The sequence below is a fragment of the Amblyomma maculatum genome, chromosome 5 (assembly GCF_055883805.1).
Source record: "Amblyomma maculatum isolate TAMU_Amacu chromosome 5, ASM5588380v1, whole genome shotgun sequence".
Classification (NCBI taxonomy): domain Eukaryota; kingdom Metazoa; phylum Arthropoda; class Arachnida; order Ixodida; family Ixodidae; genus Amblyomma; species Amblyomma maculatum.
The window spans coordinates 131635334-131707422 of record NC_139348.1 but is presented as its reverse complement, the minus strand read 5'-3'; the positions used below and the strand labels follow the sequence as shown (position 1 = coordinate 131707422).

Below are 72089 nucleotides of genomic sequence, written 5' to 3'. Positions count from 1 at the left end.
ATGATATATTACGTCACCTCTGCCATTTGCAAGAAAATTGCGTTCGCATCTTTCGCTTCTTCGCAGGCGGTTATGGTTTCTCATCATACGGGATCAAACCGAGTGAGCATCACTGTAAGACTCACTACACAACAAAAGGGTCGACGACGCGCAAGCTTTCTGCGCAGTTCCAACGCAAACGGGAAAAGGTTCCGAGAAAGTAGCAGAACACTGTAGACTAATTTGTGATGGATCAATGCATTCGTACACAGCCTTATATAAGGATGGCTCGCAAAGGGAGGACGAATGTGCAGGGTATGAAATCAAAACTGCATGTTGAGTGAAATGCAAAAATTGATGCAATGTCACCGCTGTTTTACCTTTGTCTTCTACATGCCACAGAAAATGAGCCAGGTGCAGCCAGCAGGTCCGTACCACTTGGTGGGATACTCTTACGGAGCAACTCTGGCATTCGAGGTGGCTCTCCAGCTGCAGGCTTCTGGCGCCTCGATGGGCAGCCTCACACTGCTCGATGGTGCACCTGGGTACATTCCGGCGCTGTGGTCCCATCACGAGTCTCGTTTAGAGGGAACAGAACAAGATGCCGAAACGTCACTGATCTGCACTTTCCTATTGCAGTACGCCGACGTAGATGTTCTTGAGGTAAGCTGATTTGAGTAAGAGTTCTGATTGTTGTAATAACCGTAGTCTCCCTACTGAAAAAATTGTATGAGGCAATAACCTCACATTTTCTCACACAATCTCACTCAATTCGCATTCGCATAGGAAATCTCATACAAATCGCATATAATTGCATTTGCTCTCATAGTTTTTTGTATATTATCGTAAGTTATGCGAAATATTTTATGATAATGATGTCCACCGTATGAGAGTATATGCGATTTGTTGAGATTTTGCGAGGTTATTGCCCGGTAGAACTTTTAGTTTTTCGCTAGGGCTGTTATCAACTTCTTTCGCCAGGACATTGAAAAAGGTGTATACACATACTTGCCTGCTAGATTTGTCCACTCAAAACATTATAGTTATGTGTGAGCTTTTTTTTTTCAGGAGTTAGAATCTTGTAGCTGTTCGTAGCAGTGAGCTAACCGTGGTGCTTTAGTCGTAGCTGACAGCGAAATATTTCCTATGTTCTACGATTTCTCAGTTATATAACGTTTTGAAAGACTGAGAACGCCGAAAAGTGTAGAAAGTGGTTTCGAGCACCGTTTTACGACACAACAAGACAATCATTGGTGTGCGGTTATTATAACAGCCTCTGTAATGTTTTGCAGGTTCGTGATCAGATGCGCCAGTGTACTAGCTGGCATGCCATGGTGGAGGTCGCTATTGACATCCTTCTCAGGGCCATTCCAGACGTGAAGATTAGCCGCCAGGGTTTGGCCAAGGCGATGCGAGCCTTTCATGACCTCGTAAAAGCCGGTTCAAACTATCAACCTCGCGGAAAGTTCAGTGGCGACGTCGTGCTTGTCAAAGCATCTCGGCCGCGAGCGATGGCAAAACAGTTGCCGCCTGACTACGGACTCTCAGAGGTGAGAACATAGTGCACCACGCAGCAGAGTAGGCGACGACACACAGGAGAGCCACACAATACACGCACACATAAACAAGGGCAATGCTGCTCCTTGAGAACATAGGGTCGTTTTAATATTCGAGGGTTCGTGCTTCGATGGGCATTTTGAGTGCCACTAAATATGTCCTACCACCGCACCGACATGCTTATAATGGTGTAAGGCATACAATAGAGATTTGAGAAGCAGTGCTACATAGCGAACAGATTGATACTACATGAAACATCACATACAAGGTGTTTTACGTAACTTGAACTTAATTTAAAGAAAGCGAAACTTGTAGCTGGCACAAAGCAGCGACATGTTCGTTGTCGTTATGTATTGCTCCTCACAGTAATTTGTATTCTGCACAATTAGCTAATTAACTAAGATAATTTATGCAATATCTTTATTATTCACATTAGAACCAAGTGCACTCCATTGTTTTGTAGAGGGGGTCACTATAGAACCAACCCAGTTTCTTCTATTAGCCCACCTCATGCGTGATCGTTTTTTTCCAGCATTTAAGGAAACCCCGAGAAACGTGAAAAATACTACGTGACTTTGGTCTTGCGCTATTTTACAGTGCAGGCTGTCCAATGCTCTTGTGGCAAAATTTATTGTTAATTTGGGAAGTGCATCGAGGGAAAACTCTTTTTCTCAAATTTGCAGTTCGTTCGTGGAAAAGTGGAGGTGGAGGTGGTTGACGGATCGCACGAAGAATTCATCATTGGACGAGGAGCTCGGGAGTGCGCAGCCATTATTTCTCGACAGGTTCTGCCCTGACAAACCGCCGCAGAAGGTGGATGTGATCAAGGAACTGTGTATACATTGAAGATCCTGAAATTTCACTTGGGCTTTTTCTGCTTATTTTATTCAGTGCTCATTATGCGGCCGATAAGAACATTAAATATGCATGAAAGAACAGAACATACAACACACAGATCCAGTAGGAATGGACGTTTTCGGGAGAAAAATAAATATCAATAATATATGTGTTTTCGTCTTTTATTTCTCTCCAGATCGTACTTTTAGAAGTATTTGTTTCAATTTCATTGATACTTTGAGTTGCTTGGTTTCCTCTTCAATATATTATGTACGGGTGCTTAAGCGAATGTGAGTGAAAATAAATGAATATCTATTCTTTTTTTGCGGACGTAACCATCAGCAAAAAGCCTGACGGGACCAACCAGAACAAAGACTGTCAGACTCAGAGCCTCTCAGAGTTTTGTTTTTCGTGTATCAAAGGGCTCATGCACACATCAAAAATTTAAGCTTTCGTGGTACAGGTTCCCAAGCACACATTACCGTATTTACTCTGAACCTCTCTCCCTCCCCACCCTCCCCCCGCACACACACATACGCACGCAAGCACACACACAAAGGCGATAAAAAAAATTCGAATATGTTGCTCAATGTTCAATCACAAGAATGCTAATCCTACTCAAATGACTAGGCTCAGAAGCCACAATTTGGTCACGGCATTAGAAAGCTAGAACGACTATAAAAATGCCCAGCCTCATAGGAGAACAGAAAGACAATAGAACAATCAGCGGCTGGCTTCCCTGAAGAAGGAGGAGAAGTAGAAGAAGACGAAGAAGAAGACGAAGAACAAGAAGAACTCCCGGCCACACGCAGCTAATGCTTTCGCTACATATTCGGTTCAACAGCGTTGAGCCCTTATAACAACTTTTTTAACAGATGCTGTAATGGAATATGCTACGTGACGTGCTTTGGTCGCAGCTTCTTACGCTATCACTTATCTTACGGGAGAGGCATATGGGAGAGGAACAGAGAGAAAACATCGGGAGAGGGAAGAAGATATTCTGGCGCCTAGACTCTTTTCATTGTATGTCGGCGCCTGCGCTTCCATCTAAGCTTGGACCACGTGCATAGCGTCGTTTACACCTTGACTCACCGAGAGAGAGACGATACCACGTACAGCAAAGAACCATCAGAGAGAACATCGCTCTAGCCGCGGATGACTTATCGTGTCATCCGAGCGAAGAGTCGATGGGTTCATTTATGAACGCGACCTGAGGAGTGACTGAACAAGTTGTTCCATCGTAGAGCCTTTTCTTTATTAACAACTACGAATAGGCTCACGTCATAGCAGAATTCAGTCAGCGAACACTATAGTAACTGCGCGAATGACTGAAGTTACACCTACGCCTGGCTGAGCGGTGGAGACGCTCGGCTACTGAACCGGAGTTCCCGGATTCGAACCTCGGATACTCGGCTTGGCTTCTGGCTTCGACGACGAAATGGTGAATGGCAGATTTAACGAGCCTAAAGGCTCAAAAGGTTTGACAAAAAGAAAGCTAAAGTGCTGCCGAAAACATGCTGCCAACGTCAACTCTTTATCGCAGATGAAGTAAAATGTCATGCTAGCATGGTAATATGGATGTTGTGAATAAATGTTTACATCATTCTTACATTGTGATCCGCTGGGTCTCTGTAGGAATGCGCGCTTTCTCACCGTTTTTGCGTTGCCGTCGATCCTATTATTCATCTTGCGGTCTCATTTTCTGCATGTATTTTCATTGACGGATATGCTCATGTGCTACCATTACTGCCCTTTTCAAGTAATATGCGGGATACACTTGCGCCTTACTTTTAAGCGATCGTCGCTGATTGTATCGTTTACATTACCCTGCAGTTGTCTGTAGCTAGCTTTGTGTATTGTAACTGTACCGAACTCAGCCCCTCGCTTTTTGAAATTAGTGTTCGCTGGCTGATTTCTGCTATGACGTGAACATATTCTTAGTTGTTAATAAAGAAAAGGCTATACGATGGAACAACCTGGGCAGTCATTCGTTAGGTCGCATTCATAAATGAACCCTTCGACTCTTCGCTCAGATGACGCGATGAGCCATCCGGGTTCTAATACACTCTGCTTCCAGAACTGTAGTTGTTTTACACCTATCGTTCTTCACACTCATATTTGCTTTCTCCTTCAGAAAAGCTTTTTTGTTACGGTGAATATTAATAAAGCATATGAAGGGAGACGTGAGAATGTTGATAAAAAATTATCTGGCGTTGGCTTCAGTGTCACGTCTCGATGCAAGACTCCAGCGTATACCTGCAGCCCAACAAATGTTTTTCCAGAGTCGGCCTTAGACACTTCTCTTTAGTTTGCCAGGAATGGCCGCTGGGTAGAATGTGCGGCCTTTTTATGTAGGTTAGGTGTTCCTTACATGAGAAGGAGGAAAACGCTAATATACACAAAGGAGTGCCGTGCACATGTGCGGGTAAGGTTGCAGTGCGCTATACCTTCACTGTCATTTCTTGTTCTTTTTGCGACGTGAGACAGCGAATGGCCTGTACCAATATTCCCCCCACACCCCTCGGTGCTTAAAAAAACGCTTTGGAGAAATTAAATGGTACCAGTATTGATACGATACCGCGTTACAGTAAGGAAGAGTGAACTTTAACTGATAGCAGACCTTTCAAAATCGGGAGAAGTAAAAATAGATACAAACATCACCAATTCTTGCTGGTTTCACAAGCAAACAGAGGACGACATCAATATTTGTTCTTGTGCGCTCATCCTCTCCTCTCCTCTCCATCAGTTTTAATAAACATTCATTACATGATCCAGTGAATAAAAAATAAGCGTCTAATAAAATTTTACAAGATTAATTTGCTGGGGATAGTTGGCAGCGTATAGCCTTCAGTTTTCAAACTGAAAGGCGCGCGGCACAGAGAACAAGAAAGAAGAAGGTGTTAGCGTGACGGCATGGGTAAGCAAATGTTTCTTCTCAAGAATGCAGTGTGCTAATACCTAGTAGTAGTTAGCTCATAATACGTCTCCACAGAGAAATGAGCGTGTGAGTGAAAGTCATTGTTTCACAGACTGCTGATACAGCTTTGAGGTCAAAAGAGCACAACTGGAAGCAAGGCCACACCTTAGTTCCTTGGCACGTTTGATGGCACTGGTTTGTATTTGAGTGTGCATGCTACATACAAGACCTACGACCAAACTTAAGACCTCAATCTGGACTTCTTTTTACATGATATCGCGTAGAAAAACGTTCAGTGGCGATTTCAGGCTTGGGTTGCAACCTGGCTGCCGTTCTCCCTTGGGATCCACGAAAGAGAGCTATCCTGTTCGTTTTGAGTAATTAGACGATGTTTGATCACCAAGCCTACTCTCTATTCAGGCGGAAATTAAGTGTGATGCCCTAATTATACCGTAGTAGTACAACCTCTTTTCGACGGTCAACATATTCTATGCCATCTCCTGCCATTAACCTCCGCGAGAACGCTGTTCAGTATATATGGTTCGCTTCATCAGATGGGAACATTCAAGCGTAGAGTTAGTGCCTTCGGCATGCTAAACCTTTCATTTGACATTAATGAACTTGCCGGAGCGTCGTGTTAATGTACATTCCAATAAAGGGCCTTATCAACATGCAGACTGTCCATATTGGCATGAGGAAAAGACGGCAGGGAAAACAGACGTGACAACGAAGAAACTTGAGGACGTGCAACCAGAGCGCGAGTTGTGCGTATCTTTATGCCTTAGTGACTAGAGGGCACACCACCAATGGGACACGATATTTAACCCGCGCACCGCACTGACAATGTATTCCACGTTGTACTGACGTTCTTTAATGTGAACACGCGTGAAAGAGTGCTGTAATCTCTTGCCGAACATGGAGCGGAATACCTTGATTACACCCTACTTGTTCGCCACTGCTTTAGTTCCGCACTTGGTATGCCCGTAAAAACTACACAGCCATTACATTCTGTACGATTTATATCAAGCAACTGCTGCGGCAGGTGGAATTAGCTGTTTACTTATTTCTTTGCGCCACTTGTCCTGTATGTTAATCGACTTTGAGCAGCTTTGAAAATCTCTCAAGTGACCTAACAACGCAGATAGCAATTCATTTTCTGCAAGGCCGGTAGGGAAAGGCAATTCGTAGGCAGAAAGGTTGCTGCTGTAAAGGTTCACTAAGCAGATGTTTTATAGGGTCCATAATAAAGATACAATAGCTGTGGCTCTGAAAAGCATAGATGATGCGCACTGATATGGCACGGATCCTACGGTGCAAAAAGAACGATTGCCTTCGGTTGTGTAATTAGAATTTTGGCGAAATAATGTCACGAGGCAAGACTGTTATTGTATTACGTGGTTACATGCAGGTGGCTAATAAGTGGGTGAGATGACTACTTTTAAACATGCAGTTAAGCGGAACTGATGTCAGTACATCAACGCATTTATAAACGAAGCAAGCAGGTAAAATACTTGGTCTTGTGTTTCTTCATAGGTTTCGCCTAATTCAAGCCTTTTTTCCATTTATATAGGTTCCGAGTTCGGGGACACGTCACGGTTAAGTAAGCCGCCCTTCGTATCTTATCCCTCCTGTCAGTTTTCGTTTGGTAATGTGTTGGTTGGTTGGTAAACCTCTATTGAACCGTAAGAAAGGGGGGAGGGGGTGGGGGAGGGATGCCCGAAATGTAGTAGTTGGCCAGGAAGCCTTCAAATCTGGATGTCACTAGAGCAAGACCGATCAGTGCTCGTTGGTCGTTCAGTGTAGAGCTGCGTAGACGAGCCTCTCGAGTTCGATATGCGGATGTATACGTGTGTATTGTAATGCAACTCCAGACATATAAAGAGATCTCCCGAAATACCCCTGTATTCACACGTCGGAACATAGCGCTCGGCAAAGATGATAAGAAATATGTTAGAATTTGAAAAAAAACAAAGTGTCCGTTTCAAGTTGGCGCTAGGGAGGGTCTTAGTTTTTGTAAGTTCTGGGTGTGGACCTATAGATCGCTTGAAGTGAATATGGGCTCCCTCCTGACCCAGACTGGGATGTTGAGGGGGGGGGGGGGGTGATAAGCACCTCGAAAAGTGATACCTTGAGCTAGCTGGCGCACCCTCGCATTAATGTTTAGGTCCAGGTAGGCCGGCGCCCACAGATGAAGGTCAGGTGTTTAGGCAGATGAGTTTGCGAGTGAAATACTTCGACTGTTATACGGTCATGAGTGAAATTTAGGACGGTGCGCTATGAGTCGCTGATGACTATACTTAGCGGAGACAGCTGCAGAGACCGCTACAACAATAGCTACCCCATCTGCTGTAGTGATAAGTAGAGCACGTACGGTGCGGGGTCATAAAGAGTAATTAATGTTCTAGTAGGGTGCTCTGCCCTGTCTGTCTAAAGTACATCAAGTCTGCCAGTATATCCCACGCCGACTTCTCTGAAACCCGAAGGCGCTGGTATTACTCTTTCCACTGCTCAGCATCGTTCAATCCATTCGTTCAGTGATACAGCTGCCACACCTTTCGTTTCTTTGCGCATGCTCAATATGGTAAGGTACAATTTTGAGCACCGACTCTGGGTAAAGAAGCTGTAGCAAAGGTGGGTAAAGCACTGTAGCAAACATGGCATCGACACACCCCTGTACATAGTTCTTTTTCGGTCTGAAAGAACGCCTTCTATGAAGAATCTACAGGCGAGGGGCAATTTCCTTAAGCAGATATTAAGGGAAGTATGTATAAAGTATATTTTTGTTCTCGGTGTTAGATTTCGAGATCAGCGATTAAGTTCTTTGCTACCACGCTCACACAACTAATCTTAGACGGAACGACGGAAACGCCGAAATTCAGCGTATGGGTGGCGGTCCCTTTTTTTTTTCTGTCCTGACTGCCAGTGCTGTTGTTTTCGTTCCATACAACATGAATTATAACCATCCCAAATCAGCCCTCTTCTTCAGTTAACGTTAGTTTCGGCGTGTAAGAAACGATTAAAGGAAATATTTTTGAGGCCTTTTTCCGAGCGTGACACCCCGCAGAAGAGCGCAAAGGTTCTCGCTCTTGTTGAATCTAGCCGAGCCACGTTAGACGTCGGACCGAAGAGAGAGAAAGAGGGCGTGTTATTTATTTGCTTTATTTTCAATATTTCGAAAATAAGTTTTCCAGTCTCAGCCTTACCACAGACTAGACATCTGTCGAGTAGCCAAGCGTGGCAGTTATCCACACCTTATGCTTAACTCTAGAGTGCAGAGCGCTTCACATGAATCAGTTAATTATTTGTCCTTGAGCGACGCATGAGAAAGTTCACCCAAGTAAAGCCAAAACAGTTTTCAATTTTAACTTGATTGCGTTTGGCAGATTCGTCCAAATGACACAGAGTGATGTAAGATGCTGCGAACAAAATGGCATAAACAAGACTAAAATGGCGTGGAAGAAGCTGGAACAAAACTCAAAGTATGCAAAAATGGCTGCGAAATTACATATGCCGTGCGATGAGCCGGGCTAAAAATAGCAGCATCTTAACTGAAGGCGCCGTCCTGGTCAAACATTTCTTCTCACTACATTGCAAACGAAGCTCGGGTGCCGCTTGCTTTAAAACAGTGGTTACTTTCATGGCATCACAGCTCACGGACGCCTTGCCGCTCAGTAAGCGGAGTTTATATTTCTTTGTAAGGAGTTTCTGTCGCTTTCTAGTTTATTTTCTGGTTTTGGGACATTTTTTTCTCCGAGTAAATTGGTTGGCTCATGGTTTACTTGCAGCGGCGACGTCTCAGCAGTTCGGTAAGTAGGTATTTTGAGCGCTTGCGCTTATTTCTGGTGACGCCGTGGCGTCGAACCAAGAACCAGTTTTGAGCGCCGAAAGCGTAATTTTGAGTGTAGACAAAGTACTGCGCTGAATATGCCTTCACAAACTACTTGCTTATTTTCGTTGGTTCTGCACACCGAGTCGCTTGCCACTATCTCACCTTTTGCTTTCAGAAACAAGTGGAGCAAGCCACAAAGTAAGACAGAATTTTGTGCTTCTATTGGCCAATGTAGCACTTTGTGGTATCTAATGTATCTGGTGCATCGCAAAATTCTGAAAACAATTTTTCTGGTAGTAACTGGAAACCTTTACAAAAAAGATTGAGTTTGCGATAGTGTCGCCCGTAATTATTATGAATTATTAACGATGCGCCCCTATTGGTGCCCACACTCCCAGATACCCTTATAGTGTGTGGGGGCAGCTGTTCCGGTCTCAAAGGAGATTCCCTCTCCCTGTGTGGCAAGCTCAGCCAGGAAGTCAGCTACCTGTAGTGACAGAAAGGGGTGGCCGTGCGGTGCTCAGCTTTCGCCGGTTCGAGCCGGAGTAAGGGTCGGAGTCAGAATTAACGAACAAAACAAACTAAACACAGCAAGATACGATACAGATGAATTTACAGTAATACGTAAACCACATAGAGAAGGCTCACAAGGAGGGCAATGCAAAACACGCAACTTAAAGAGAATTTATGCTTCTACAGCATAGAGGCTTTACATCACTGAACAATGCACGAGAGAGTCAGAGTAAATAAGCACCAAATTGTTCACCGGGCACGTCGCAGGCCGACGTGTGGAGAGTCACGATGTGGCCGTCTCGTAGACGAGCGCCGCTCCTTCGCAGATCAGTGGGTTTGCCGAACAGCGGGTTGACCTCGGGAGCCGAGCAGTAGCACTTGGCTCATTGCAACAAACGCTGCAACAGTGGCTGTAGCGTTGGCTATATAACTGACCAGCTTGCCGAAGCGACGCGACCTCAGAAAATAGGCTACGCCGCGTCTGTCTTACAACGCGCCAAGGCAGGCACGAACATGCACGTAACTTCCACTGCGCAAGCGTCCTCTCCTCTTCCCGTCAAGATCCACGTAGTCATTGGTTAGCTTCGGCCGAACCTTCTGGAGACATCCAGCTGCTTCTCCGGCCGGGTTAATCATCGTCACCGCCAAGTAATGAGGAGGGGGTAACGCTGATGCACTCAAGCTACGCGCTCTCCTCGCAAGGAAAAGGAGACATTTCTCCAATCTTCTGGAATTCTATACGCGACGCCACGCGCGCGCATTCTTCGCGCTGTGCTGACTCAACGAAGGTGTGCACCGATTTCGTGACATACTTGATGGAAGATAACAATACACACTGATAAGAGACACAAGAGTCCCAAATTGCATTAGTCGGAAACGTTTGATTGTGTGATCTCAGTCCTTCTGCAGGCTCATTCTTGCATTGCGCAGTAAATAAAATGCCAACAACTACGAGTGACTAATATCTTTCAACCAGACATTGATAACACCTGTCCTGTGAATCAATTGGCTAGGTGTTAATGACGTAAATTGCAAACAATGGCTAAGAGGGATTTTACAGAGGTCATTAGATGGATGATGATTCTTTTCATGTCTTTTATCTTATCAAAATTCATACGAGTGTCTCCTTTATTCGCTTACTCTTTATGTCGTCAGCCACTTGAAATACCGCCTTCTGTCTCCTTGTCACTTGTTTTGTAAGGAGAAGAATATAATCTAGACCATGATTCTTTCAACCCAACTTTCCATTCGTTTTTAATCAGTTAACAGGAAAAAATTGAAATAAAATTCCTGCACTAAATTACCGCCCGGCTCGGCGCAGTTGTGACAAAAGGAATACTGAACCAGCCTCAGCTGACGGACACATCTGACCTCATAACTTTCTCTGAGACCCGTATTTGTGATTTATATTTAAAGCGTGCTCTTAAACTGATAAGACTATACAGCGCTACCTCACTAGTTACCTGCTTATTACCATTGTTCCGGCAGCAGGTGAAGAGAGGATTTTTAATTATGACTTAGTTTCTACGGCTGAGGCGACCTGGTTTGGCGTACTGAATGAATGAAATAATTTATTTCTAGAAGGGAGGCCACGAGCTCATGAAAGTGGCAGAGGGTAGTATTGGTAAGAAAAAAAGGTAATTTGTGAGTGCACTGCACCCCATGTTTCGTTGTTGCTCATCACAGTACTACCAGATGGAGCTTGCAAGCACGGACAAAGTTCCACTGTTCTCACCCAATGCTTCCCATAGAACACCTCGCATTGCAACGTCCTGATTTGGCCGCGCAACACACACGACATCAAGCACCCCCCCCCCCCCCCCCCTTCTTGTCCAGAGTTGCGATGAGTGGATGCAGCGAAGGCATGATCATTCCGCCACTATTAACTAGTCTGCGGAACTGCGCGTGCTTGCAAGTGAAGGTACAACAGTGTTTGGCGAAAAAAATCTTATTCCATTAACCTATCCATGGTAAAATAAAGCAAGGGAGCTTGAAAGACATCGTTGTCTCTTGTGTTGGCTCTGTGCCCGGTCATGTAATCATTTCAGACAGATCTCACCATATCGGTGAGCGAGCCGGTTGCCCTGCCTGAGCAATACCCAACGTTTCAAACGCTGACTGTGCCATCCCACATCACCGGGGATGTCCGCCACCTGGCCACTGCGGCGCCCGTTCTAGCTGCGATTCTCGAGGCACAGATCAGGGCCGAGAGGTGCGGCTCTTCGCTGTTGTTTTCTGGTTATAGTGACACGTATACTTCGATCCGGTGACCGGGAATATTTCATGAATATTATGATTAAGGATAATTCGCGTATGTGCCCATGAACGCCGCAGATTTTGGGGCAAAGTGGTACTTTGTATTTCTATGTTTTAAACAGCCCTGGCCCGTTTAACATTTGGATAGCGACTTTGAAGTAACCGCCGCCTAGCATCCGTTTTATAACCCTCATTATGTCATATTTAAATATTCTGAGGCACATTGTGGAAAGTCACAGGTAAATATTATGGGGCACATTGCAGAGTTTCGTACCGAACTTCGGATGATTGATTTGTAGAAGCTCTGATTTGAGGAACAAAAAGACTGTACACATTAAGCAAAGAAAAAAATGAAAACGAATATAATCGTAAAAAACGTGATTCTCGGGAAAACCTGCACTACCCCTAAGATAATATGTTTGTCAGCTCCTACCTGAGAACAAGACGTATGGAGCCCTTCAACCTTACAGCTAAATACAACAAGAATGTCGGCGCATTGCAATAGTCCGATACTAATTACTGCAAACCGTAGTGGTGGCTCCGCTGCGATGAAAATATCAGAGAGCAAGAGTGGAGCACCTGAACTGTCTGCAACGAAACTGTCTATAAAGTAAGGCTTTGTATAATGGCGTCTAACACACCGAAGCAGCTCAGGCTATGAGGGCCGCCGTAGCGGATGACTTGGGTTAATGTTTACCACTCGGGGTTCTTTATCATGCACTGTCGTCATACAACAGCACACGGGCGCGTAGAGTTTCGCCTCCACGGAACCAAGGTCGCAGCGGACGAGATTGAATTCGAGCATTCCAACTCGACAATGAAGGGTAGTTACTGAAATGGAAGAGAAGATAGATGAAGAAATTGTATGCGGCTTTGCCTAGAGATCGGCTTGAAGATTGGCGGATTAAAGTTGAGAACGCCTACCGCAACGAATGGATGCCTTCAATATTTTCGTCTCTTGCGATGACGCAGTGCATTTGCACCTCTGATGCCAACTTAAAGCCTTCATGTCGAAACGAGACCTAGATGGCATCGTTTCGACCATGGCCAGCTCTTCATCAAAGCAGTAGAGGTTCACCTTTCCTCCCAGAGACAGCGCTTATAAACAATCATTATAATTTGCAAGTATCACGCTTTGTTTATGCATGACAAGCTTTGCAGATCTATAATGTGAACAAATTCAGAGTCGACGCTGTCATCGACATTAAATGCAAGCTTGGAATGAATCGAAGGGGCGGTTTACTGCGCAAAAGGGCGGTATTTTCACTGCTTCGGCGCGATAGTTGCGATAGCTCAAGCTCTTTACAATGCTTAAATTCTGCGGTGCAAGTTTTCGATTGGAAATCTCTCACATGTATGCCTATACGTCTGCACTTCAATCAAAAAGCAAGAAATTAACACTGAACTTGAACATTTCGAAGTGCTTGAAAAGCACAGTGAACAGATGGCGCGTTAGGTAATCGAGGCAGCTGAGATAGCCAGTCTACAAGAACAGCGCTAACCTAAAAAGAAGAGAACTCCGAATGTTAAACATACAATAATTTTAACATCGCAGAAGTGTGTATCGCGTAGGGCAGAAGTCACATGTCTGTGGTACATATGGTGATAGTTTTCAAGGTATATATGGTTATGTGTTTATCGGAATAAACAATAAAAGCAGGCGCTCAATGTGCCGTCCGCAAGTCTCGTGTTCCCGTTACGTTTCTTGTACTGTTAACTTATAAGGGCAGAGCACGTGCCTTCATTATGTTGACTTCATTATGAGTCTTCATTATGGAAGTATATTAGGCGTGGTTGCAAAGCAAGTCAGGTCATGAATGCCGTCATTGAATGCTGACTGATCAGCATTGCGGAGGTAGGCGCCCATGCCATCTTCGCAGAATCCTAAAATGGTTTCCTGAACGATAGCCACTGTGTTATATAGAAACTGAGTTCTTCCATTTTCAAAAGAGTACTTCGTACAAAGCAGCATAAGTATTGACAAAAGGTTAACAGTAAGCGGTATAGAAACAATACGCACGGGTTAATGTACAGAGCTTCCCATGTTATGCTCTGATTTGCCGGAAAAATTGGAGCGGCCACAGTGCATATAAATTAGCCCTTGTGCCGCAATCACGGGCGTGTTGTACTGTGGAACTTTGGTGTCTCGGAGCCAGTGTGGATCATGTTAGTCTGGGCTGGAAGTTACAGTCAGCACAACTGGCATTGGCGACTAATATCCGCGGTAAGTTGACTTGGTTCCGCTTAGGGAAATATCGTCTATTTTAACTATATAGCTACCTAAGTCATGTCTGCCCTGAGTGGTAATGGTAATCTTCTCATGGTCATGCTTGCTGCTGCAAGTTATCTCACTAAACTTTGCGCATGTTTATGGGCGTGAATTATTGAAACCACCTGTTTCTCAGAATTAGTCTCGCTTGGATTAACAATTTAGTTTCTTGCGGGAATAAGACGGAGTCAAACTGTCGCGCTGACATAAGTGACACCACATCTGTTCGCATTATGCCAGCCTCAAGATTTTAACGCGAAAGAAATGTCCGCACATAACCATTGTTTTTATTTTTAACGTGTTCATATCTAATCAGAACTTCATTTTTAATTTCAGGGTGGGCAACGCCAGGCGAGAGTGGTGCTATGTGTTCGCGCTGTGCATCTTGCTAGCCATGGCGTTTGTTGTCAGCATCTTGGTTTTGACCTACATAGGTGAGATTGCGAGCATTGTCCGAACCTGGGCAAAAACACGGCAAAACTGAAGCGTAGACTGCTGGTCTCGTGCAAAAAAGTGATGTGAACTTCAGTTTTTTTCAGTCCCGTGCTCGCTTAAGCTCCAGTCAGTCGATATATATATTAGTGAATTTCCATTACTAATCCTCCGTCTGGTTCTATAGAAGAAAAAAACATGATATATAGAGGCTAGGCTAGCATTGTTATAATCTATCAGTGCCAGTTAGGAAAGAAAATAGAATAGCCTTAGTGCAAACTTGCAGGAAACACTCAGGTGTGACTGAAGAAGTGTTTAACTTCTCCTGATGCGTACTGATCACAATGGAATATGCGTACTTGTGTAAAATGATCGACAGATATAAGCCTAAAATTTATTACATCGGGAGCTTAGTTAGCTAAATAGGATAATCTTAAAAGAGCCCTTCGGAGGATTTTGAGAAAGAAATCAGTATTGAACAATACGAGTGGCTTTACATCGACGCTTCGAAAAATAAACTCAGTCATTTACGCAGGTCTGTGGTTGCGTTTGTGCTGGCCGTAGAACCTTTAAAGTTACCATAACTACCATACAGTTCTTAATGAAGCAGGCACGCCTCACGCCCCTCCTCTGTCTAGCACGAGTAATTACACCCTACCCCCCCCCCCCGGATGTTACAATACTTATCGATTCCATTTGTGCTGCAGGCCGTCTCATCGTCTCGACGCGGAGTACCAGGATTGTCTACATCACGGAGGCTTCCTACTGAACTCTATACGAATGAGTGGGGCGGTCTGGTTGTTTTCAAAACATCTGTGACGCAGCGCAAAACCTCGGACCGAGCCTTGCGATCGACCGAGCATGTGACGCACACACGTCTTCAGACATGACGATGCGTACAGAAGTGCGAATTTCATTAGACATGAAGTTGAGTTGTCCGTGGAAGTGCGACCGTGTTCACATCTTGGGGATACTGCTAAACCGCTCGCGCTTTCAACGTTTAAATGTTTTGTGTTGCGGAGTAATATATTTACGCCATACTTCCTTCTTGTTGTTGTAATTTTATGTGCGTGAACAAAAACATGTTTATATAGCTTAAAGTTGCCATTTGGCGAGAACGAACTGTCCACTGAATGCTAACATGTCATCTGGAGTACGCTGAATATTCATAAGAATGAGTCCAAGGCATACTTTGCGGATTCTTCTACAGCGGATAGCATTTTGTGCCGAAAATGCAGGTGTACAAAACTCGGAGCGCGAGCTGGCAATAGAGCGCATACATATTCTTCAACGCATTCACACCATTGGCATCTGGGCTTTAAGTTTTAAGGCGAATGACTTTCTTGGCTCTTGGGTGGCGTAGACGGGAGTGTTGGCCAAATATGTCAGCAGCGCGTATCGGCAGAAATCTTCGCCCGAACTGAAGAAAAACAATGTCTCCACCAGGAATCGAGCCTCCCTCCGATACCCAGCCGATCGTCATTTTCCTTGTATAGCGTAAGAACGCCGGAGTTGCGATTGAAATGACGGTGTATTTAGTTGATAATAGTGATAATAAAGATAGCGATGATGATGATGATGATGGTAGTAGCGACGACAATGACGATACAGTTAGCTATAATGACCTGTCTACATTAAAACTTCCTGCTGGGCGAGTTGGTAGTTCATTTTGATGTAAGGTTTTTTTAGCGCAAAAAAAGACAAAGACAAGAAAGGCGAGAAAAGCGCTCGTGAATTGTCAAATGTCAGTGCACGAAAAAGAGCAAACCCGGCGTTTTTGTTCTCCACGAATTTTACTACAATTTCGCACCTTGTTCTAGGATAAACTTGCCGCTTATTTCTGCAAAATGTTACAGCTGTTTGACATCATCTTGACTCTGTAAAGAATATTAAATTTCCCGATTCATGGCATCAGTTATAGCGATTGTTATAGTTAACCTTGCTTGCATGACGTCACAGGAGACATGACTCTCTATACCTGCTCTGCGTATGTTGTAGGAAAATGTTTGCGTCTGTTTATGATTCTTTGAGGTAAAGATGCTTTCATCTGTAAATTGAAGTTGCCAACTTAGCTAATAAACGTGCACACTATAGGTTTTGTGAACGCGAGTAGAAATATTTATTTGGGGCTGGCGAGAAGCCTTCGCTCTAGCTGGGAAGGCTCCTTAGTAAAGGCTCCTTAGTAGAGGAACCTCTTGACCCAAGCCATCTCCAGAGTACGCCGGACCAGGCTGCGCAGGTCTTCCAAGCTCGCCTGGCAGCTAAGCTTCGAGGCATCGTCCTCCGACCCCATCTTAAAAGATATGTACAAATAGCGGCTAGATCCAGTTGCCCTTTACATAGTTCTTTTGTGCTTACTGTTGTCTGCAGCCATTTGCGTGCCTGCATCCCAAATGCGCAGCACTGCTTCTTGCTGCAACAGGAAGGATCAGCGTGCAAGACACCCGTAACCATCGTCGATGTGAGCCCAAATTTGTCTTCTTCAGAACGGGACTGCCTTATAGATCTCATAGATCAATTTCGAGTCTGTTTTGATTCTGAATCGCGGATCGGCCAAACGCCTTTGACAAAGCATTGTATTATCACGGATGACTAAATTCGCCCGATTCAACAAAATTCTTACTGTGTGGCCCCGAAAGAACGTGAAGCCATTCAGCGCCAGGTGACCGAAAGGCTTAGAGACGACGTTATCCAGTCGTCACAGAGTCCCTGGGCTTCCCCCGTGGTACTTGTTAAAAAGGACGGCAGCTTACGATTTTTCATAGACTATCGCAAGTTCAACCAAGTGACCAAAAAAGACGTGTACCCTCTTCCTCGCATTGACGATTCCCTTGATCGGCTACGAAATGCACGTTACTTCTCATTAATGGACTTGAAAAGTGGATATTGGCAGATCGAAGTAGATGAGAGGGATCGGCAGAAAACAGCATTCGTCACTCCCGATGAATTGCATGAGTTTAATGTCCTTCTGTTCGCTTTATACTCGGCCCCAGCAACGTTTCAGAGGTTGGTGGACACTATGCTTTCTGGACTTAAGCGGCAAACATGCCTGGTGTATCTTGACGATGTGATCGTATTTCCGGCCACATTTGAAGAGCATCTACGCTGTTTGCTAGCTGTCTTTCAGGGCATACAGTAGCGAGAGTACCAGGAATTGCTCCCTCTTATTGATTTCTTAAAGAAGTGAACTACGGCTGTGCCTAAAATTTTTGCATGAGTAAACCCTTCATTCTTTATTCGTAACAAAGTACTTTACAAGAACTTTCTTCCAGGCGAAACAGTCATCTACTCGCCGTTCCATAGGCTCTCCGCAGTCAAGGTTTGCAAGTGTGCCACGACGAGCCAACCGCCGGTCATTTAGGCTACACCCGCATGTTGGCTAGAGTACAGCACGGATACCACTGGTCAAAACTGCCGGCGACAGTGAAACACTATGTACGTACGTGCATAGCCTGCCAGTGCCGTAAATTACCCCCAGTAAAACCAGCCGGCCTACTCCAGTCTCCAAGTGTCGACGTCACTTTGTAAGCAAATTGGCATGGACCTCCTGGGACCATTTCCGACGTCTACAGCCGGGAATAAATGAATAATTGTCGCCCCCGATTATCTAAACCGCTACGCGGAGACCAAGGCTCTGCCAAGATATACCGCCGCCGAAGCAGCTTGGTTCTTCGCTGAGAACATTGTTCTGAGGCGTGGCGCTCCGGCACTCATTATAACTGATCGAGGAACTGCATTTACGGCCGAACTATTGGACACCGTTCTCGGCCTCAGTGGTATCAGCCGCCGTAGAACTACAACCAATCACCGTCAAACCAATGGGTTGACGGAACGCCTCAATAAGACCATCGCAGACATGCTTTGCATGTACGTCAACGTGAACCACTAGAATTGGGAAGAAATTCTTCCCTGCGTCACGGTCGCCTACAATACGGCACGCCAAGACACCACTCGTATGACACCAACCTCCTTCACGGGCGATCAGTAACAACTATGCTGGATGCAATGTTGCTCCTGAATGTCGACACCGATGATCTCAATCAGGACGCCGAGGAATTCGCTCAGCGTGCAGAGGAAGCTCGCCAACTAGCACATGTGCGGATAAAAAATGAGCAGGAGCATGATTCACGACGCTACAATAATAGAAACTGACATGTAATGTACGAACCTGGAGACAAAGTGTGGATCTGGATGCCTATTCGCCGCCGTCGACTCTCCGAAAAACTATTGGGGCGATAATTCCGGCCCTACGTTGTTCAGCGACGTTTATTGGACGTCACTTATGAGGTGGTGCCAGACGAGGTGTCGACATCAAAGCGACGCCAGCAATAAGCCGACGTCGTGCACGTTGTACGTATGAAGCCGTACAACTCGGACTGACTTTAACCTCCTACTTCCTTTTGTTTTCATCGGGATGATGCTTCCTGAGGAGGGGGGCAAATGCCGCGTAGAAGTCTATGTCGAATATGACGACTGGTACCACAAGCGCGAGCCTGGAAGAGAAGGAAGCTTGAACGCAAGACTCGTTCTGGTTGACTATTAAAACTGTCTTATCTTCAGGCCCTCCTTGGCATTCTATCGGGATGTGACCATACGTGGTAGGGCTTATTGTACTCTAGAGAAGGCGCATTTATAGCTAGATGTCGTGAGTGAGGTTGGGCATAACTAGGTGAGTGCAACTTTGGAAAGAAATGTTAATTCCAGAGGTGATATGCTCACTATTATTATCACTTTTTTTCCGAGAAGTTGTAGATATAATTTCAGGGGATTATCTGGGGTCTTTGAAATCTGTGTCGTATGGAGCGCATCAAAATTATGTATTTTTTCATGAGTACAACACAGCCTATACAATGCTATGCGCGGAGCAGAACGGCAGAACGTGCCGCTTTTTTAAGCTCAACCGGCACTTTTAGATAATTGCTTTGGCACACAAGGAAGTGTTGGAGCAAGAAAAAAAAAAGGTGTTTATTCTGGGATATACCCCTATCTTCAACTCAGAAAACGTTTCGATGTTGCAGAAGAAAGCCCAGTGCAATTTAAATCCCTTGACATCAAGGCGCACCCGGAGGCTTTCCTTAGCAGCCTTCATTTACGAACGTCATGACATTTTATGATCACTTTTATTCAAACAATTCTTTATGAAAAAATAAAACACTAAATTTATTGCGTAGTCATCGAAGTTGAAAGCGCGTTCCAGTAGTTGCGGCAAACGTCGCGAAGAAACATGACTGATAGCTCACGCGTGTAATAACTTTTAGGAACTAGTGTTCCCCTAGCACTACGTCCTTCATAAATTTGTTAGGGATAGAACAGGACCCAACGTATGTTTCTCTTTGCATATTAATTGTGCATTGTTCGTGTTTATCTTGCGCTACGTTCCTGAACTCCTGAAGCGTACGATATTGAGTTATTTATTGTTTTCAAAATGACACTTTATTATATATTTTAATATCAGAATAAGTTTTATTACTATATTTTATTACATTACTCGAAGATCTATCATAACCTGCTTCAATAAATATGCTAATTTTATATCTATTGTATTATGCTGACCACGCATGTTTCTCCCATTTCCCTGTGGGCTCTGGGAGTAAACATGCTCTCTTCATCATGTAATAGCCTTACTGCCACTGCAATTCTTCTGACATGGCTTTTTGTTTATTTGCTGTATGTAATATTGCTCTTTAATATGTAGTCTATTTCTGTACTACAAGATATGGGTGCACATTAGCCCTCCATCACAGTGCCGACCGCAACCAACGTTACCTCACATATCTTACCATCCTAAACCGTTTTTGCAACAATACGCACCCTATCAGGACAAATATATTAGGTTCTTTTCTTGTACCTGTGTTTCCTCACTATTATAGTCGAAATGAACATTCGAACCTCTGTAATTATTGCAGGAATGCGCAGGAAAATGGCATAAATAATGTGGATAGATAGCATGCTGCTGGGACGCTAGCGATTGTGGCTACAGTTCAAAATTATTAGGCTCGCGAAAGAATTAGAATTTTCACTGAAATTTCACGCAAATGCAAAGTGCAACAACTTTGTTGAAGGATAGAATGACTACAACTTACCCAAGTCTAAAAGCCAGCTTTGAGTTCAGATTTCTTGTAAGCCAAGTCATCTCTATTTTGCTCGCCAAAAAAGCTTAGGTTCTACATCCTCCTAACTGCTTGAGAAGACAGAAGCAGTTTGAGTAGTGTCACTTAAGATAACGGCTGGGATTTATGAATAAACTCACAATGCCTTTTAGAGAGGGTACTATTAGCGAAAAAAATGAACCGAAGCAAAATGGCAGGTGGAATAGCGTTTTCTTTCTCAGGAACTCGCTTTTTAGGATAGTTCTGGTCTCTAAATATACCATGAAATGTCGCGCAGGCTGTCTTCATCAAAAATTTTGTATGTTCTGGACATCGGTGTTGCTTGTCAGGCAAAGGTTAAAATCCTCGTCCTTATAGTAGCGTTACGTTCGGCTTCCTCCAATCGTTTTTCTTGATATTTCTGTTCCAGGGCACGTGCACAGGATGTGGCGATCGTCGACGTCATCGACAGGTGGCGCCCCGCCGGGGGGGTGCAGTGGTAAGACGTCCGACTACTGTGCCGGAGTTCATGGATTTGAACCCATAGAGTTTCTTACTCTTACCTAGAGGGAAAGCTGTGCTGCCGTCTATGGGCGTTTACATGGAGTTTCCAGACGGCCAGTTCAGCCACCATGGGCGCTCAAAGCATCATGGGCCGGTGAGCTACCGAGTGCAGAACTACAACTTTTGGCCAAAACTAATGCAAAGATAAACGTTGTTTTACCGTAAATAATGTCCTAAGATTGAATATTGTGACTATAAATTGTAAAGAGAGAGAGAAACAGCGTGTCAGTGTGATATTTATCCAATATAAGCGATGGCCCTTTCTCCTATTGGCTTAGTTTTGAGCAACACAAGTACCAACATTTCGCACTTAATAGGCAAACTTAGAAATAAAAAAAATGTTATGAAAATATTTATCGTTGTGCGATCACTTAAGGAAGTTTTTAATGGCATTTCGGGAAACAGAAACCATTTATTGGCGACGTCTGCTTTTGCGCCTTCGCTACTATGGCTTTCGCGGTCTATGTACGCACCTTCAGATGATGATGATAACGAAAAAAAAAAAAACATCGCAGTAACGCCACTCCACGTACTCGAGAAAAACCGACTGTCCCGCAACAAGTAGCACACCGGCCCATGATTCTTAGCGCCCCCATGGTGGCTGAAGTGCAGCGCCCTCAGCTTTCCCTCTAGATAGTGTAAGGAACTCTATGTTTGAACCCGACCGGGCGGCTGCGTTTCGATGGAGGCGAAACGAAGTGGCGTCCGTGTGCTGTGCGATGTCAGCGTTGTTTCTGTGGCTGTAGGAAGAAGGAAAAGAAAATGCACGGGCCTGCTACTGGCTCTGTAGCTGAGCCACCTGGTTACCTATAACTAAATTACTCTCCACTATAGGTAGCAACGACTCCAGTATCCGCCCCCCCCCCCCCCCCACACCAATCACTAAACTCGAGCAGGTGACCTGGCGCCAGCTCCAGGCCCGTACCTTCCTATCTCCAGCACACCTTGCCCATATCCACCCCGGCCTTTTCTCCCCTGCAAGCCCCCCCTGCGGGGCACCCGAAGCAGACTTTCATCACATCTTCTACATGTGCTGTGAGCTCCAGCCACCCCGCAATTTGCAACTAACAGACATAGAGCGATGGGAGACGCGGTGTCCAGCTCAGACCAGCTGCACAAAAGGAGCTGGTGGGCTGGGTTCTGAGTCGCTGAGAGCCACAAGCTCCCGGCCACCCTACGCGATATCGAGCCGACCCATCAAAACAGTCAATAAGGCTCAAGATTCAATAACCGTTTTCACCACCGCCACCACCACCTCTGCTGCCTTTTTACTGATTTATTTATAGGAAGGGAAAGGCGCAGTAACTGTCTCACTTGTTTTCTGTGGACACCGCAACCGCGCCGTAAGGGAAGGGAGGAAGGTGGGAGTGAAAGTTCAAAGAGAGAAAGAGGAGCCGTAGTGGAGGGCTGCGGAGTAATTTCGACCACCTGGAGATCTTTAACGTGCGCTGACATTGCACAGCACACGGACGCCTCTTCGTTTCGCCTCACGTGCGCTGACATCGCACAACACACGGACGCCACTTCGTTTCACCTCCGCTTCCTGATTTAAAACTGATTTATTTATAGGAAGGGAAAGGCGCGGCAACTGTCTCACTTGTTTTCTGTGGACACCACAACCGCGCCGTATGTGAAGGGAAGGTGGGAGTGAAAGTTGAGAGAAAGAGGAGCCGTAGTGGAGGGCTGCGGAGTAATTTCGACCACCTGGAGATCTTTAACGTGCGCTGACATTGCACAGCACACGGACGCCTCTTCGTTTCGCCTCACGTGCGCTGACATCGCACAACACACGGACGCCCCTTCGTTTCACCTCCGCTGCCTGATTTAAAACTGATTTATTTATAGGAAGGGAAAGGCGCGGTAACTGTCTCACTTGTTTTCTGTGGACACCGCAACCGCGCCGTAAGGGAAGGGAGGAAGATGGGAGTGAAAGGGAAAGAGAGAAAGAGGAGCCGTAGTGAAGGGCTGCGGAGTAATTTCGACCACCTGGAGATCTTTAACGTGCGCTGACATTGCACAGCACACGGACGCCTCTTCGTTTCGCCTCACGTGCGCTGACATCGCACAACACACGGACGCCACTTCGTTTCACCTCCGCTTCCTGATTTAAAACTGATTTATTTATAGGAAGGGAAAGGCGCGGCAACTGTCTCACTTGTTTTCTGTGGACACCGCAACCGCGCCGTATGTGAAGGGAAGGTGGGAGTGATAGTTGAAAGAGAGAAAGAGGAGCCGTAGTGGAGGGCTGCAGAGTAATTTCGACCACCTGGAGATCTTTAACGTGCGCTGACATTGCACAGCACACGGACGCCTCTTCGTTTCGCCTCACGTGCGCTGACATCGCACAACACACGGACGCCTCTCCGTTTCACCTCCGCTGCCTGATTTAAAACTGATTTATTTATAGGAAGGGAAAGGCGCGGCAACTGTCTCACTTGTTTTCTGTGGACACCGCAACCGCGCCGTAAGGGAAGGGAGGAAGATGGGAGTGAAAGGGAAAGAGAGAAAGAGGAGCCGTAGTGGAGGGCTACGGAGTAATTTCGACCACCTGAGGATCTTTAACGTGCGCTGACATCGCACAGCACACGGACGCCTCTTCGTTTCGCCCCCATCGAAACGCAGCCGCCGAGGTAGGGTTCGAGCCCGGGTGCTCCGGCACAGTAGTCGGGCGTCTTACCACTGCACCACCCCGGCGGGGCACCTCCGCTGCCTGATTTATTTATTTATAGGAAGGGAAAGGCGCGGTAACTGTCTGACTTGTTTTTCTGTGGACACCGCAACCGCGCCGTAAGGGAAGGGAGGAAGATAGGAGTGAAAGTGGAAAGAGAGAAAGAGGAGCCGTAGTGGAGGGCTACGGAGTAATCTCGACCACCTGGGGATCTTTAACGTGCGCTGACATCGCACAGCACACGACGCCTCTTCGTTTCGCCTCCATCGAAACGCAGCCGCCGCGGTCGGGTTCGAACCCGGGAACTCCGGCACAGTAGTCGGGCGTCTTACCACTGCACCACCCCGGCGGGGCACCTCGGCTGCCTCGTGCAGACAGAAGAGAAAATAGAGAAGAAAGAAAAGGAAGGGGAAGAGAAAGACGCGCGCCGCAACAACAGCCGTCATCCACCACTCGAAACGGTGGCGGGTGCAATGACGGCCTACAACTGATAAAAATTCTGTGGCAGGCTGGCCCCTGCTGCAAGCGGCGGTGACCTACTTGTCCCAGCCCCATCAGGGCAGTACCTCGATGTCAGCGCACGTTAAAGTTCCCCAGGTGGTTGAAATTACTCCGTAGCCCTCGACTACGGCTCCCCTTTCTCTCTTTCTACTTTCACTCCCACTTTCCTCCCTTTCCTTAAGGCGCGGTTCAGGTGTCCACAGAGTAAGTGTGACTGATACTGCGCTTTTCACTTCCTGTGAACCAATTATTATTATTATTATCGACAACGGCAAATATATCGTCATAGCAGAGAAACAGTCTAAAAAACGCTGAGCGACAAAGAAGAATAAGCTATAAAGATGGCACATGACACTGCTTTTGAAGCGAAAAGCTTCACTGCGAGAATCGGAGTCGAGCTTCGCGTATGCCGTATGCCGTGACCGAATGACTTCACAGCCAATGCTAGCTGTGCAGCCTCCTCTAAAGTAACGCTTAAGAGGTGTGCGACACCTCATCATTAAAAACGTTATGCACCAACCGGGAATCGAACCCCCATCTCTATATTCCCAGCTGAACGCTTCAGCGCTGTGCCACGCCTCGGGTCGTGAAAAAATATTTATAATTCCGCTTCTGTATCGTGAGGAGGATAGCGGGATTCGACGAGTGACAGATAACTGCGGTTGGCGCGCAATGTGATAGTAGCAAATACTAAAATAATCAAGTCCCTCACTTAGGGTGACGTCAAGGATGTGACGTCCCCCATCTGCTGTCAGCTATGAGGGCCAAGCGGGAATGAGTGCGCTCTGAAGCCGCCGGGCGGCGCTTCTTGCCTTCCGCGAGTGACAGACGCTGCGCTTTTCCTTTCCTGTAAACAAATTATAGAACACCGGTGAACTTAGACGCGCTCGACATGGAAGCCAAGGAGAGCTTAGCTGCTGGTGAATGGTGCATAAGACTGGAGAAATTAACTTCTTCTGATCCCGAGGTAGTCACTGCTTTTCGCTACGTATATCCAGGCATAACAGAGCTAAGCCATCTTTCTTTTGTCTGCCATTCTTTGGTCTTCTTCACTACAAAGAAACCAACTGGAAGCAGCAAGGCTTATAAACGACACAAGTAAAAATAGACTAGCTGAACATTCCCGCCGTTAACGGTCCCATACGATGATCAGAGGAAAACGTAGAGAGTTACCGACAGAACTCTTGTAGATTGAAATCATCGAGTCAAATATCGTAAGAAGAGGTAGGAAACAATGCACGAAACTGCGCTTTCTTAAGCTGACTTTACACAGACGGTTAGCAGCTGAAGAAGGGAATGAAAAACGATTTCAAAGGTGCCTTTCTTTTTTAGTCACTGCAGAATTTGCACCTCGTTATCTAATTAAAAAACAGCCTAATTTATAAATTAGAGCCATTCGCTTCGATTTAAGCTATAAATCGTGACGCAAAGAAGAAAAAAGATAGTCAACGTGGACTCAACCCTGCAAAGGCAAAGAAGAATCAGAACACCAGCACGTGCCCAGGAAAGGCGTTCGTAATTCCTCTGGCTACGTTTGAAGGCTGCCTTCTTTTACCAATCCCGGATTACGTTTGGTCTGTTTGAGAGCACATTTCTACCCGGATGATGTCTCGCTTCTTTTTGCGGTCTCGCTCGGCCTCTGTGTCAGGTGCAAGGTGAGCAAATATACGAACCTACTATTACGAACCCTACGGCTTTACTATGGCCCAGTCGATGTCATACGACTGGTGCTGTTTCTACACTGGCTGCTTCCTTTAAACAATGTAGTGATTCAAATACCAAGCAGTTTGAATGCGAGATGAAAAAAAAAGCTTACATATGTGCAAGGAATCAAATCAATTCTAGAATGCTGTGCTGGGTGTTATAAATGGTCACCTGAGGCGCAAATTGATTGCCCGACAAGAAATTGTGGCCTCACATTGTAATTTCTGCACAATGAAACATGGTGCTCGGCGAGAAGCAAAAACAGACTGCAAGATTGCATGCCTACGATTCGTGGAGCCTTTTTATTAGTCTGTTATAATTCCATGATGGTAACAAGTCTCGTTATAGTAAAAAGGCTAAGTTTGTTGCTTTAAGCGCTCATTTTGACGTCGTGTTCATCTGCTCAAGTGGTGTCATTTCACCCCACTTACAGCTTCAGCTTGATATTTTCGGCATTTTCCTCATTCTTAGTAATGATACCATCTGATAAATAGAGCATGCTTTGAGGCTTTAGATGAGAATGACTGTGCTTTTTAGAATACAACTGGCGCTTTCGGCTGCACAACATCAAATCAATTTTCAGCGAGCAAAGGCAGAGAGCAAAGAATGCTGTAACCTCCTGATAAGGCCCTCAAGCGTAATGACAATATTGGCGCTAAAAATAATACCGGTTTCAGATATAATGGCGCATACTGAACTCTTTGCTGTATTGTAGTCAGAGCAATTGCTTTATCGGCAACCAGACACGCTCTGGAGGTTAATCGACTTGTTAATATGCCAACGTTTTTTGATGAAGGTGCAATTTCCTTTCAATGCATCTATTTCCCATCCTTACGTATACTATCAGCACAATGAGATGAGGGCAGATTGTTCATCTAGAAAACTGTTGTGTTTTATAAAACATGAATATATGAAATGATTTCTTTTAATCCGCCGTTTCATTATTACAACTTTGCATATGTTTGGTTCCTCACATAGTGAAGAAAAAAAAAAGAACTTCACTAGAGAAACTTTCCAGCATTTTGTTTTTGTTTTTGGTTACGTGCTAGGGCAAGCAGTAGTTAACGTCTACCTGCATACAACGCTTTGCAGTAAAGGGCATATTCACGATCAAAGGGACTTTTCAACAAAGTTGTGCCCCATTGCAGGGAAGTTCCGCAGCTGGGGATTTGAAAATGCGGAAAAGGTTTGACGTAAAGCAGGCATCAACATGAAGAAATCGATTTCTCAAAGCGCAACTCCTGGGCAGAGAAATTCACAGAGAAATAAACAACGAAAAATGCAAATCAACGCACTGGTAACGCATATAACCGTGACAAAAACTTCCTTGGCAAGCAGCTTCACATGTTTCCCCTAGCTTATCAGTAAACCTTCAGTCGTTTCGCTCACGAACTTGTCAGTATGGTTGAAAGCCACAGCTCATATCTTAAACAGGGACACGGCCATATCGTTTTCTATTAGTGGGACACCGAAATAACATGAGAAACGAGAAAATGTTTCCTGTATTTTGGCTACATTCCGCTAGGTTTATATTTTCGCACATTTTATGCACGAATATGTACCAACGCGCTCAGTTATACAGTTTAGATGCGTTGTTTTTTATTTCATTATCTGATAAGGTCAACATAATGTTTACGCACTGTCGTTCAGCGTTGCCGTCAAGAAACGTACGTGCTTCACGTTGATCATTTCTCCCGTGCAGCCCTTTGAGGAAATTTTCCGAAGCAAACATTCAAGCTGACTACGATAGGAGGACTCGGCGCCACTGGAAGGAAATCTTCGCATCATTCGTTCTTCTGTCCTGTTTCGTCATGGTTGCCTTTTTCATCATGGAACTGAACGTGAAGATGGTACGGAAGCAATCCTCCCGTTTTTTAATTAGCTGCAATCCTGGTTGACCAATCCGTTAATAGACCTAACAGTTTATCACTTCAAAAATGCTGGCATATTTGCTCACCGCGAAAATAAAACGAGGGCGGGTTGCATGGTGACTGCACATTTGAAACTGGAGCTTGTGCATTGCGCGTGAACTTCCGGGTCGTTCTGTTTGTCGAACGGGACAGCAATAATGATTTACCGGTGTAATTGCTAGAGGCACGCCCTCGAAGCGTTTATGCCACTTTATCGAACAAATTAAATTCACTTTTTAAGAACATCCCCTGAATCTGCGCACATGATGGAGTTCTAGGCGACGCATATACATGCGAAAGAGATGACGAGATACCAAGTCGCCCAAGAAATGCCTTTGCATATTGATGTTCCCCGGCTGCTTCAGTTCACTCTAAGGTTAAAGGTCAACTCCGGTGGTTTTTTCATCATTCTGTGTTTTTGGTTGAATTACATTCCTCGGCACGTCCTGACTCGAACACAAAAAACCGTTTTTGGAAATTCCAATTAGAAGTATTTTTAAAAAGAAAAAACAGCAAATCGAAACCGAAACTGCTTTCACGGCCAGAAACGACGTCCCAGGTGACGAAATTGTGACGTCACATTCAGTATTAGAAAAACACTCGTACGTGCGTTGGATGGTGAAAATAAAGTATGGAAATCATGAAGCATTGCATAAAATGTCTGAGGTAGTTCAATATAAGCCTCACAATTTCATAATCATGCGGGAAGTGAACAGTAACGCCGGTATACTGTTTGTGACGTCAGAAACTCAGTGTTGCCGGCAGAAATAGTCTCAACTTAAGCCATGAAAACAGCATATTTTAAAGTCGTGTTGCGCGCGAACGGATTATCGTACGGCGCCCAAATTTTGTAGAATGCGTCAGGACGGAGAGGAGAATCTACAGTAAAATTTTTATTAGAATATTCGAATGTCAAAAAACCCCGGAGTTGCCCTTTAAGTGTGTTGTTCAAGTGTTCCCGTCTTGTTTCTGCAGTCATCCGGAAGTAAACCATTCAAAGGCAGCCGACAGAGAGGCCCATTCGGACTTCCTGAGACGACCACGCTTAGGAGCGCTGAAAGTGAGGAAGAGGTGAGTAGGCTTTTTTAGTACTTGCCAAAATTTGGGTAAACCTGATACCGAACTTTCAATATTATGTGAATGCACTTGCTCTGCTTTAAACAATGCAAATATAGTCAGGAGATCAATCGAAAGGTGAGAAACTTGCGAATTGCAAGCAAAACTTGAAATGTAAGGCGTTGTCTGGAAAACCGTGTGTGAATGTGATCTTTTCACTTATTGTTCAGCATCTTAATCGCAGTTACTTGTATCCCGCACATGTTGCCTCAGCAGGGTTCTACATTTTTACTATCTTCAAAAACGAACCATGTTCGCTTTTTAACGAAAAAAATTGGGCCTTCATTAGCAGCTAAGATCATTTCTAGGAATATGTTTAGACTGGACAAAAAATAATTTTCCTTTTATTACGAAACTTCTGAGGAGGCTGTATAACTTTCGTTTTTAACCGTATGGGCGAGCCTGGATAGATGCCAAGGAGGAATTACAGCCATATTAGAGATCTACTGCACATTGGGCTATTCCTTTAGGCATTGAATTAACACCTTCTCCTTAGAGTTTTTGATCAGTTCGCGCTCGAATAACCGTCTAATCTGCTGGTCGTCCGGGTTAGCTCAATGTTTTAAATGTTCGATTCTTATCCGCATATTTTTTACAGCATTACCTCTCTATTTTGAAACGGAAAGCACTCTATTGTGAACGTTTGCATGAAGCTGTGTACAGTGCCTTGCACTGTCGAGGACAGAAATGTGTTGAAACGGGTTAAAAGATTGCAGGTACCAGTATAGCTAACAAAAATGTCTATATTAAGGTCCACACGAAAACATTGGCCGCGAAAAGTTTTGCAGAAGAGAACTCTTCCTCTCTTGGGGGGTCGACCATATATTTCTATATTTCTGGGAAGGAGCCTACTTTTATGATGTCTTGTAGAGAACAAGCAAGTCCTTCTATTATACGTGTACGAAATACAAATATTCGCTGTGCAAAGCAACGAGGGAGTGCATAATGGCACAGTAATGCTTATGGGCCATCGCAGTATTGAGTGGATATCACTGTGAACGAGATGCAAGACCTGCTAGAATCTACTTTCGCGAAAGCATGCACTGATTTGTAAAAACTGAACAAATATCTGATCAAGCTGCTCAGTGGCTCGCGAAGTTGGATTGGGATTTCAATATGACTGAGCCACTAGTGGCTGGCTGACTATAAATTCCCCGTCATGAGAAGGGGTCATTGCAAATACCAATTTGTGTTTTGAATACTGTGTTAGAGAGAGGCAACAAAAAAAGTTGTCCTGGGTATCTCAATTAGAAGAGAAACTGCTTTAAACGACGCCACTCCCAGGTTGGAGCCGCGGACCATAAGGAGAATTTTAGAGCTGTGAAAGTTATGGCTGTGCTTGACAGCACATGGCTACGCTAATGTCGATTTTAATGAGTAATACTTCATAACTACAATCCGTTTAAAAACGCATTTTGTATTAATCCGGAGTTCTCTTGAATAACATTTCGTACTTTCCGCCATGCACTTTGTTTTTCCCTGCGACCTATGGTATTGTGCACTTTTCAACTGTCTCTCACTGTATTTTTGTTTATAAATTGCTGTTAGCTGTGTACTAAAGTTGTCAATGTTCAAAAGCTTTGTTTGCTTGCTCTTGTTGTGCTTTTCGTGCAGAAAGTTTGGATATCTCTACTCGCCAAACTTCAACTCCAGCATTGCCCTGTGCCAGCAGTGTAACCAAATATATAACTAAAAAACAAATAAATCAGTATATAATGTACACAATCACCCCATCGATTTTCTTTAAGAAGTGTCCCTGGTAGTGCGTGCAACGCAAACATGAGAGGAGAACATTCGCTGTGAATCTCACGTTTACTGAATTTATATCAATATACCAGAGGCAGCATCTTACAAACCTCCTCCGTTACCTCACAATTAGCTTCTAAAGATTAATTGGTTTTCAGAGCAATTTTATCTACTCGCCGAGAGCACGAGATCCCTTGAAAAGTAAATGTTTCTCTCTCATCGGAAGCTTAGGCCGTTACCACCAGCATAATGATAATGCATCTTGAGTCATGACCATGGCTAATGTTTCTAGAAACTCTATTTTACAGTGCGTTACTTTGTAAATAACTCATTCTTGCTACTTAGCATATTGACTACGAGTCATTACTATATGTATAAAAAAGTACATTATGTTTTATTAAACATATACATGTCCGCTGACATACGGTATGACCTCGTAATTCTCTCAGATGAAAATATGGACCTGGTCTGACCAAAAGAGGAATAACCATCTCTTTGCATTCGTTCATGGACCTTATTAGTAGGTAATGCTCATGACGTAGCAAACACACTTCAGTCATTACAAATATATGCGACTAATGATTGATTTGTTTAAATAAAATTAAATGCTGTGTCTGCTGAGAATTTTTCAATAAACGTTGAAATGACAGTGGATAATACAAACTACTGGATTTGTTAAAATGCATTAACTTACACATCCTCCAGAGGCGGTTCAAAACAAAAAAACCAAAAGGAAAGATTGCAGTGCCTATTTTGTTTTCACTATTTATTCGCCCTATCTTGTGAATGATTGTCTAAACGAAATCAACATGAGAGAGAGGTTTGGTCTGGATTGCATCTATATATGACATAACCTATACTTTAGTCGAGTAAGACAGTACTATAGAACGCATCGAAATCATCGTTCAAGAAACCCGCTTGATGAGGTGGCTGGGGTTCGTAAAGGTATAACTAGAGTGCAAAAGAAAACAACAGCATCCCTCTGGCTTTAGATGCACCGAGGCGAGTGATGGTAGTGTTGGTGCTAGTGCCGCAGATTATAATGATACACTTCGCTCACTTTAAAAACCGACTTACAGGACTCATTTATGCCACTGGCCTTCGTTGCAGGGCACGGATGGGGAAGAAATGCCCACAATCAGGGAAGACATCCAGACCGTCGATCCGAACGGCGAACTGGGAACACACCGTGATCAAGAGGAGCCGCCGCCGCCGATTCACCCTGACCTGAAGGAACCGGAACCGCGGACCGAGGATCCAGAATATGAAGACAAGAAGGTTCGCGCACCAAGCCTACAGCAGAGTGGTGAGAAGGGAGCAAAGTGTAGCACTCCTGTGTGTCGGAGCCTCACGCAGTGGTTCCAGAGGACAGTGGGCAGGCAGGCCGACCCTTGCAGAGAGCGCAACACGTTCGTTTGCGACCCGGCAGCTCCATTCCCGGGATTCATGTCACCACTGGCCAAGGTAGGCGGCAAGCAAGCGTCCTTTACTGATTAGTAACAATCGGAGGCATCCTTCATTAAGCACAAGGAAACAAATGAGATCTGCAAGGATCTCTATTGTAAGTCATAGTAAAGTGAGGATGGAGATAACGCTTCCTCACAAGGAGTAGCTCCTCTTTTTTAGCGCTCTATAACGAAGCTTCGAACTGTTTGTTCCCGAAGACTTCAAAGCTCTGATATTCAATTCTGCATAGCGTACTCTGAACGTACCGCACGGTGCATCCTTTACCCTTCGGGGAGAAGGGGGAGGTGATCATTTTAGATCCATTACGGCGAACCTTGGGGCTCTCTTTCTTCCGCTCCAACCTTTGCATTTCGCTTTCTCTAACCTTCTCCCCTGAAATACTTTATAATATGTGCCTCTTATGTATTTATGTGTTTATTTGTTTATTTACAAATACTTTACACGGCTCAAGAGTGGCATTGCGTGGAGGGCAAATTTGAAAGTTGACGTTCAGAAAGTTAGAAAACAAATGCATAATGAAATACAGGAAGAAACAAGTGAGCACAACCAACAGATTGTTATTCGCTAGAAATTATATAAAGTACCGGAAAACTTGAACCTTGGAAGAAAGTTGAGTGAATGGGGTGAAATGCACGAAGTATCTCACAAAAGTAGAAAACGTTTCAGGCATACGTGAGGAATCTACGCATCAACATAATTAACACAATAGTCACATTGTTTAAAATAAATTTAAATTATTCACGAATAAGAAAATGGCGTGCTAACTGATATCAATGAAAAGTGTGAATAGCTGCTCGCGAAAGGTATCATGACTGTGCTGCAGGGCGAGGCTGTCGGGGCTGTCGCTCCAAAAGCAGATAGCGTGCGAGAGGGACTAGAAGCATGCGTACTGCCATAAATCCGGACGTAGCTTACTTATTATGTGATCCATGCAATAACTACGTTGTAGATGTATGTGCTAGCTGCGAATTAGTGGCGTGGACGTATTTACGAATTAAATATGAAAGGGCAATGCGACGACGAATTTTCAACGCAGTGAAAGTTCATGCTTCAGTTCTGCTGCCACGTCACGATTTGCTCATCTCCTGGCTTATAGTTTTGGACGCAGCAGCGTTAGTCAGCGCAACTGCTTTTGTCTAGGTCAAACCAGTTTGCCTTATCAATAACTATGGCGCCATTTTAATCTTGCTAATAGTTTTGCATAGAATGCAAAAGAAATCTCTTCTTTATGCTGCATTGCCGTCGCAGCGGTTGGAGAGATCGAAGTCGAGCCATGCCCACGGTGCGTCCATCAGTCAGCAGGGCGGCTTCAACTACGCGGAGAGGGCAGATCTCCTTAAATCATGCCTTCGGTACGCTCTGGAGCCGAACACAAGCATCGATGATGTCCTGCTGTTCTTGTCGCACTTCAACCTCGACCTTCGCCGCATGGTGGACGATCCGGCCGAGGATCCGCTCGCCCGAATGATGGAGCTGTCTCTAGACTACGGTGTAGACACACCGGTCTCTTTCGTTCGGCAGTATGATGTCACTGGAGAAGCCTCGGGGCCGTACGTGGTCAAGGTGGGCTGAGCTGTAAATTGAAACATTGCCTTTTGCGAAGGTGCAAATGGCCATTGAACACCTTTTGGCCTGGAATCTTTGAAATGCTTTCCAGGCCATCACGCCCATAGCACATAAATATTGTGTTGTGTGCTAGCGTTCCTTAGTCTTTATTGAAGCTTATATGAATTGAATTTAAATATATCACTGAATCAAATCTTTTTTTTCCTTGTGATGTGCATTCAGGCATATGTTAATCTTCCTGTTAGGAAGCAGCGACCACCCACGCACAAAACATTAGGGTGAACCGAAAGCAGAGTGATAACTCTGTTGAGATAAGACATACATAAATCTGGTTTCAATGTTTGTTTTATTGATATAATAATAATAATAATAATAATAATAATAATAATAATAATAATAATAATAATAATAATAATAATAATAATAATAATAATAATAATAATAATAATAATAATAATAATAATAATTGGTTCACAGGAAGGGAAAGGCGCAGCATCTGTCACACTTGCTATGTGGACACCTGAACCGCGCCGCAAGGGAAGGGATGAAGGTGGGAGTAAAAGTGGAAAGGGAGAAAGAGGAAGCGTATTGAAGGGCTACGGAGTAATTTCGACCACCTGGGGATCTTTAACGTGCGCTGACATCGCACAGCACACGGACGCCACTTCGTTTCGCCTCCATCGAAACGCAGCCGCCGTGGTCGGGTTCGAACCCGGGAACTCCGGACAGTAGTCGGGCGTCTTACCACTGCACCACCCCAGCGGGGCTGATTCTACCACGCTGTGTACGGATTACGGACAGATTCATGTGACCACTATAGTGAAAGGAGAGAGGAAGAAGTGCCTTAATGGAGGGCTCGGAATTAATTTTCTCCACTCGGGGAGATTTAACCTGCCATCAGCCCCCAAGTTTGAAGTAAGTAGTCCCCATATGAACGCCGTTAATGTGGCGCCAACTCATACAGAAGTGGTGAAGCTGGAACCAAGTTTGATGAGCGAGCCACACTGTGTGGAAGCGGTCGTTAAATTTTGTCGGCCTCCGCCATTTTTCGGAGCCCCCCATTATGACAGCTCTCTCTCTTCTATTTCTATTCCTCCTCCTCCCTACCTTTAGGGCTTGATTCAGGTGTCCACCCTGAAGTGACAGATACCGCGCATTCCTTTTCTTATAGAACAATTTACAGTTTTAGAAATAAACGCAGAAACATTCTATCACGCTGTGTACGGATTACGGACAGAGTCATGTGACCACTATAGTAAATTGCCGATGTTTCTGCGTTTATTTCTAAAACTGTAAATTGTTCTATAAGAAAAGGAATGCGCGGTATCTGTCACTTCAGGGTGGACACCTGAATCAAGCCCTAAAGGTAGGGAGGAGGAGGAATAGAAATAGAAGAGAGAGAGAGCTGCCATAATGGAGGGCTCCGGAAAATGGCGGAGGCCGACAAAATTTAACGGCCGCTTCCACACAGTGTGGCTCGCTCATCAAACTTGGTTCCAGCTTCACCACTTCCGTATGAGCTGGCGCCACACTAACGGCGTTCGTATGGTGACTACTTACTTCACACTTGGGGGCTGATGGCAGGTTAAATCTCCCCGGGTGGAGAAAATTAATTCCGAGCCCTCCATTAAGGCACTTCTTCCTCTCTCTTTTCACTACTATGTTCCTTCCTTCCCTTATAGCGCGGTTAAGGTGCCCACCCAGAAGCGTCACAGATACTCCTTCTTTCCTCTGGACCACCCTAGGAACTGCATTGGTATGGATGTTCCCCAGGCAACCCTTCCAGTCCTCCTTTCCGCGATAGCTGGTGCACCACGTACGGCGACTGCCCTCTCCATTACTCCTCTTCACTTCAGCTGGCGCAAATCAGTTTGATTTAGTTTGCAGCGTTTGACGCCCTAAAGCGACTCATGCTATGAGAGAGGCCATAGTGGAGGATTCCGGAAATTTTGACCACTTGTGGTTCTTTAATCTACAGTGAAAACGCACATCATAATGGCGCCTTGCTTCTCGCCTCCATCGAAAAGTGACCACCGCGGCCGGGATTCGATCCCGCATCCTTGGGCAGAGTAGACGAGCGCCGTAACCACTGCACCGCTACGTTGGGCAAGTTTCGTTACAACATGCCCATGCAGCACAAAGTGGGCTATGAATTGGGCTCCCCAGTGGGTCAGATGAGGGCCATCCAGGTCAGTCCCGGTGGGCTTGATGTGGGGGCTGTAACGGGGGCCGACGTATACCTGAAGTGGGCTGCTGACAAACGCCTCGATGGGCCCCACTTGGGGATGAGCCTCCTCCCGCACGGACAAATGTGCACGTCCATGCCTAAGTCCCCCATACAACTTCGGACAGATTTGGGCAGCCGCTTTAGATGAAGATTTTTATATTTCGGCCCGCTCCTCATAGGATAAATGAGGGTTTTACAGCGGTAAGCCGAACATGGGCTTGAGCACATTATTCTCATAGAGGTCCGATACAGATATTTGATAGCCGTAGTGAAAGTTCTCCCGCTGAATATTTACAGGCATAATTAAGCAACTATTTTATACATGTCTGCCTTTTCTAAAATATTACAACATGAAATTTCAAAATAATTTCCTATGATTATTCTAGCCTAAATGACTTCATGTTGCACCTTGTTCAGGCGGCGAAGTGATGTGTTTTGAACAGTAATATTGTTTCACTGAAGGCTGTCTTGAGTGAACACTTAAGGAGCAATAACAATTCAAGTGTAGATAAAGCTTTTTCTAAACACCAATCTTAGCACAATTTGCATGAACGGGAGAACCAAAGCCATGGAATGTTTTTAGCCAGTAGAGATGCTAACAATTGCTATACAAACTACCTACAATAATAATTTAAGGCAACGTTTAATGCCAATCAAAGATGGAAAGAATGCGTGCACATGCAATGCAGATACCCCGGTGGACTCAGCCCCGTTACAGCCAATGTAGGCTTCACAGCGGCACCGATTCGGCAGCCCCATTTAGGCTAGCACTATTTTTCGTGGCAAGAGCCCACATTTAGGTGGCGTCAGCAATCATTCTTAACAAATTTGACGAACATGCGGATGTGGAAGTTCCTGTCCCCGTCAAGGGTCATGTGGGATCTAAAGCGGTTTTGTGTGGGCAGCTCCAATTGGGCTGGGTGGCGTTTTTGAACCTAAAGCCAACTTGCTGTCGCACGGGCCTTCAAATTCCCCACAAGGGACCGATTTTGGTATCATGGAGACAGGCCCGCCTTCCAACCCCATTACAGGCCTATGCGGCACTTAAAGCGGCTTAGATAAGGCGGCCTCATCTGGGATTCACGACGGATTGCCCAAATTGAACTCTACATCATATTCCACCTGCTCTCAAGTAACCTGCAAGAGGCCGAGTGTGGCAGCATGTCGGCATTTCCGTTTTTTGCCCCACTAGGGCCGATGCAGGCCCCTCTAAGATTTAAAGTGGGAGACCCTATTTGGCATCTGAGGGCTTTCCCACAAAGAGCCTACATTTAGGTTACATCTGCCCTCAAATATCCGACAAGGGACCCTTGTGGTCTGGATGCAGGAACGTGCTCAGCATGGCCCGAGCAACGCCGCTATGGGACCCATGTAGCGGGAAAAAGGACAAGCCCAAATGAGCTTGCCCACTTTTGCCCCATCGGGGACCGATGCAAGTATTATGATAGTTGCGCCAGCCCTACGTTCCTACTTCGGACCAACTGGGGCCCCAAGTTCTGTGCTACCTATGCGGTAAAAGCAGGCATGGTCGAAACTGCCACCACCGCGCCTCAAAAGGGAAGCTCATATAATTCAATAAAAACATCATGTGGCACGCATTGCTGTTATGCGATAGATTCGCGTCATTTCATTGGAGACCACCGTTTGTTTACGAGCCGTGGATTAACGCGACCTTTGCGCAAGCGAGCAGTAGACCTAATCATCTAATAGATCTAAAAGGACCTCGCCCGAGCATAAGCAAAAATCGGGCTGGTTGCATTTTAGACACATGTTCTACGTACACAATGAAATAATGAGAATGAAATGTAGCGAAGGGGGCAAAGTGGTCGAACAGTCGCCTTGCATTAAAAAGCATTGTGATTAGGATCGCCATGCTGCGGAATACACTACCTGATTTCAAAAATCGATCGGTCGACAGGGTTGCATGAACAGTTCTGGGATGTGGCCTGATCCTGGTGACCATGGCCTGAAACGCACTGCTCTAAAAGAAAGTGATCTGAACACCACCTATTACATTGATACAAGAAATAATCCCCGCCTTCAGGTATTTAGACAATTTACAGCCCCATGAAGCAATAAAAGATGTTACGGCACCGGACATGCCATGAATGGAACCTCAGCCTGGAAATGTTAGCAGTCACGAAGAGAGAAAGAGAAGGGTAGTTAATGAAAAGGAAAGGCCGAGGGATCGCCCAGTGGTAAATAAACGCGGACCTGCAACTCTGCCCTGGAGAAGAGAAAAAAGAGAACTAAAGGAGAGTTAGGGTGCGATTGAAAGGAGGTGATTTTACAGTACAATGAGGGTCCTTGTGGTGATTGAAGGGGTTGAGCAGTCATACAGGGATCGTGAAAGAAGAATGTAGATGACCCATATGTGAAATTGCGTATGGAGACTGTTGCGCACACAATAAACGGAGGAGTGCCGGAAAATATATATCATTGCTGCTCAGAAACTATTGAATAGCGTAACACGATGCAAGTAATAAAGGGTGTTTAGCTAGGAGACGCGAATTCGGCAGTGCTTGTCATCGCATGCTTGGAGGAAGTATTCAAAGATCTGAACTGGAACCAGTTAGGGATGATAATTTTTTAAAAATTCCTCGGTAACCTCCAATTCTCTGATGATTTTACTTGGCTGAGTAAGAAAAGAATTGAATTTTACAGAATGATCAATCAACTTGACAAGCAAATCAGTAACCTAGGTCTAAAGGTTATTATGCGAAAAGAAAGCTATTATTCAACATTACCGGAAGGAAACAGCTGTTTATGGAATCTAGCGAAGCGCTCGAAATGTTACGAGAATATATTTACCTAGCACAGGTACAGTGCAGATACGGATCCCGAGTTTAAATAACTAGAATATCAAGATCGGGATGGAGAGCATTTGGCAAGCACTCTGAGGTCATCCATGACAGTTTTCTAGTATTTCTCAAGAAAAAAGTGCATTATTGTATATTATCGGTGTATCTACTTCTATCTTATCGGTTCTTCCACACAGAATCGTTATGGCTAACATAAAAAAGAAGTAAAATGAAACAGAGGACAACGCACGGAGTTATGCAAATAAAATTGATAGGTGTAATGTTAACAGTCAGGAAGCGTGTATAATGCGTTAGAGAAAAAAACACGTGTTACTGGCAATCCATTTAAAATCAAGGAGACATAGGTAGGGGCAGGGGATGCAATGCGAACAAACGATGGTCGCTTATGATAACAGACTCCGTTGAAAAAGAATGCAAAGTTTGCTATGACAACAGAAAGTTGAGCGCACTGATGGGGTTAGGAAGTTTGCGGGGATTAGGTTGATAACGATAGCACAGAACGAGGTTAATTGATGGGGCATAGGAGAGACCTTTTCGCTGTGTGCATGTAGTGAAGCGGTTGACTATGATGACAAATGAAACATTCTTGCAAGCTTTGAAAGTAGATTTTGGTAGTTTGTACAGCGACTGAAAGTGCATGCAAATGAGTTAGGGGTTTAAATAAATGTGTTTACGCCTCGTTCTTGGCAATCCGTTGATCACAAGTAAAGCGCGAAATTTCCTAATTAAATAAGAATATATTTCATATACCTTATTTTGCTAAAGAAAAGTGCCACACACACTCACACACACAATTACCCATTCACCCACTCGCACGCCGTAATTTCGATTTAATGGAATTCTATGGTCGGAGAGCAATTGAAGTCGGTGCCAATCTCCCCATCTCGTTCAGCTCGTTGATGCGTGTAGCAGTAAAACCATTTATTGCGCCAAGAACTGAAAATATACAACTGCTTCATCGAATTCGTTTCGTTTATCACAGGTTAGCCTGAACCCAGAGGTAACAGAGTTCTTCAACTCCTTTCTGTCACTGGAAGAAGAGGAAATCCTAACATTTTACCAGTTCTGCTTGAAGACCTACGCCCATCTCAAGGACTATTCTATGGCGGAGCAGCTTGTCAACGCAGACAATGAACGTGAGTTTGAGAACCTCTTGAGATCAATGTTGATAAACAGTAATCTCATTAGCAACTATGAACAATTTCAATGGTTTACGGCTATGCGTTTTTACGAATGCTTTTGCACAAGTCTTTGTTAGGAAGCCAATGCTCAACAAGATCAAGGAAAGGATTGCGTAGTGTTTCGCTGTATATAGTTTTGTATTTGTAACGATGAAAGTAGAATTGAGTAAAAATTGAGTGCGCCTAGTACTGTTAGAGCAATGAGAGAAAAAGCATGAAATTTAAATATTTCCTACAACTCGTGCTGAAAACGCAATTTTAGCGAAGATCAGGCGACATATTGCCTTGAAATATTTCCATGCTTGCCCTAATTAAGCCGCAAGGGCAGCCGCCTGAAAGGTCATCGTGAGCTCTTTGCTGCTGCCTAGTGTATATACTGTATACTAGTATGTAGTGTGTACTAACAGCCAACACATACGCGCGGGTAAAATCATGTCTCGTGGAGTTCTCTCCTTTCTTTGCTAATTAATGCTATATTTATGCAGGGTTTTCGTATATTTATGGCATTTATGCACTATTTATAGGCTGCAAGTATGACACTTGAATCGGGCACGGACAGTTTACAAGTAAGGAATAAATAGGAATGTTCATGAGAGGAAATGTTTCTGCAGAAGAGGGAAGACCGCTAATAGTTAAAACGATGAGAGGGATTTTACGCTATGTCACTTACGGTGTGCCACATGGATAACCATTTCATTTTGGCACGCAGTTTCGGACTTTCTGAACAAGACCGTCGCCTCTGATCAGCCATCTAGAATTGGCATCTCAAAACTGGCTGAGGCAACAGGAGTTTCAGCAGGTGAGAACAGCTAGTCTTAAGCGACATTGAGTGTGTACTGTTAGGGACAGTGACTATAATAGTGTCTCGAGTACTAATGTGCTCCGAATGAATGTGTTTGCACCGATTAATGCGCTTCCAGGGAGCATTCAAAGATAAGCGGTTACATTATCTGTTTTATGGTGTGCTAATCGATAACGCCCTCGTTTGCACGTTCACACTTCTCAAGGCAGGGCATGACAGAAAATGCACGCGTTGAAGTGCGCGCTTCTTCATTCTTGCGGATGAACTCACCGTTGTAGGATTCCGTAAGAGTGAAATGCTTCCAAGTTTCATCCATTGAAACATTTAAACGTTGGCTTCCTTGGGCACCTACTAACTTAAGGTGTGGGGGTGGGGAGAGTTTGAGGGTGTAAACAAGAATTCGCGAATTCTAAGGTGTAGTTCACTTGACATTTGCCTTACGCAGACGCGTCACAAAGTAATATATTTTATAAAAGAAGCTTTGGAAACTAGGTTTTGCATAAGTACTTTTTAATTTCTCAGTTACAATATCCAAACACTTTGATAGGGCGTGGCGAACAAGATGTGTAGACGCATCGGTTAGTAAAAGTACAGTGTCTGACAGTGTTAACATCTTCTGGGGATATCGGTTTTAAATAAAATCGGCCTGAACTGTATATCGTTAAGACATCTATTTTTGTTTAATCATCCTGATTCTGGCCGCTTCCACAGATTTCTATTCCTCACCTTTTGAAAATTTTTGAAGTATCTACTACGGCAGGTATCGTGGCCCCGCTTTTGTCGGTGTGTACGGCAAGTTGCTAGGCTTTATATCTTGGGTAAAAATTTTGCTGAAGCTTTTCCCTCCGCGCGCAAACACACACACACACACACACACACACACACACACACACACACACACACACACACACACACACACACACACACACACACACACACACACACACACACACACACACACACACACACACACACACACACACACACACACACACACACACACACACACACACACACACACACACACACACACACACACACACACACACACACACACACACACACACACACACACACACACACACACACACACACACACACACACACACACACACACACACACACACACACACACACACACACACACACACACACACACACACACACACACACACACACACACACACACACACACACACACACACACACACACACACACACACACGCACACGCACACGCAAGCGCACACACAGACACACACACACACACACACACACACACGCGCACACACACACACGCGCACACGCACACACGCGCACACACACACACGCGCACACACACACACACGCACACACGCGCGCGCACACGCACACACGCGCGCACACACACACACACACACACACACACACACACACACACACACACACACACACACACACACACACACACACACACACACACACACACACACACACACACACACACACACACACACACACACACACACACACACACACACACACACACACACACACACACACACACACACACACACGTGACCTCACTGGAGATAAACTGTCGCTTTGTTCTAACTCGTTCTTCCTAATTTGCCCATTGAGTACAGATCGGTGGAAGCAACTCCTTATATCGCTCGGCCGGGCTACTGAAGCTATACGATGGGGTGATAGCGGACGAGCAGGCGCTCAGTTTCGTGGCGTACCTGTCGCGGCCGCTTGAGAGGCTCGCCATGAGACGCCTGCTGGCTTGGCACGTGCTCCGCTACATGATCAGCCCTTTGGTGGACATCGGGATGGCAGCAAACACTACGCATCGTGAGGAGCTCTCCTCTCGCTATTTATTCCAGGTGAGCCCAGTACAGGCCTAGTGTTACTATTCATCATCATCATCATCATCATCATCATCATCATCATCATCATCATCATCATCATCATCATCATCATCATCACCAGCCTGACTATACCCACTGCAGGGCGAAGGCCTCTCCCATATTTCTCCTCTTAACCCGGTTCTGTGCTAGCTACATCCACTTGACCCCTGCGAACTTCTTAATCTCATCCGCCCACCTAACTTTCTGCCGCCCCCTGCTACGCTTTCCTTCCCTTGGAATCCAGTTTGTTACCCTAAGCGAAATCGGTTATCCTCTCTTCGCACTACATGTCCTGCCCATGTCCATTTCTTCTTCTTAATTTCCACAAGAATGTCGGTAACTTGAGTTATTTCTCTGACCCACTCTGCACGCTTCCTATCTCTTAATGTTACCCCTACCATTTTGTGTTACTATTATCACTGCGCAATTTAATGATAGCAGCCTCGGTAATTCTGCGAAGCACCAAGGAAAACATTGGCGTAATGTGCCATTCTGTTTGAAGTGAGCTCAACTGTACTAATAGTTATGGGATAACATGTATGTGTTTAATCAGACATCACACTCGCGACAATGTTCATGGGTGTTTTCTGCATCGTGGCCTTACTTCTGTAGGTTGTAAATGCTTAATTTTGCACATTAGGAGGAAAGTTTTTAAGCGCTCCTTCAGGAAGAAACAAAACGCCCTTTAGAAAAGCTAGTTATATCGATATTTCGGGACAGTGATATCTCATGCGGAATAGAAATTGCGAATCGACCCGTGTCCTTCGTATAAGATGGCCTTGTGATAGATGGAATATGGCTATCTCAGTTAGGATGTTCCTGGCACGTATTTTAGGGAGGGGCTGTACTGAGTTGTTCACTGTAACTGCACCGCTCACAGTTTGTGCTGTATTCTACTGCGGCATATTGTCGTATGCCCCGTGCATTTTCACATAAGTCGAGAAAAAACATTCGTTAGAGAGCTTTAAGTGTGGCTGAAGCACTGGCGCTGACAAAGCGGTATGACGTTTCAGTGGAATAGCGCTTTTAGCACCCTTTCGATTACTCTCCGAGCTCAGTCTTGCAGGTCGTTCTACTGTTTTAGAGCAGGTAGGGCATTGTTCTGCTTCACACATTAGGATGGCGTCTGTTGCTGATAACGCACGTACGGGTAAAGGGGCGCAATGGAATATAAATGGCGGCTTGAATAGCTCGACAACGGGTGGCGTCAGAGTTGCTACGGCAACCAGAGATGTGGCTGTCGTCCAGGGTTGCTATGACAACGACTCTGTCGGTTGATCGCTGGTCACAGACAAGATAACTTTGAGGAGAGGCATAGCTGAATGAGTGCTTTGACACTAAATTGTACTTGTATAACATGTCCGAAGAGAAGAATTTTGGTATTGACGTAATTAAACTTAATGTGGATCAACGTGTTATTAAGTGCACGAGGAAACTGTGGAATACTTTTGGAAGATCTGTAGCAAACGCCTATAGCTAGACGGTTTCTGGTGGGGAGGGATACATAAGCCGCGTCGTTTCCAGTCCTGGAGCATGACAACTATTGATCGATAGATACAAGGACGCCTTTTCTCGTGGGCAGGTACGAGCGCTTTTGAAAACGGTAAAATTAGGTAGGTTCAACGAGATTTCAGTTTTCGGTATCAGTGACATCATCCGTAAGCCACGTTTCAGTTAGGATTAGAACATTGTACAAGACTTGTCAAAGCAGCACATTTCGAAAAGACGTTTTCTACTGAAAGAGAAACATTTGATTCCTCGGTAGTGACAGTTAGTTTACTGATGGTTGTCGCATTTCGCGCTTGCTATGCGATTTCTTTTACAGTGCTTGATACAATGTTTTGAATCCATGTTCAAAGTCTTGTTGCGTAGCTTAGAATATCCAGACCTTCTTTTGGCAAATGCAGAAAGATGCTTGAATGCATTTCTGACTGCACGAAAAAGTTCTCGCCAAAGCTTTAACATATATTTTCCTAAACTGCTCGCCATTCGAAAGAATGGCTCCTTTAGTTAAAAGAAATGAAAATTTTAGAGTTATGGGGTGGCATGACTCCTCACTGCGCTCCTGGGTGATATGCTGCTGGGTAATAAAAACAAAAACGAAAAACAAGAACGCGACTTCCTTCGCACTCCGCCTTTCGCGCAGAAGGGGCCCTAACTGCTCTCGACTGCTATAGGCGCCTCCAAACTGCCCCTGTTCTGCTACTGGATCACAGCGCACCCGATCCGGTTCGCCCATTGGAATGCAGCTTGTTTTGAAAGAGCACTTTTAGGATTCAATTGAGTACTCCTGTTCTGGGAATAAAATACTCCCAAGAACAGATTCACCTTACCCAATGAGCCGGAAAGCTCGGGATGACGCATCAGCTAATGCAAACTTGGCTGCTAAACTTTGCATGCATAGAATGTACAGTGGAATCACAGAAAAACAAGCACAATTTTCTTGAGATCATTCGATGGGCGTTTATGTTCCCCATAGAAGGAAACAGAATGGTTTATAGGGCACCAACATTAACCAATACGGTATTAACGGATTCGTTTTCAGCCCAGATACCCCAAAACAAAGTGCATGACCATGGTGGCCAAACTTCAAGGTGTGAAGTACGCAGCTCTCTCCTTGTGGGAAGGTAAGCTGCACTTTGATGATTTCTGTGCACATTTTCAAGCAAGTACATTATAAATCCCACAACGAGAAAACCAGTTGGCTTAGTTGTAGAGGTCCACGCTAGATGGAGCGGAATACTGGAGAGCCGCGGAATTGCAACTACGGTCTGTAATGCGGGGCTGTGATGGTTTAAACAATATTAAGTGTGTATGCAGAAGTTTTCTTGGCGATAAATATTTTTGTACCCTTGAAGGCCCAACCTGCTTTGAGATACTGAGTTCGAAGAAGCGACACTTGCGAGTAGTTGAGTGTTATTATGGAAGCATGTAGGAAGAAGACAATATTAATCAGTGCTTGTTGCGACAAAAGCAAGGAATAATATTAGTCACCTCATTCAGGAAGAAGTGCAATGTGGGCATTATATTCTTGAACCGAATGACGTCTTTTAAAATGCGAATCTTACATACGTATTTTATTGATATCAGTGAACCTGAGAGCCTACGCTTCAGAAGCAGATCGTATTACGGTTGAGGGCTGTGGGCTGTAACGGTATGAACGCATAAGACAGGTATGAATTGCGCAATACTATTTGAGTTCACGAGTTGCCCGAGAAACAGGTCATTAGCCTCCATTACTACCAAGTGTTTGTGTTCAGACACGGTTCCTCATATTATCTTTGCAATTCTGGACATCGAAACAAAGCAAAGATCTATAGAAGACTTATTTTTGCAAATGGGAAACACACTCTGCCTATGGATGTTCATCCTCACTTGAGAGCATCAGCCATGAAAGTTTTTCCCGGCGGTTTAAAGGCACTAAGACACACAGCTGATGCTTCAAATCTTGATGTCGTTAGTTACGGCCCTCCACTACGGCATCCTTTATTGCCTGAGGCACTTGGGGACTTAAGGCTGATCTAAAAAAATCATCATGTTTCAGTGCGTTTATGAAAGCCACAGATTTCTGCCCTAATCACAGGGCATTAAAATGAACCGATTTCTGTTATGATAGTGAAAAGTAGCTGAGCATGGGATATTGCGGTTAACGAAAGCTAAACAGCAGGATGTTTTTTATAAACCACCTTCTTCCTCACTTGGAAGATGCACGCAGCCTGTGCTAGTGCTGAAAATGTATCCGGAGAGACGTTACGTTGATGCTGTTTTGTACTCTGGAAAAGGCAAGGCTAAGCTAAAGCAACATATTCTGCAGATTCTAAAAAACGTAATGTGTTATGAATATGACGGTTACCAGCTAATATCACTCGTCATGCATAATATGTGTGAACGATCAGGCAATGGCGCGGTATCCACCAATACTATCGTGGAAGTCACCCGGTTCATGGGAGAGTTCCAGGACGCCATGGCCTCTGTGTTCAGAAGTGCCGCAGCGAACAGAAGCGATTCCTCTGAGAATGACAATGCCACAGCATCCGGACAAGCAGTCTCCAAGGCGCCGCAAGTAGCGCTGTTTTCCACCACGGCTGGACGGGATGGCGACTCCGTCAGTCTGTTCGAGGCTCTGGATGGCGGAAACGAGGTTGTGCATACAGCTAATTTTCTTTCTTCCTTTCTTCCCTCGTTACGTTGTATTTAGACCATGCCAAAATATCTTCAAAGCAAGCCGCAATACCAGTCTGGAGTTTGTGTAAAGAAGTAAAAACAATAAATTGGAAGTAGAGAAAATTCTGGTATCGTCCTCATACATAGTAATTTATGGGGAGCCCGCTATGAATACGTCAATAATTTAGAGAATAAATATTACGTGCTCCATATGAAGCCTTGCGGTACACCGTTTTATATGTATTCTAATTCAGATTTAACATTTTAGACAACAACATATTGGAAACGCTTCGAGAGACAACTTTCTAGCGACATGACGCAAAGGTCTATTGTTAAATAGTACGACAGTGTTTAATAAGTAGGTCGTGTTTAAAGCAATCAGACGCTTTGCCGATTGCTAAGATTTTGCCCAATGCATTAACCTGAGGCGTTGTTTTCTGAAGAGTTTTTCATATTAAGTAAATCAGCTTCAGTTGACTAGTTTTTCTGAAACCAGTACCAGCTGCTACATATCATGTTGTGTATCTGTAGACGACTATTAGTGCTACAGTTATACACCGTGACAAAAATCAAACAAAACAGTGGAAATACCAAAATTAGTCTAATTTCAGAGATCGTTCATAGTGTCTTTATAACGAACAATCACCTTCGCTATTTTCATTTTGTCTGGAGCAGCTCCCATTGTTAATGTAAAATTTGCTATGTGACAGCTTTATAGCAGTTTTAACCAAACCGGCTATGTCATATGGGCGCGGGACGTCACAGAATCCTACGACTAATCAGCGCTAGGTCCTGTGACCTGCCAGCTACCACCTGTCAGATGCATGCACGTACTTTTTCGCTCACAACACCGACACTGCCAACGCCGACTAGGCTAGCACTGTGTTATCTGAAAACAAAGCATTTAACGCTATCTTGCTAGAAGCAGCTCTCCGTAAACTTTAAGTGCTGACCGCATCGGTAAGTTAGTCATATTAGGTGATTTGTTCACTCTCTGACGTTCCTTGGAGTTACACTGACGGCATTTGCCTGATCGCTGCGTGCAGAGCGTATGGGAGGATCCGGCGGCCTCGACGCGCAGCTTTCTCCGCCGCTGGCTGCGACACCTTCGCGCCTGGCACGCCTTGCCGCCGCTGGTGCAGGCGCTTCTTCCGCGGATGGCGTCCGTGGCCAACGTGGATAAACCGGGGGCCTTTTTCCGGCCTCCTTACTACGACGCCAGGGCTCCACTGGAGTACAACTTCGCCACTTTAGGCCAGGTACGAAGACGCAGTTTCTGTTGACTACTAGCAATCGTATTGTGGAATCATTCAGTGAGCGATGTATTGACTTCGCTTGCGCGCCGATTCTTTTCATCCCAAAAATGCTAAAATAATGATTGTTTAACGACAGCCGAGCCATATTGACTCGTCTATTTTCACTGATGTGGCAATTGCGACTGCATCAATGCTTATAGTGAGAAAATGAGCGGTAGAACCTTTTACTGCAAATGCTTCCACGGGTTTAACTGTTGAGAAGCAGAACAATGATACGTTGCGAAAGACGCTTGAGTAAAATTTGGTTAATATTCTATCACGTTATCTTAACTAGCTTCAAGGTACTCATTAAAATGAAAGTATACGCTTGAGCAGGGGGAGGCCGCTGTGGTTTCTTCAACGACAGCGGAAGGTTTTACAGAGCTAGAAATAAACGCATAGAGAGCATGCTTGTGGCGTTTCTAGAGCAAGCGAAACGCGCCTATTTAGAGAATGCCTAAAATTAAAAGGTAACCGTTCCACGAGAGCTTTTTCAAGAATAGCAAGCAAAAAATGAACGGTCTCACTCTTGAAGCGGTTTTAAGAGGCTACATCCTTCTTGGCATGATCAGTGCGCTTGCGTAGACCCCTCCAGTTGAGATTCGTCTAGTTCGCCGTGATAATTGGCATAAATATTCACCCTAGACGCCATCGGTTTCCTGACACAAATATTTATCTTAAACAAGTAGATAAACCATAACATTAGCAATGTGTTCGAGCATTCTTATAACACAGCTGACGGCGGTGTGGGGTACATTTCATTAATGTTTCTTGAAGGTTGCTGTGTCCCTAAATCCGTTTCCTTATTCTCCAGTATACGAAACTGCTTTTGGCTATTCCCTACTTCTCTCAAAAGTCATCAAGGGTGTCACTAGCCGTGGGACACTCGAGGTAATGACCAGTTGGTTTGTCATTCAACTTATATATCGAATCCCTGCAACATCGGAGCCTTGTTTAGAATTTTAAACACGTCCTCCGTATTCATTCTGCCTACAAACAATTTCCCTGCTAGTTTTTCACATTTATTGTATGATGCTTGCGCAAAACAGGTCATCAGCAAAGCCATGGCACACGAGCTTGCGGAGCGGCGGCGTATTGATCCGGCCATCGGAAAACATTGGCGTGGATACTGGGAAGGAATGCCCGCCAACGACGGCAACAGCGTCTACTGTCTGCGCGTCGGCCTCGCTGAGGTTCGCTTTACTTTTTGGCTGATGTCGTAGCTCCTTGAGAGAGAGAGAGAGAGAGAGAGAGAGAGAGAGAGAGAGAGAGAGAGAGAGAGAGAGAGAGAGAGAGAGAGAGAGAGAGAGAGAGAAACAGCTTGACTTCTAACGAATAGAATATTGTGGGCGACTGAACCTCGGTGTGAGGTCACATACAGGGGTGATCTCCAAGGCCCACTCAACAAGAGCTTGCTGTGTTTTCTCCTGCCTCTGCAGCTGTTGATTTAAGCACTCTTCGGAAGGACCTGGCAGGAGCATGCGAGCAGATCCACATAAGATGTGATCTAGGGCTGCCAGGTCCTGGCATTTTAGGCATGCGGGGTTAAACTCCCCATCGTTAATAAGGGACAACCTGAGGGGGCTTATATTGAATCGAGCCTGGATCCTTCTTAGCATCATGACATGTGCGTTGCTAAGGTCTGCATGCGGAGGTGGATAAATCCTCTTCTATCCTTGAGTAATTTAATATCTCATGGTACGGGGTCTAAGTCTGAGGGGCCTATCTCACGGTTAGGCAGACCTTGGGCCATAGCTCCCCGGATTGTCTAAGTGAGCTAAGACCTATATCAATTGAAGTAAATGTATCGAGTTACTTGAACCAGGACTGTTTACAGCTTGCTACATTACGCAGAGAGATCAGATTGACTTTTTCGGCCCAGCCGCAAGCTTGTCCACCCTGAAAATTCACAGCGGGGTGAAATTGGGAGCCAATTTTGCGTTTGTAATGTGTTCGGGTGACGAACTTGCATGATTTTTGGAGACTGTTTGGAATTCAGGATCCGATGTGCTGATGACTGATCAAAACTATAATTGCGCTACACTGATGAAGCACAAAAAAACAAACGAAAAAACGCAGGATGAAGACAACACACGCGCTGACACTGCTAACTAAAAAACGGCTTTTTTTTCTTGTCCTTTTCGAGTGAATAATTACAGGAATATTTTCTCCATTCCTATTCAATGCAATAAATACCGGTAGAGAAACACAAAGATCTATGAGAATTGATATAAATTAATGCTTTTTTCACGATCGCAACTGATGACAAGCTAACACACATCTGTAGCAAAAGCTTCATAGATATTTCTCCAGCTGTTTTCTTTTGATATCTTCTCAGAACGGAAGTCTGGTCCAGGAACGCACCGCAGTTTTCTTGCATTGGTTACCGTAAATTGGAAGACTGCTTCCCGCGCTTGCCTTCATTGAATTCGCTTCATCACGGAGCCGTTCATAAAGACACTGTCCTGTCTGACCGACATATGTGCGTAACCTCATATACCACTTTTAAAATGGTTTCTCACGCTGCCTTAGTGTATCGTAATGAATTATACCAAATTGCTACCTTTCATTAGTTCGGATATGAACATATGCTTTATCAAGAGCTGTGCCAGCAGCGCTATGCCACGGTCCAGGATAGGTGCGGAGGAGTCGTGCTTAACTTTCGTCTGCTTTCGCCAGTCTGCCACCTCCCAAAGATAAACAAGATCGGAGCCAGAAAGCAGAAAAAATCACTATGATTCAACAGAGACTAGCACTCTCGTCCGGCGTGAACACCTCGGTCAAAAACACCAAGGTTATAGGCCTTGCCTGTAAACGCAGAATCAAAATAGGTTGGTCAGTTCCCACACGCAACTCGTGCAATTGTTACGTGAGCAACAGGCGTACAGGAGCTTTGGGGTTGTCAAACATTTACTAATACATACAGAAATATTATCCGACCTGCGTCGAAATCTCGGATCCATGGCGAGTGAACACGTATTGAACTGAGCCCTGCATACTGGGAGTCATTGACTACAGTGTACACTTGTTGAAACGTTAATTAAAGGAATATTGCATAAAACATGTAGTGAAACTTCCTCTCTCGTTTACGTAAACTTTCCTTTGTATTTGAAAGCAGATTTTGAAAAAGCTTTATTGGTAAAGCGCTTGCATTGTTCATTTTTTTTCCCTGTGAAAGTTTCAGAAGTGCTGTATTTTTTTATGAGCTGTTTCTATCAAATTGCTATTGCTTGGGCACTACTGATGTTTTACTAAATCTTTCATTCCGCCCTTGTTCATTTTTGTATTTGTTCGCTGTAAAAAAATAGACTTTTTTTTTCACTTTCCTGCACTAAAGCTTAATTATATGGGCCAATATGTTTGTACAGCTGCCCAAATCAACTGGCGTTTGTGACAGCCACATTTTGTGTGCTGCTGCAACTTAGGGCAGATAAAACTTACTGGAAGGTCAAGATTAAGATAGGGCTTGGTGAGTCTTTGCTGATACTCGGACTTTTAGCAGATCATTTCTTATGTAGAACTCAGAATAGCAGAACATGTGGCCGTCACGCATGCCAGTAAAGGATTTTGGCGGCTATACGTTTTTAAAGTACAATTTGTGCTGGCCTACGGCGTCGTGGTACGACGTCTGACATGAACAACACTTGCGATTAAGTGTTGGTCATGTCAGACGTCGGATCCAAGTAGAGGTTGCATACACATTGCTATATCCTTGAAAGTAGGCTCCTGGTTTTGAAATATTCATCGCCGTTCTATTGTTGCAATATCAAAGTATTCGCCCGCAGAGAAAAAAACAGTTTAAAATACATAGGAATTATGTATACTGTGGCAACAATCATGTGCGATTAAGCGAGGAAAAAAAATTTCTACCGCCAAGCTTAGACATCTGTCGTCAGAGGCTATGGGGAAGTATGAGTCCCCGTCTATGCTGGAATAAGTGTGGCGCAAACGTTAGCCAGTTTTGAAATATTTATGCCGTTGCCGCATATTTTTTCATAATTTTACGCAATTAATGGACATTCTAACTAACCTATTGAAAACATATCATCTTTTCTTTTTCTACATGAACTTCTTATGTAACTGATTGTGACAGTTTATGCATATTGCGGACATTAACTTTACATGATGCTGCAGTGTGTTTGACTAATAGACACTATACCCACGTGCTTCCAGTGGTGCTTTACCAATGACCAAGAATATCTGGTAAAAAAAGCCAGCTGCGCTATAAATGGCACCACACGTACCGCGCAGAGTTTTCATCGTTGCAACATACGAGCCCACACAGAAAACGTTTGTGTCAAACACTGCTTCTAGTTGTACTCTGAATATTTCTGCACATTTATTCCCCTATATACCCTTGTCCTGTCCCTTCACGCTGCGTAGAACGACACCTGGCGAGAAAAGAGGCTCGATGAGGACACTCTCGCCGACAGGACGATCCTTTATGGCGTCCTGGGTTCCAGGATAGCCTACCTGACGTACCAGAGGACTCAGCAGCAAAACGCTACATCGACTGGCTTGACGGAGAGGCTGCCCGGAATAGACCTCTCTAGCAAGCAGCTTTTCTTTGTCATGCACTGCGCAATAAGTTGCGTCATGGGACCAGGACCGGATCCGGTTGCGGGTCGGGCTGACAACCGCTGCATGGTCGCTTATAAGCCGGGCAGGCGGTCCATCATCCGACCTTGCAGGCAAATGGCTGGTGGGAGCGCTCCAAACGAGTGCCACTACATATAAAGCTGCCAATAAAGTGTATTGAGAGCGCTGGTTTTTGGGCATTCGACCTGCTATGGCACCTGAGACACATCGTGGTGGTTTTGGATGCAGCGACTGCTTTTTGCCTTCTGTGGAAACTTTATACCTCACGCTATTACGAGCAGGCTTTATAACATTAAATTTGCCAGAACGATTCAAAACACACCGATATAGAAGAGCTTAAGCGAGAGTGTCCAAAAAAGTGATTCATCTTTTTTTCATGGCCGCAGTTCATTCAAAACGAAATGCACCAAACACGATGGTGTTTTATGACACCATGGGGTTTTCCATTTTGTTAGCTCTTGAAATTTGTTTATTAAGACGAAAACCTTGTTCGCTGAATTGGCACTAAATGTGTCTACAAAAAGTGAAAACGAAATGTAACATGATAATAAGTCATCGCATGATGGAATTAGTAGTCATATCTGAATGTGTTTAAATGTGGTACATAAGCGGTACGCCATGTTATGGCGGTGTGAGTCATTATAGTTTGTCATGATCAGACTCATGAAGACATTGTTAAGGATGTGCGCTGAGTGATTCAAGTCAGTCATAAATTGTGGGTCACTAAACTATCTGAGCGATGGGTCTCAAATTCGGTCACAAAAGTGGAAAGTCATTGCGCATGAAACGTTTCTAGTCATGGGTTCGAAATTGGCTTATAAAAAGTGCTGACTCATAGGTCACAAAATATGCTCACAAGAAGTGTGAGTCACTATACTACGAGAGTATCACTTGAAATTGAGGTGTGGCAATGAGAGTATAACATAACTTCACGCGACAGTGAAGTTGCTTGAAAATATCATGTGGCTATGTGATCTCTTGTGACAAGGCCACGTGACAGTTAAGTTGAATGAGAGTGTCGCGTAGGTATAAGAACACCACACGATAGGAGCGACGCCGTATAGAACTTTGTATAATATTGGGAGCCTTAAAATGAGGACACCCTAATGACGGGTCACGTCTTGGCTACGTGTTGTGGGCTGGAAGCTGATGCTTCCCAGTGACTTCCAAAGCCCAGTCTGCCAGCCGAATTTGAACGGCCTGGTCCGAGCTGGACACCGCAGCCTCCCATCGGTCGAGAACGAAGAGTTTCCAGGTGGCTGGAGGTTGGGATTCTGAGCATTTTAATATAATGTGATAGAAATCAGCTGTAGGTGCCCCGCACTGGATACAGTGAGGTGAGAGCAGTCCAGGATGTACCAAAGCTAAGAAAACAGAGGATGGCAATGTAAGGGACTGAAGCTGGCGTACGTCAGTTGTTGTAGTTAAGTCAAAAAATTGTGGAGAGGTTTAGATGGTTCGCTGATCGCGATAATGGAGATTTTGTGATATGAGACTATGCACTCGTGAACATCCCCCAGGCGGTGGCAGTTACTGCTCGGATGAAGTATCCTCGAGCAAATGAATGGACTGATTCGTTTCTTAGATAAACCGTGTGAGCGGGGTCCCATATTGAATGAATGGGGTGGCCGGGTGGGTGGAGGGAGGTGAGGAACCGGATGCTGGGTTAGAGATCCGACCTCGGGAGAAGGTCCGGACGGCGGATTTCGAGTTTCTAAAGATGGTGGTGACACGGGTAGTAAATATGGCGAGGCCAACCGCGACCTCCTTCCCTCCAGGGAAGTGGAGGCAAATGTAGTACCGGCCGCGACTAGCTGGAGGGGGTTAGAGACAGCGGAGAGCGCGAGCGCTGGACGAGAGGGATGTGTGTCAGACACGGTCTACGTAGACGGCCTCTGATTAAAAGACGTACTGTTTATGAAGAGCTTCCGCGTCCGCCTTACGGCGAGCGACGTGCTGTTCTGAGTGCATATTGTTTGGTAGGAGATGCACTGTAAGGACACGGTGCATCGCAGAAGTGTATGTTGTGTAGAGCGTTGACTGGGACTGAGAGATGGATTTGAACAAGGATGTTTCGGCAAGGATAGTCGCTCTAACTGAGCTGAGCGCTGGGCATCCGTGAGCTCCGCCAGGGAGATAATGGCCTCGCATGTGAAGAAGGCGTTCATAGGAAGTGCAACGAGGCAAGTTGAGGGCGGCCCTGAATGCCTGTTGGTTGAGAGAATATACCTTGTCCTCCTCCCCTCGCATGAGGAAGGGTTAGGAGAGGGAGCATACGACATGGCTCTAGGACGAAGGCCTGTATCAGGCATGCTCGCGCATACCACGATGACGGTTGGTATTGCGGCGAATGAGGCGGTTTGTGCGATCTACACTTTCAAGAGCTCTGCAACGAACGCGTGCCAAGGAACACCACGCGACAGGTGCGGTGATGTATTGCCCGATACCCCCCTTTGCAGGACCATTGCAGCGGACTCATGCCAAAAAAAGGAAATTTCTATTGTGTGGCACGAACCCTGTCGTTGCTGGTTGGTTGGTTGGTTTGTAGGGTTTAACGTCCCAAAGCGACTCAGGCTATGAGAGACGCCGTAGTAGAGAACTCCGAAAATTTCCACCACCTGGGGTTATTTAACGTGCACTGACATTGCAATCAAACGCAATACAAAGGGCGGTATAGAATGCGTTGTGGTGTGTGTGACGCAGTGACCTATAATAAATGTGAAAATGTAGAAGAGAAGATGAAGAAACTTTGACATTCTATTCGTATGGCGAAGCTTAAGCTAAGTTTAAGTCGTTTTCGTGCGTAGCCCTAAGACCCCTACTTTTGCACTTCACCAATGTCTGTCCGGATCTTCTCACGAGAATGCGTCTGGCGAATCACATGGCTTAGCACTGATTGGTTGGTGGTATTCGTGACGTCACGAGGCCGTGCGTCATGGTCGAACCCGCAGGAACTGCCAACCTAATTCTGCAGCACCTTTGAAATGGAAACTGATATCAACGGGACCTTGGGATCCCGACTCAGGCACGCCACTCCTACACACAATGCAGCTCAAACGCACACGAGAAATATGGCATGAATACTTGAGCTCTGCTCCTTCAGCGCGGCATACAAACGAAAGCGCGCTTCCTGAATGATATGGGAAAATGCAGCACACGGCAAGATAAAGATTCCTCCCAAGCAACCGTTGTGCGCATTTTCATGAAATACAACATCCTTGGTATGCCCTTTTTGTGTCGTTGCGTTGCGCTTCGCAATACCCCTTTTAACAAAAGTTCGAGTTTTATTACTTTGCATTTTAAGCGACCTAATTCACAATCTGCACTTAGGTATCACAAATAAAGCACTCTACGGCTAGCGCTGGAAAGCGGAAAGTCACTGCACAAGACAAATTGAAACGCTGGAGTTTAATTCTCATATACAAAAATGCTTGCACGAGTAATGAATGAATGAACTCTATAGCTGAACGTAGTGGATAAAAATAACGTTTCATGGTTTAGCCTCAGAGACTTCATTGATGACCTCTGGAGTGCTCTATGTTTAGGGTCGTAGCGGAAAAAATTTCCAGCAAAAAGCAAGTGAGCAAATTGCGATCAGAACAGCCAACTAGAACTGCTTATATAGCTAGAAATCCGTAGCTCAGAGCCAGTTACGCCAGTACTATAGGTACCTGAAGATAACTATGATTTCTTCTCCGTGGCCTCAGGAACAGTTTTGTATAGCTAGCTAAGGAGATTTTATATCGTTCTGAACCTATAGCACCAGTGGTAGATAAATTTTTTTTGCTGCCTTACTAATATTTCCATGCGACTTTAAGGGTGACTATAAACGTAAATAGACTATTTTTGTACGGGCTATCACAATTGGTCTGGAGAACGAGGTCTTAAATGCTGTCGCGTTAAAATCAGATGTTAAAACCAGGTTGTAGACGTTGCCGCATAGTGGAAAATACCGAGCACATTTCTGGCAGGTGGGACGCTGAGCACTGATTGTTCAGTGAATTGAGACTTCTCGAGACCACATAGCATGGTATGTGTTGCTAACTAGATTGCTTCTCTGAGAAGGCAGTAGAACAAGGTCCCTTAAATTTGTAATCTGACATAAGGCCTCTAAACCGCGAAGGTTCGTTAGTATAGTTTATATTTCCTCCTTATCACTTGTTGCTTGAGTTTGTCCTCGAATTGTTTTTCTTTTTCATGCCAGTTGTGGTTCACAGTGCGATTATTATCCTGTGACTTTGTACTTCTCCTCCCCCCCTCCCCCTCCCCCCCCCCCCCCCGACACACATACACACACCTTTGCCGGAAATTTTAGGAATTGTCCCCCTTAGATATATGCCTTAACAGGGCCCTTTGCAGAGCCTGTCCCTTTGTAAGGTGTATCTTCACCAAACCCGCTTAAGTGGTGACTATAATCTACCCGGTATTGTAGTTTTTCCTGGTACTGCCGCTTTTACTTCTTTTGCAGGCCACAGGATCCCTGGTTTCAGGCCGAGAAATACATACTGAAGAGTTTTTTTTTGTTCACTCCATGACCTACGTTCTTCTCACCAACCCTCCCCTCCCTACTCCTTCACACCTACGTTTTTCTCACCCACTTTCCCCTCCCCAGCTTTTCTTCTTCGGAAGCAAAAGCGTGTTTAAACCCCTGCCAGTGAACGCTTTGCCCAGACGAAGACAAGTCCACTTGTGGAAACGTTGGCTCGACCTGCGAACTGAGGCGTATCCCATTTACCCTTGTTCAGTGCTCCTTCATACCGTGTAAACCATCTTTTTCCTCTCGTTCTACTTAGTTAAAGCAGGACATATATATCAAGAGGTCTTTCACATATTAGCATACTACTCTTTGTTGAGTATGTGACCTAAACAGGCCCAAATGAAAGGGTTGGTGATTAGGTGGGTAACCAATTGCATCTACATATACGATGGTCCGCAAGATTGTCGGTTTGTAGGAGTAAACATCCAAGAACGACTCAGGACTTGAGTCACGTCGTATTGGATGACTCCTAAAATTTGGACCGGCAGGGGTGACATGCAGTGACATCACACTGTACAAGGCGTCTTGCTTTTTCCGTCGAAAAGCGGTAGTCGCGGCCGTGATTTGAACCCTCGTGTTTGGCTTCATCAGTCCAGCACCCTAACCACTGAATCCCCATGACAGGCGAGGGTCCACTAGGGGATCTACAGACGAGAGCCATGAGTGCCGTTATGTCACGGCCTGAAAGGCGGGATTCTACTGTCTACGGGGCCCTTAAGGCTGAATGGAGTGGCTTCACGTAATGCTGCTGGAATATCGTCATTAGTTGACATTCATGCTTTCGTGAGAGCAATTTATTGAGCCAATATGGTTCACGTGATCAGTGGGTCACATGCCCCCACTGATGCGGCTCCCTCGTCTACGTGCAGAAGATACATTCATGGTTCTTGTGTCACGCGATCAAGTTGTGTGCCGGCGCCACTGTGTTTCCCAGCTCGATTAGCATTGCGGCTGTTCCAGCTGCCGTCACGCGATGACGTCATTTCATGTGAAAGGTGTACATAATTCTTTCGATGTCCTTCACTGGTGTAAAAGAAAACGAGTCCAACAAATGGTCTCCAATTCTACTTTCCAGAATCGGATGAACACAAGTTTGTATACACGAATGCTTTTGCGCTAGGAAACATTAAGCTGAAAACACAAGATAGTTAGAGAAAATTCCCCTGTATGTAATGCGATGAACTGCAATTTTTTCGCTAAAATGGCGTGACGGTGCTTCCATTGGTAGAACCGTTGGAGTCGACATCCGCGTCGACTTCTGCATCTGTCGCCGGCCCGTCGCCGTCTTTGTTGGGCAAGGGCAGAGACAGCTTCTCCATCTCCACGGAGTCGTCAGTGCCGATGTCAAGCATCTTCGAATCCTGCAATCGAATGATGACCAACATGCTCAGGGTGAGGCAGTAATCGAAATCAATAAGGTAAGCAATGCCGAAAGTTGTTCGACTTGAACATTAGTCACCTTAAAAGGGAAGCGCATACTAGAAGACCACAACAAGTATGACGATGACGCAAGCGCTATTTCTTAACTAAAGGGCCAAAGGTATCGCGCACAGATGAAAGCAGATGGATGCGATAATGTGCAAGTGTTGCAGTTTAACAAGCGATAGTTACGACGACGCGTATTTGCTTGTCCTCAGCAATTACTGGGTTCGAACCCTTTCCTCCCTGAGGGTTTGCTTTTACCTGTTTTTCCGGTGCTGTTTTTTTTCTTGCGGTTCTTCGCTATCAGCTGGCTGTAAGTACTTAAGAGCCTGCTGCATTTCACGTGTTTCTGAGCTGTCAGCTCTAAAAGTCACGGTTGACGACGGTGTCTTGTGAATTAAATGAGTGCAACAAATTTTGCACTGGAACAGGGTGCCAACACGGACCTCCGGTAATGTAACAATTACTTTTAAGGATCAAGGGACACAGTTCGGAAAGCATTTCCTCGCCCTTCGCCTTCTCTTCGTGACCGCGACGCCATTTCATTGAATAAAAATTATAGGGGGCATTCTGGACCCCTGAAGTGCGATGAGGCTAAATACTGTTTGAAACGTCGCTGATTTCTGCTTTAGCTCGTCTACTTCGTATGTTGTGTGTTGCGGCGTTTGAGGACGCACCGAATGAAAGGCGCGAAGCAGGGACACCTGGATTGGACGCCCGGTGCCTGGTGATCTCTTCGGTCATGACCGGACGTGACGTCATGGCGACGTCGGTTCCAGTGATTAGACATGAATGACTGTGACGTCATTGTGACGTAAAATCTGGTCATTATGTCACGTCCGGGCATGGCCGATGACTTCACCAAGGTGATGAAGTCACAATTTCGCGAAGAACAGACGCACGCATGTGTGGACGGACACTCATGAGCCTATAAAGGTTTTCGCCTTAATAAATTTGGTCTCGAATAGTTACCATCAGTTTCTCATCGTACCAGGCAACCTAGGCGACGACCTAGCTCCAAACCTGCTAACAAGAACCAGTTCGCTACATTATTAGTCATTAGAACGCTCACCAGAACTGAGGCACGATACTGTTGGAATCGTCTCCCAGCTGGCGGCGGCTGTGTTTTGATGATGGCGAAACGAAGAGGCGCCCGTATGCTGTGCGATGTCAGGGCTCTTTAGTAATCTCCAGGTGGCCAAAATTACACCAGAGCCCTCCACTCTGGCACCCCTTTTTCTTTTTCTGTCTTCACTCCAACTTTGTCTTCCCTTAGGGCGCGGTTCAGGGGTCTACAGAACAAGTGTGACTGATACTGCGCCTTTCGTTTTCAGTGAACCAATTGAAATTGGTCAATTGACTATCGTGGCACAATTATATTCGTATTTGTCAGAATCGGCAAAGTAGCAAGTTTTACCAATCCAACAAGCCCGCTTCCTAAAGATGCTCAGCGTCCCACCGCGGTGACTTAACGGTCACGGCACTCGACTGCTGATCCCAAAAAATGAGGGATCAAATCCTGGTCGCGGTGTCAGTTTTTAGATGGAGGCGGAAAGCAAGGCGCCCGTGTGCTGTGCCCTAACTCGATGTGGTCGAAATTTCTGGAGCCCTCCACAACTGGGTTCGTCATATTCGGACGCCAAGCCCTATAAACGGAAATAATTCTAAAAGGTGGGGCCCGTGAACATTATCAAGATTAGGCTAGAGGCAATATAAATACCAAACAAATAAGATGCACAGACGGCACCCTAGCTCATAGCCACAGCCGCGTATGCAAAATTCGCTCGGATCCACTCAGCGACATATGTGGTTGGGTCTTTCTTCTCTTTCCAGTCAATATGATTTCACCCATTGAATATTTGCACCATTAATTCCTAATAAACCTCCAAATATTGTAATCAAGCATTCTCTTGCGCTCACCTTGGCTTCGCTGAGTGCTGGCTTCCTCCTTTTGTGTGTTATATTGAGCTACCTCGCTTTCCTGCAATTGTTGGTTCAGTGCTTTAGTCTGGTTTGGTTTGGTATATATGTTCTAACGTCCTAACATTGTGTGGGCTATGAGGAATATCGTGGTGGAGGGCTCCGGAAATTTTGGCTACGTGTGTTTTATTAACGTGTACTGACATCACTCAGTAGATGGGGGCCTTGTGTTTCGCCTGGAGTGCCGTGGAGTGCGAAATTATTTTTTAAGGCGATAGCCTTAAAGGCTCATGCTCGCAGATCGTGTCCGTCCATCCGTCTGTAAAGCTTTCGTAACGTTGGAGGCGGTAGCTATCAGCTGACATGGCGTAGCACTAACTGGACGTAGATCTTCCCCTATAACTTTTACTCGTCGTTGCGTTGAAGCACACACCTCGGAGCGACTACTGTAAACTCATCAGATTTGCGCCAACAATGCACAAAATGCAAAGTATCGCTTACCACGTCATCCGACCTGCAAAACAATGAGCAGTGAACACTGTCAAGTTTTGAAAAAGTGGCAGTTAAACTTCGAATTTTCGTTACTGATAGTTTTTGCTAATTGGTTGGCTTAAGATAAAAGTAATGATAACCTGAACGATAAAATGTGGTCGTGAAGTTTATACCCACTGCCTCAAAATCTGCCTCCAAAGAGCTCCTTGGAGTTAATTTTAGATGTGACACAGCAGTACTAAACATGCACACAAAAGAGAATGTCTGCCGATCTAACCCTAATTAAAACATTCTACACTTGGTAACTATACTTAAAACGGCACTGTTCAACAGCGCGTGTCACATTTCTGTTGAGTCCGTGTTTGTGAAACATTACTGCTGGAAACATGCTGGTTTGCCTGCATTCAGTGACATCCCGCATAATGTCACTGCAACGGGTCACACTAAACGATCCGAGCACAGTGACATCACGAGTGATTGAAATGTGAGGTCACCCGAAGAGTAACAAAAAGAAAAAATGCTCGATAAATAGCACGAAGCATCCGATCTGAAACAGGTGCCACCTAAGGTCACTTTACTGTCACCGAATATCACGTTACATAGGCGCAAGCGTACATCCTGGCGATTGTGAAAGGCTGCAACAGACATAAAAAGAAAAGTGTCACACTTTCTTAACTAGAAGCCATTTGGTGCATGCACCTACAAGTCACTTGTGTATGTTGCTAAGCGTAATGCGATGCGAAAATAAAAGGTACTTACGTGTCTGTGGGGGAGAATAAAGGACACAGACGTTAACCAACAGAATATGAATGGATGTATGTATAATAGCAGCGTTTCGTTTGGATCGAGGTGGTGCCCCCATGTTCAATTTTCGTTTTCTTGGCATTCGTCTAACCAATCTGTGAAACTTAAATATTAACATAAATGATCAATTTTTCGTCAATGACAAATTATATATAATTCAAATTTGCCCGACCTTAATATTGAAATTGTATATGTGTGCCAACGCCCTATATTTGAGACGGGAATCATACGATCGCTTTTTGCTCATTTCCAATTTCAATTGGTCACTTCTAAATTCTTTCCATTATGTTGTCCTGTGCTGTCGGATGCTCCATTCAGCAAGATTTCCATATCATCTCAGCTATAACTGACGTAATATACAGAATCGTCGTCTCTATCTAAATTTCATCGTCTGCATCTTGAATAACTTCCAGATATTTTTATTATTTTCACCAAATAGCATATACAGTACCCAGATTTTCATAGCCTTTAAGTGTCGTCAAGTCTCGGCCTTTGGCCGATGACTACTTCATTTCACCCTGAATTTGACGAGTATTCAGTTTGTTTTGTAGATAAGATCTTTTTGTCTATTTCGTCTTGAGAAACTTGAGCCTTGTTTGCCTCTCCGTATTTATTAATAGTCCCACGTCCACATTTAGTTCCACATTTAGTTCGCTGCTACCTACCACTACACTCCAAATTTTGGCAGATCTCCTAAAAAAGCGACAGTATGGACCAGTATGCGGCACCTTGTCACTTGTGCCCCCCTTCTACTAAAATTGATGTCATATCAAGCAAATTTCTTGCCAACGCCTGCTTATCGCCCTTTCCTGTTGATTTACATCACTTCGAAGCCCTTTTCTTGGCTTCTTTTCCGCATGTCCTCAATCCCTTAACCTCACCTTTAGACTACTTCTGCCGCATCATCGTTGAAAACATAAATTATTCCAGCTGCTACTATTACGACATCATGCCGTGCAACATTCTTTCACTGTCAGCATTTTTTCTGATGTAGCATCGAGTTCATTTTCCTCACCAATAACAATACATAGACTGCTATTCGTCCGTGTTTCTCTGACCATTTCATTGTAATGCCGGCGCATCTTGTCATGTTCGAGACAGCTGCGAAGAGCTCCGATCTTCCTCAGGCTTCTGGCTGTTTTCATTACGACTTTGGTGCTCTTTATAATTCCTTTGCTGCCATAATAAACACACATTTTCCGACTTTTCACTGCTTCTCTTCTTGCTATCTGTCACTTCCTTCTGAGCAACTTCAGCATATCAGAGTGATAGGAGGGCTAGTTACTGCACATTCTTCAATAACAATTCAGCTCAAAATAAGGTGAGCACGTGAAAGGTAGACAACTTGACGCGCTGCCTCTTTCGTGTTCGTCTTGCTTTGCTTTAAATTGTTAAGCGAAGAACTGCGCAGCTGTTTGTCATTACCGTTTCTTAGCTTTCTTTTTTGCGTTTTTTTACGTCGCCCTTGCCAGAGTAGCGCGATGCGCACGCTTTGCACTGACACGACCGCCATTGCAATGATGGTGGTCGCCACATTTTTTTACTCTATTTTTGCCAACTTTTTCCCGAGTTTCCGATTTTCCGTAGCCTCCATCCCGGCAGTCTATTTTCAAATGACGCTAGTGTTTTTTTTTTATTCGTTTACCCTGTCCACTTCTGTACATAGTATGCGGCACCTGCTCTCAATATTCGCTCATTGCACCTGTTCACTCGAAAAAACTTGGTTTCCTCCGGATCCCTCTACACCTAACGACACCACCATTTTATCAGCAAATAACGACACCAGCAATTCACTTACTTGCTTACTTTAGTTCATGTTGCAACCTGCTAATCAGTTTATTAATCATTTATTATCCTTTTCAATCCACAGCTATACATGTTCCATCACTTTTCCCTCGACCAATTCGGGTTTTCTCGACATGCTGCAGGGGCCTCCGCTAAGCGGGACGTACCAGTAATGCTGTCGCATCAAAACAAGTCGCAGGTCTTACCGTTAATGGTTGAATTGAACGGCTTCTGTGGATTCGTTGGCGCGCTTGTGCTGGTAGTTTCATGCGCCGCTGCAAGGGTACCGAGGTAACACATGAATAATTAATTACTGACTCAATCAATCAATCAATCAATCAATCAATCAATCAATCAATCAATCAATCAATCAATCAATCAATCAATCAATCAATCAATCAATCAGTGAGTCAGTCTACGCTGTTCTCTTATGAACAAGTTAAAAATTAGTTTAGTTTTCTCCACCATATTTTTAGCTTGCTGTTATGGTTTCCTTGTCTAATCAGCCAATCAATGAATCGATGATTCCAAATTAGCGCAAGCTCAATAACCTTTTCGGTAACGACGTAATCATGTACACACTAGTAATTCGCTTTGTTTTGGTCTCGGTTGCAGTGCAATCCGGCGCAAAGTTTTCGCAGTAAATTTTCTGCGTCTGGCGACGAGCTGCGCAATTTTGAACCCGGTGGGCGAATTTTATGTAAAAATACTTTTCAGGATGGAAGCTTGAGCGCTTCGTTTTATATTCATGTGGTTCTCGCTAGCTTCTATTCCGAGCATAAACGCCTTGAAAATTCTAAAACCTTGTTCTCTGCTCAGCGACTTATTTTATATGCAGTGCGGGTTCAAATGAGCACAGTTGTGACCCGGAAAGCCATGTTGGATCACAGTGTATAAACGCAAGGATGCAGCAGAAATTGTACAATTATACATCTACACACTGTCGCATTCGCTCCCTCTAGCATTGTCGAAGCCTGCAAATTCCCCACCCATTGAGGAGAGTATGTTAAATAGCTTCCGCCTGTATCTTGAGGTAGTGCCATCTGCTCGCTTCGTAGCAGAATATAGCATAGATAGATATAGCAAAACAGCCTAGTTAGACCCTGTCTAAGTATCATACAATAAAGAAACAATGGACGAATTTTGAAAAAAGTGTGCGCGCTCATTTGCGTTAAAGAGCAGTATAATAGTGGGCATTGCATTGTGTAGTACGCACTTTTAGATCAAAGTATGCAAATAGAAAGGCGGGCAAAGTAACTGACACGCAGTGATATAATGATCATGATTACGGTTCATTCACTTTGGTTATTTCCTTTGTAACAGCAGGGCATCTTGATGGTGCTCCAGCCGAAAAAGTAGAAAAAGGAAAACAAACGTGGTAAGGGAATTATGACACGCCCAGCGCACCAGCGCACGCAAGTCCAACCTTAGTGGTGCCATCAGGTTTCTAGAGCGCAGCTCTTCGGCGCCCATTCCTGCATTTCGAGTCGTCGTCGCCGTCGGCGCTGTCCCTCGTAACCAGCTCCGCAGCCGTGGCAGCGCGACGCTGAAAACTTTGAAGCCCTTTTTCGTGTCCGAACCTAAGATGTACCATCTTTGCGCAGTAGCTATGGAGCCAGGGTAATGATACCCGGGAGTAAATATTATAGAGAGGAAGTTCTCGATGTACAGATAAGCCGACTTCTTTAGTTGTGCAAAACATTTACAGCGTAAATGTAATTGATCTTATGTTAAGGCCCAGTTTGAAATGGCGTCTGGCACATGCGCAATTTAAAGCCTTTTATCCCGTAATCCGTAATGCTCGAATTATACTGGCGCTTATTTCCCCAATTCCCAAACATTGGCTCTGCACACACCTCAGCTTTCATAGCACTGCAGGGAGTAGATGATACGGAGCATTGCAGGACGGCATTTTTTTGGTGCTACCTTGACATATGTTTCTAGCGAGAACCCAAATGTTTCAAAATTTTTCTACTTTGTTAGTGATGGAGTAAATAGCAGATGTTCCGTTCTTGAGAATGGTCTACACGAAACAAAGTATGGAAGGCTAAAATGACTCTAATGACTTACACAGTCCCATAGCCACGTAGGCAACCAGGACGACCACGAGGAATGCCGTGAGGCAGATGCCCAAGACCGCCTCCAGCGGGTACGGCGCGGGAGGTTCCTCCTTCTCGTTGATGCGCTTACTGCGCAGGAAGCAGAAAGAATGTCGTAAAGAACAGGTCCACTCTAGAGGTAATGGAAGCATTTCTGTGTCAGAAAAAATGCTGACAAATGTGGAAGTGCTCCTTCTGTGGCCCTGTTAGAGAATTCCTACCTTTCGGATAATCGGTTGCAGGCCGCTGCTGAGTAGCAATCTATACCATGCCTATTAACTTTCTTCCACTTTCACGGCTGTGACGTGTGAAAGTGGCTACATTATTTTTTTCGTTTTCTTCACTAAAACTGCCTCCCTCTTTTTGTGCCCTTAGGGCCTTTTTGCGTCTCACTGTGTCCTATTTTTCACCATTAAAACCTTACGCACGCGGTTTCACGCGCAGCACTCGGGTCCGAGCCAACAAGACAGTGCTCTCTGCCAAGTCACATAAGACACACGCAGAACTCAAAGAATAGCAAATGGCGTTAACGCATGTGAGAAACTGACGCGGCATGCTTCACAAGTATGTATACAAACTCATACTCGATTGTTGTACCAGTTGTAAGGCGAAATCACAGCATGTGAACATAAGCCGTTAATTCATATTGAGCATTGCCACCATTATACAAAAGGTTGATAGTGTTTTATGAAAGTGTTTTATGGAAGTGTTTTATGAGTGTGTTATAAAAGCGAGTCTGGAAACGCATCACTCCGCTTGAAGAAATTTACCGACTGCTTGCACTTAGCTCGAGGGCGGATCTGCGTGTTTTGAGTCCGAGGCTTATGAGCACGATAAGAATAGCTCTGAGGCTACTTCACGCTATCTTGAGTGAGCGTATTTTATCATGACAAGTTAATGCAGATCCTGGGTACAAGCTTTGTCTCATGAGAAAAAATACCGCTAGACGTGACTTTTGTTAGCGGAGGGGGATGTGCTGAGTCCGCTGGGGCCGTACGCGTGAACGGAGTTAACGGCTAATATTCGCTTCCTGAAAAAACAGGGTGTGTTAACGCTGCTGCTGCTTGGCAGCGAATGAGCTTTAGTAGACGTGATAGCAGAGTGCTACGAGTTCATTTCGACCATACTTGGTTCTTGAATGAGGAAATAAACGTCAAAAGCGAACGATACCAAACTCATGAACTCGTGCTTAGAAGAGCAAAGAAACTGCAATCAGGTAGCCGTTGAGTGTTTTTTGACAAAAACAAACACCGACATTGCACAATGTCATAGCTACGTTGCGTTACTATAAATTCAGTTATGTGCACACAATAAGTAAAATGACATGAGTTGACTTGGATCACCAGCTGTCCATTGTTCTTGGTATAGAGGCCGCTATTGCAGTATTTTTGTTATTGTAGACAACGCACGTAGAACACTTACCGTATGACATCGAGGGAGTCCACCCTCGCCGCTCTTGGACGGGCGACAAAAGCGAGCTGTGAACAAGAAGGACGATTTACAGCCATGTTGCAGTAGTGTCCGGTGCGCTTGCCACCAGTGAATTGCCCGACTATCTATGCGTATGTATTATGTCACAAATAGACCTGGTGATTTATGCGTAACGATACAACAGCAGTGCTGTAATTAAAAAGTCGTATGACGTGCGTTATCTGTGAAAATAAACCGTCCAAGCAGATTGCTTATAAGTCACGTAGTGACCTCCTGTTGCGTTTCCCACAAGCAAGTTTTCTATTGGTGAAGCCGTGTTTTTTCTAACATTCAAGTAGCGTTCGCTTTGTTTTCCTTTGTCATTCATCTCTTACATATCTTCAGCTGGCTTTTGCCGAAATCTTAAGTGGTGCCACAAACCAGTGAACGTGGGACATGAGGATTACATTCAACACTCTCGATGAAACTTGTACACGGTACGACGAACAGAGCTTGAAATAATTAGAGTTGCGAGCTAGGTTCTTAGCAGGAATGCGGCTGGCTGTTAGCGAAAATAATGAAACAGATGACGGCAAACATCACGGAAACGACAGAACAAAATAGACTTGAAGTGCCGCACAGTATCCGAGACAAACGAACCTCAGCACCAATCATAAAAGCCGTAGCACATAATTTTCTCGGGAGCGCTGGTGCCGTCAGGCGCGCATGCGCGTACCGGGTTCATGCTGAGCAGCGTGGCGAAGAGGCCAGTGGCCGCCCGGGCCCCCTTCTTCTTGCCCCTTTCCTCGCCGGCAATCTGGTCCTGCTCGACATCAGGGCTGTAGGTGGCCGACTTGATCAGCTTCTCGCTCACGTCCACCGATGGTTTCTTCCCGCTTCCCGGCACGTCGCGCTTCAGACTGTCGGCATGCACCAAACAAACGTTGTAATAATCGCCATCGTGAAACTTGCTGATATGACATTTATTTCAAGAACACAGCAGCAAATTCCTCATAAAGAATAGCCTCCTTTAAAGTCCCAACTTGTGATGTTCTGGCGTGGCAGCTGTAAAGCGCCATAGCGTATAGCAATTGCCATGGGCTCTCGCGCGTCTAACTTCCCAACAGGTGAACACGGGCATTATCAGCAGCGAGTTAAAACACTGTGCGCGACGCCAGCTACTACATATTGCGTAAGGCTTCAAGGATAGATCATGGTCAGGTCACCTGGGAGCCTCCTCGGGTTCACCGCCATCCGGGGGAGGAGAGGTGGTTGCGCTGGGCTTCATGACGAGTCGCTGGACACGTGACAGGAACTGGTGGCTGCGACGTCCACGGCGTGGTACTGCGGGTGGTTTGCAAGGTGCCTGTGTCGGACGAAATACGTTGGCGCACGAGCTGCCAGCCAGGTGCACACGTTCTTCTTCTTCTCGACCTTTTGAAACATAGCATATACCCAAATTGGGGAAACAGCCAAGATGTCGTGCCATAGACAAGTATATTTGAACAGGCGATTACGACACAGATAATAGCGGCAAGCGGGAATTTCGAAAATTATGGACGAAAAACGACAGAAGAGCATTTAATGTAAAATAATAAAAATAACATTTGGTGCAAAAAGAAGATATAAAAGAAATTCAAGAAGACTTCGTTTTTTTTTTGCGATGTTTATTGCCTTGGGACATAAAAGGAATGTTATAAAAGATGAAGGTACGTATGGTCAAAAAAAAAAAAAAAGGTTGGCTGATGCGAACTTTCCCACAGCAGGTGGAAGATATCGGCTTCTGCATCTCCAGACTTGCAGACGGGGCAATCAGGTGGGGTTACAAATTTCGAAATTGAGGCCATTATCGAGTCACTGTAGGCGTTAGGGCCATCTCAGTTCGAATCCTCCGAAGCGCCCCCTTCGAGGGAAGCTTACCGTACGCGGAGGTATGAGAGCACGTGTACGGCGTCGAAGGTGCTCCTTTCTGGTTAACAGGAGGGTAGCATTATCCAATTTTAGGTGGTTTGGAATAATAAGTTTGAGGTGGAAAGGCGGATCACAAAATCCGCAAGGCTTTGAGAACATATAAGATCACGCGGAATCAATTAAATCGGAATTGCCTGCGGTATGCGTGCCGCTGGACTGTTTATGTCTTGGCAAATTTGTGTGCTGCGTCTAACGCGTCTAAGCAGCTTTGTTATCTGGAGGGCATCAGTGCGTATAACAATACTGGTCGTGGCAACCATGAGAATGGCGGTCACGGAGTAAAAAGCTTCTTGGACAGCAAGCAGCTCCGCACAAAAAGAAGATAGAGGTTCCGGTAATTTAAACGTAGATGTCTTGTTCAGGGCAAACATACAAGGGCAGTAAACTGCAGGTCTCTTCGCAGGCCTGGATGCTTGCGTCGACGTAAATTGCAATGAAACCTTGCGGCAAGCGGGCGTCTTGTTCCATAATTCGGTCGCGAAGTGACGCCGCCGATTTCTGTGTTCCTGGTCTGCGTAAATCCGTAAATCACTAAGATGTACAAAATGCCAAGGGGGAAGAACTGGCAGTGGTGATGGTAGAATTGAATTCGAAGAATCATAGGCTCTAAGAGCGCACGTTGCTTGAGAGAGGGTGGCCTTAAGCCTGCTAGCATCAAGTCGTTGCTGCACCAGTTCAGTGTTTAGCTGTGCATCTTCTTGGAGCGTCACGATTGGTATGATGCGAGGAAGGCATATTAATTTCAAGCCGATCCCATTGTGTCCTTGTAAAATGTTGAAATTGGGCTTGATAAGCAAGGCGCGGTTGCACAAATGCCCGCACCAACTGTCGTGCAACATCTGAGCGGCGCCGCTCGTTTTGAAGCAATGCGTCTAATCAGGCCCAAAGTATATAACGCCTGTGTTTTAGCGCGAGCCAGCCATGCTGTTCCAGTTCCTGACTCCAATATATATTTACTGTTATATTTACCAATATATTTACTGTTGTACTTTCCTGAAACGGGGTTCTGGACAGATGTAGACGAATATAGGTGTTGCTGATAGTTTACGGCGCCCCCAGCGATTTGCAACTGACGTGAACGTAGTTTTACTGGCGGGAAGCTCAAACCCAATGGAAGAAGGATATGTTGACGTAATATACAAAGCTGACTGCAGGGTAGTGCATTGAATCATTAGTTAGTTGTGTGCGCTGCACACCGTGATGTCATCAGCGTATATTAAGAATTTAATATCGTGAACTTAATGTAACCGCCATGCAAGGGAGATAATTGTAATATTAAATAATCTTGGTGACCACATTGATCCTGGGGTACGCCGTGAACAGGGACGAACGATCCTATGGCATCGCAACAGAGGCGTATTGCAAATTGTCTGCCTTCAAGGAAAGATTTTACAAAATCGCGTACACTAAGTGGTAAATGAAGCATGTCAATTGGATCCAGAATGGCAGCATGACTGATATTATCATAAGCCGTTTCGACGTCCATGGCGAGGATGGTGCGTACATTGTGGCTGCGTGTAGATGATAATACTGAGGGCGCCAAGACAGCCAACCCTTCTTCTGTGCCCATATATGGTCGAAAGCCAAATTGGGCCGGGTGGTAGAAGCAAGTCACCACGACATTCGTGTGGCGAGCATTTTCTCAGCAAGCTTCCAAATTGTTGGCGTTAAGAGTATAGTCCGAGAGTTGCTAAGATCTGGTGGGGGTTTCCTCGGCTTTGGAATAGGCCTCACAATAGCCGATTTCCAGCTGTCTGGTACATCGCCGCCTAGCCATACCATCTTTTTGGTGTAAAGGAGTTCCAGAAGAGCATCACAACTGAGGTTCTCGGAAAAGGCGGACGTAATGGAGTCCTCACCAGGTGCTTTCTTTCTGCTGGAATGATCTATAGCTGCAACAAATTCAGGCATGGAGATGGGCTTGCTATTTCCTCGGTGTCGACAGCATGTGACAGCTTATCGACTAGGGCTGGCAAGCACTTGTAACTGGTGCAGGCAACACATCGTAATTAGGGAAAAAGCTGCGTGCTGCTTGTCTTAAGAAATCATCCGGAGACAAGTTAGCTGCAAAGCATGTTGTGGCCGCTGTATCAGGACGAAGACAACCATGCTCCATGACATGGAAAGTTCGCCAGAAATAAGCATTCGATAAGTGTGTGGAGACTTGCTCGCACCTCAAATGTCATTGCCGTCGTTAGAGAATACGCTCATACCGCTGAACCTTAGCAGAAATGTAATTTAGTCTTGTGCGTGTGTGAGCAGAAGTTAGGCCTCTCATCATCATCATAAGCCGGACTATACCCTCTGCAGGGCAAAGGCCTCTCTCATTTTCTTCCCATTAACCCGGTCCTGTGCTAGCTGCATTCACTTGACCCCTTCGAACTACATGCCCTGCCCATGCCCATTTCTTGTTCATAATTTCGACTAGAATATCAGTAACTTGAGTTATTTCCATGACTCACTCTGAATACTCCTTGCCTCTTATTGTTACACCTACAATTTACCGTTCCATGGTCCTCTTCGTTGTCCACAACTAAGTAGAACCCCTTTTCGTTAACCTCCACGTTTCAGCCCCATATATGAGTACCGGTAGGATGCAACTGTTAGACTTTCCTCTTGAGCGATACCGGTAAGTTGCCTGTCATAACATAGCCTGACACATAGCAAGTCTGACACAGCCGCAACAGTTGCCTTACTAAACTTTACTGCCACTACAACTACCTCCTAATATGGGTACACCAGTTTTCCAAA

At 45.0% G+C, this 72089-nt stretch overlaps 2 protein-coding genes and 1 pseudogene across 2 annotated transcripts in view; all 3 read left to right on the top strand.

Moving 5' to 3' along the window:
* Positions 1-2510, top strand: part of LOC146189580 (fatty acid synthase-like) — a 68556-nt gene extending 66046 nt beyond the window's left edge. Inside the window, exons 27-29 of the mRNA XM_084605301.1 lie at positions 382-642; positions 1272-1529; positions 2220-2510. Coding sequence (XP_084461427.1) covers positions 382-642; positions 1272-1529; positions 2220-2333 — 633 coding nt within the window. The 3' untranslated portion in view covers positions 2334-2510. The remainder of the gene's footprint in view (positions 1-381; positions 643-1271; positions 1530-2219) is intronic.
* A 25416-nt stretch (positions 2511-27926) lies between these two features.
* Positions 27927-46907, top strand: LOC146189579 (uncharacterized; annotated as a pseudogene).
* A 1179-nt stretch (positions 46908-48086) lies between these two features.
* On the top strand, positions 48087-53036 carry LOC146189578 (neprilysin-like). Its single transcript, XM_084603296.1, has 3 exons — positions 48087-48263; positions 49349-49492; positions 52683-53036. The coding sequence occupies exons 1-3, from the start codon at positions 48162-48164 to the stop codon at positions 53034-53036; spliced, it is 600 nt and encodes a 199-aa protein (XP_084459422.1). The 5' UTR covers positions 48087-48161.
* Positions 53037-72089: the final 19053 nt, after the last annotated feature.

Excerpts from the sequence above, each read along its gene's own strand:
- LOC146189578 (XM_084603296.1), top strand. The coding sequence starts at position 48,162 with ATGGCGTCCGTGGCCAACGTGGATAAACCGGGGGCCTTTTTCCGGCCT. Across the intron at positions 48,264-49,348 it reads ACTTCGCCACTTTAGGCCAG|GTCATCAGCAAAGCCATGGC; the intron begins GTACGAAGACGC and ends TGCGCAAAACAG. Across the intron at positions 49,493-52,682 it reads TGCGCGTCGGCCTCGCTGAG|AACGACACCTGGCGAGAAAA; the intron begins GTTCGCTTTACT and ends CACGCTGCGTAG.